Raw genomic sequence first — 67,729 nt, forward strand, 5'->3', positions numbered from 1 at the left:
ATGATTAATGTTTATTTCCTTATTTTTTCGATACAACATTTATAAGGAGAATAATTTTCCTAATTTTTAACATTATTTTTTTTCTCCTTAAAGTCAACCTAGCAATGACATAAATATATTTTTATTAGATGATTTTTTTAATAAGTATAATGAGAAATATTCATTTTTTTTATATAAAGAAAGACATAAACAAGTTATGATTTTTTTTCAAATGAATATATGATTGTGTTGTATCATTCATTTCCTAAAATGATAAAATAAAGTGTTAGTGAGATATGTTTTAAAAAAAAATTGTATGAAGCATTTATTTGTAGATAATATACATGAGATGATATAAAAAAAATTAGTGTAGATTTTGATATTAAATCGATGTCTAAAGATACATAACAAGAATGTCATTTTTATAATGATTTCTCAATATGAAAAATGTATTATATTTTTCATACATCTATTTTGCTCTAAAAGTAGCAATATTTTTTTTATATATATAAAAAAGGATTAAGAAATATCCTTAGATGATTTATTGTCTCTTAAAGACTAAAACAAAATATTGAGATTTTTTTATGCAAGAGATCATTTTAAGTAGCATTATTTCATTCCCTGAAGTAAATGTTCTAATGTATTAATTTTTTTCTCCTCATATTCAATAATGCGAGAAATTAATGTTATATGATACTTCAAATATAATTGAAGGCTCCAGAAGAGCTAATATATTATTACTGAAAGACACGAAGTTGCATATTAAAAATATATTATATTTTTCTAAGTATTACAGAAACTTATTAAGTTTCAAGGATATTCGTTTAAATGAGTTTCATATTGAAACAAACAACGAAGGAAATGTAGAATATCTTTATATCACGAAAGTTCACTTGAATAAAAAGGAAGTATTAGAAAAATTATTTGTTTTTTCCTATAGACTGTATCGCATGTATATTAATACAGTTGAAACACATACTATTGTAAACCAGAAGTTTACAAATCAAAATAAATTTGAGGTTTGGCATGACCGGTTGGGTCACCCTAAGACTATTATGATGCAAAAAATAATTAAAAATTCATGTGGACATTTATTGAAGAACCAGGAGATTCTTCAATTAAATATTTTCTCATGTACTGCTTGTTCCCAAAGGAAGTTAATAATCAGATCATCACCATCAAAAATTGGGGATGAATCTATCTTATTTTTAGAACGGATGCAAGGTGATATTTGTGGACCAATACACCCCCATGTGGACCATTTAGATATTTTATGATTTTAATTGATGCATCAACAAGATGGTCACATGTTTGTTTATTATCAATTCGCAACCAGATGTTTGCGAGATTATTAGCTCAACTAATTAGATTAAGAGCTCATTTTCCTGACTATCCAATTAAGAAAATTCGTTTAGATAATGCTAGTAAATTCACATCTCATTCTTTTAATGAGTTGATTTTCCCAACATTAGGGGGAGAACACATATAGCTAGAAAAATATATTAGTTGGAATGAATTATCACTATCTCATTTTGATCTTCGTACAAAATAATGTGAACTAGAAGTTCAAAAGATAATTCATTTGTAAAATCTAGCCAACCAATTACCAAATGTATTCACAAATCCAAAAAGGGTGACTAAGTCATATGTACCAGCAACTAATGCTCCAATAAGAGTCGAAATCCCTGTTGGACAATTTAATACTACAATATATATGAGTCACAAATACGCCTGAAGCGTGGTAGACCAATTGGTTCCGAGGATAATTAAGAATCCTCGAATAAAAAAGGAAGCTAAAGAGAAAAATGACCGAATTGAGGATGTAAAAACTCAAAAAAGATTCCTCTGACATAACTAATATTTCAGTTCTAGAAGAAACTCAGGTACATGAAATTATTAAAAATGAAGAGATCTCAATAAATTATGTCATGAATGGAATACGATGAAATCAAAATACTGTCAATATTGATGACGTCTTTGCATATAATATAGCGCTAAATGTAATAAATGATATTGAGGATCAAGTACTAAAGTCCATTAGTGATTGTCGACAAAGAAATGATTGGCCAAAATAGAAAGATGTAATTGAGGCAGAATTAGACTCGCTTGCTAAGCGAAAAGTTTTTTGGATCAGTACTACGTACACCAAAAGGTGTAAAACCAATTGGATACAAATGGATTTTGTACAAAAACGAAATGACAATGGTGAAATTGTGAGATACAAAGCAAGACTAGTTGCTCAAGGTTTTTCACAAAGACCCGATATTGATTTTGAAGAGAGATTCACCTGTAGTGGATGCAAACACTTTTCGATATTTAATTAGTTTGGTTGTACATGAAAAACTTAGTTTACATCTAATGGATGTAGTTACAACATATTTATATGGCTCTCTTGATGCTAACATTTATATGAAACTCCCATAAGGATTTAATTTGCCTGAAGATGCAATTTCTAGAGAAGATTATTCGATCAAATTGAATAAGTCCCTATATAGGCTAAAGAAATTAGATCGTATGTGGTATAATTGACTAAGTGAATACTTGTTACAAAAAGGATATAAAAATGATCCAATTTGTCCATGTATATTTATAAAAAGATCTGAAAACGGATTTGCCATAATTGTAGTTTATGTAGATGACATAAACATTATTGCTTAAAGAAAGAATTTGAAATGAAGGATCTAGGAAGGATAAAGTTTTATCTAGGACCGCAAGTTGAATACTTAGAAAATGGAATTCTTCTACATCAAGAAGCTTATATAACAAGGGTGCTTAAAAGGTTTTATATGGACAAATCACATTTATTGTGCACTCCCATGGTTGTAAGATCTTTAGATGTTAACAAAGATCCATTTAGACCCCAAGAAAAGAGTGAAGAAATAATTGGTCCCGAAGTACCATATCTTAGTGCTATAAGAGCACTAATGTACCTTGTTAATTATACACGACCTGATATAACATTTGTTGTTAATTTGTTAGCAAGATATAGTTCTTCACCTACACGAAGATATTAGAATGGAGTTAAACAAATCCTTCGTTATCTTAGAGGTACAATGGATATGAGGTTATTATATTAAAATGTTTCCAAACCAGAACTAAATGGTTATGCAGACGCAGATTATTTGTGAGATCCTCATAATGGTAAATCACAAATAGGATATTTGTTCACAAGTAGTGGTACAGCCATTTCATGGCGATCTGTAAAACAAACCATATCAGCCACTTCATCTAATCATGCTGAAATTTTAGCATTACATGAGGCAAGTCATGAATATGTTTGGCTAAGATATGTGATTCAACACATATGGGAAACTTGTGGTTTATCTTCTGAAAAAATGACATCGATAGTTATATATGAAGATAATGTTACATGTATTTCACAATTGAAAGATGGATACATAAAGGGAGATAAAACAAAGCATATTCTACCTAAATTCTTTTTTACTCGTGATCTTCAAAGGAATGGTGATATAAATGTTCAACAAGTCCGCTCAAGTGACAACCTAATAGATCTCTTTACAAAGTCACTTCCAAGAAAAGTTTTTGAACAATTGATACACAAGATTGGACTCCGTCGTCTTAAAGATTGTATGCATGAGGGGGAGAAATAAATATTTATGAATGATGTGCTCTTTTTCCTTCACTAGGTTTTTATCTCACAGGGTTTTTCCTAGTAAGGTTTTAACGAGGCATATTCTAAATATTGAACATCCAAGGGGGAGTGTTATGAATAATAATTAGTGGCTTAATTAGTGGATGCCAATATTCATTATCAATCATTACCATTTATATTTCCGTTATGTATTATTCCCTTTATTGTGTAATTGTTCAGTTACCACATGTACTTATAAATAGGTTAGTCCTCTCCCAAAAATAATATTGTTCCGGCCAAAAGGTGGACTAGGGTTTTTTCTTAGGTCAAGCCTCCGGCCCAGAGCATTCAAAAATGTAATCTGCCTTCTCAACTCTAGGATTTTTAGTTTTATAGTTTCTCGGTCACGGGCTTCATATGCCCCGAGAATATAGGGATTTCCCTTAACCGTTCTTATTTTAAAGATACTACGACAAATACTGGAACCATAAATTGGATCGCGACCGACTAGGCCCATTCCAAAGGGGTCTAGTCGGGCTTTAGCCGAGTGGGATCTCGGCCCTGAAAGATTAGAGTGGCGTCCGACATGGCTTAACTATCATGCCCTCTCGGCCACAGGCCGAGTGGCTCTTTAAAGGGAGGGGGTGTCGGAAGAAGACCAAAAAGGGTGTACACATGTGTCAAATCGGCTATAAACCGAATGGCCCTTAGGAAGCCGGTCGAGGTGATGGCGAAGTTATCATAAGTAGAGACATCCTTTCGGTATCCGACCGTGACGGTACACTTCCCTTCCAGTCCTGAGCCATTAAGGCGAAAGGGCTTAAGAGGGTCGGTCTAGGATGCGGTCAAGCTACCGTCAGTAGAGATGTCTTGTCGGGAACCGATCGTGACAGCACACTTGCCTTCCAGCCCTGAGCCAATATGGCAAAAGGGCTTAAAAGGGTCGGGATCCGACTCGAGTGACGTTTGAGGTTTTGAATGTGTAACGGTTCCCAAGGCCTGTCTCTTCGCCTTACCCTTGAAGAGACGTGCATTTATTGTAGCGTCGTCGCATGAAGGGAGACATTATAACAGTGCCACGCGTCAATTGGTGCGCGTTGTAGAAGCGTTGGGGGCCCCAAAGGTCAGGGGACGTGGCGTTTCACGCGCGTCCTTCCCCACGCGCAACTCTTCATCTCTATAAATACCCCTTTTACACAAATTATTTTACCCTTTTGTTCCCTCCTTTTTCTTTCTTGCTTCTTCTCCGGCGAGCGCTTTTCTTTTTCTCCGCCTCCTCACGGTGGTTTTCGGTGGTTCTGAGGCATTTTGTAAAGGAAAGGAAGTGTTTTTTTTGAAATCTTGGTAGGTACGCCCAAATACTTATTGTGCTTAGTAGTTGTTCTTTGTCTATCGCTGTAGTTGCTTGGTTATATAGGCTTTAAATCTATGGAGTTGGTAAATTATAAGGAAGTTTATGAATGGGTGAAGGATGATGTATTGAGGTGTGAGTCTTGTATAAATTCTTGGGCTGCAATGGAAAGTTTTAATAATGAACATGTAGTGAGTCGGGGTTCTGATAATATCCTAGTTTGTGAGCCTTGTGTGGATAAAGAGCCAGTGTGTATAAGTTCAGCCTCGGAATGTTTTACTTTTTGTTATGTTACCCTAGTTGCTAAACTTAAGGTTAGGTGGCCTCTTACCGAGTGCGAAAAGGGAGTGCTTAGGGCCTTGAATGTAGCCCCGACCCAATTCCACCCAAATAGTTGGGCCTTTGTTAGGGGGTTCGAAATTTTATGTTCCAGTCTCGGAATAATACCGACTTCTAGTAAATTCTTTTATTTCTTCGAAGCCCGTATCTCCAAACGCAGTAGCTGGGTGTCGGTGGGTAGTGTGTCGGGTCGAGGCTTACTATCTCTATTTCAATCGTCCTATAAGGACTTTAAAAGATCCTTTTTTCGCATTCGGTGCCTACCTGGGCATGAAGGTTTACTTGAGGGGTATCCTCTTTTTTGGAACAAGCAACCGACCTCCTTTGGTGGGCTAAATCCCGAGTCACTCCGGGAGAATGACCGAGAGGACGTTAAAAAACTCGAAGACCTGAAAACCCTTTTCAACACCGCGAAACTCCTAGATCTAGAAAATAGGCCCCAAGAGTTGAAAATATATATAGGTATTTGCGCTTGTTTGAATGTTGAAATTGTTTATTTCGCTTTTCGCCTTTGTTCTTATTATTAATTGTTGGGTGCGCTTTTTGCAGATAGAATGGCTAGCTTGGGTACTCGTGAAATGATGAAGTTATGGAAGCAACAAAAGGCTTCCCAAGTCGTCGATGTTGACGAGTCGGCCACCGAGAGGGTTGGCGTGGCCGAGAAAACCGTGACATTGGCAAAAAATGCGGGCGAATCCTCACACAAACGTCGCCGCGAGACCAATAGGCCCATCTTGATAGTCAACTTGGAGACTATTGTGGCCTCTGAAGGAGATAAAGGTGACACGGAGGTCCAATCAGTTGAGAGGATGATCAGTGCATGCCTTGGCAAAAATTGGGATCCGGTGGATCACGGCGCCGATCGTGGCAACGTGGCTTCTTTCTGGGATGAAAAATTCAATCACAGTGCCCATATTCGTGGGACTGACCTGTTGGAGGGAGACCGCGGCGACTTAGAAAAAATGAGTGCTTTCTCAATCGCCAAAGGGGTTGAGTCGTTGACCAATCGCCTGTCGGCGCTATCGCTTGTCAACGAGGACAAAATTCGTGGACTAGTGAGGGAGACTAAGTTGCAAGGGAAACAGATACTGTCCCTCGAGGAGAGCCTAAATAAGAGTAAGGCCGACTTGAAGTGGATATCTAATGAACGTGATAAGTTGTTGGAAGGCCGTCGTGTCTTTGAGGCAGAAAAAGAAGCGTGGTTGGCGGAGAAGGTGGCGATGGAGAAGGAGTTGGCTGAGACTCGCTTGGCCCGAGACAAATCGTCGGATGCCGCCAACATCTTCGAGAATGACCTATCTCTTATGAAGGTGGAAGTTGAAAAACTTTAGAACAATCTTGAAGCAGCCAAAATGGACTCTCTGGCGAAGTTCATTCAGGGTTTTGATGCGGTGACCACTCAAGTTTCTGTACGCCGATATTGATACTGGGAAGATGGGGTATTTCAAAGAGGTCGTTAATGGGGAGCTTGTTGACCCTCCAGAGGACGACTGATCTTGAGAGCCGAAAACTTTATGCTCGCTTCCATGTTTTTAATTTCTGTTGTATCTCTTTTATAATCGTTGTTGTGTTTCTTTTATAATCGTTGTTGTTTTTCTCTTATAATTGTTGTTGTATTTCTTTTGGCCGTTGTTGTATTTCTTCGAAACATTCATGAAGTACGTTGTCTTTGCTTAATATTGTGTTTGCTTAATATCGTGTAAATTCGTAATCACCTTTCCATGATAAGAGAGAACTCTCTAAACGCAAAAAATTTTCTAAGTTAAAAAGGAATGTTCTTCAAGAGCAACTGAAATTTTTCTAAGTTTAAAACAAAATCTTACGAAACCAATCGGCCAAATACCGCATTATATACGCAAAAATTCTCCCATGCATTGAACGAAGTAGTCGGCCAAATTCTGATGCCTGATTTGAACGCAAAGAAACGCCAAAAACTTTTTCCAAGTTAAAAAGGAACGTTCTTCGAGAGCGATTCGCCCAAATTCTGATTTCAATTTCGAACGCCAAAAAAATTTCTAAGTTAAGAAGGAACGTTCTTCGAGAGCAATTCGCCTAAATTCCGAATAATAGATAGAAACTTTTCCAAAGGTACAATGAAAATTATTGATTTTCCATGTGGTCGCCCATCTTCCGAATTGCATAATGTGTGGAACTTTCTATGTTAAAATGTAACCACACGGTCATCCAGGTTCCGATTTGAATAATGTGAGAAGTTGAAACGGGTTTTAACCACGTGGTCGCCCATCTCCCGAATCAAATAATGTAGGAAAACTTCTAAATTAAAACGTAACCACATGGTCGTCCAAATTCCGAATTGAATAATGTGAGAAATTTTTCTAAGTAAAATGGAACTTAACCAAGTTGTCGGTCAAAATGCTGGCTCCAAATAAAGTGGAAAATTCTCCAAGTTTAAGTGAACTTAGCTTAGTGGTCGGCCAAATGCCGACTCAAAATAATGTGGAAATTTCTCTATTTAAATGGAACTTGGCCACGTGGTCGGCCAAGTACCGATTCATAATAATGAATGAAAGGTTTCCAGGTTTGGATGAAACTCAACCAAGTGGTTGGCCAAATGCCGATTCAAAATAAATGAAAATTTTCCAAGTCAAAACGAAGCTCAACGAAATAGTCGGCCAAATGCCGACTTAAACAAAAATGGAAAATTTTCTTAAGTTTAAATGAAACTTAGCCACATGGTCGGTCAAATGCCGATTCAAAATAAATGAAAATTTTCCAAGTCAAAACGAAGCTCAACGAAATAGTCGGCCAAATTCCGAATTAAACAAAAATGGAAAATTTTCTTAAGTTTAAATGAAACTTAGCCACACGGTCAGTCAAATGCCGATTCAAAATAAATGAAAATTTTCCAAGTCAAAACGAAGCTCAACGAAATAGTCGGCCAAATGCCGACTTAAACAAAAATGGAAAATTTTCTTAAGTTTAAATGAAACTTAGCCACATGGTCGGTCAAATGCCGACTCAAAATAATGAACCAAAAATTCTCAAGTGTAGATGAAAACTTCAACCAAGTGATCGCCCGATATGAATCGGCTGAATTCCGACTCCGACATAGTGTTGAAGAATGGAACTTTGGTTTGAGTAATCATCCAAATCCCGAATCAAATAGTGAACTAACATTCAAACAGGGGAATCATCCTTAACCCGATTTGTCTGTCTTGGATCACCAAAATACCGACGGTAAAGATGAACAAAATTTATCAAATTAGCATTGAACCGCAATTGTATGAACGGGTTGTCCAAAATCCGATTTGTCTGTCTTGAATCGTTAAAATTCCAATTAACAACGGTGATTAAAATGTATCAAGTCAAAAGTTCAACTTAAATCATAAACTTTGTCTTCGGGTTGTTTATACTCGCCCAGTCGGACTTTTGCCGACAATCACGAGTTTTGTCTTCGAGTTATTTATACTCGCCCAGTCGTATTTTTACCGATCAATCATGAGTTTTGTCTTCGAGTTATTTATACTCGCCCAGTCGGACTTTTGCCGACAATCACGAGTTTTGTCTTCGAGTTATTTATACTCGCCAGGTCGGATTTTTACTGATCAATCACGAGTTTTGTCTTCGAGTTATTTATACTCGCCCAGTCGAACTTTTACCGATAATCACGAGTTTTGTCTTCGAGTTGTTTATACTCGCCCAGTCGAACTTTTGCCGACAATCACGAGTTTTGTCTTCGAGTTGTTTATACTCGCCTAGTCGGAATTTTGCCGACAATCGCGAGTTTTGTCTTTGAGTTATTTATACTCGCCCAGTCGTATTTTTACCGATCAATCATGAGTTTTGTCTTCGAGTTATTTATACTCGCCCAGTCGGACTTTTGCCGACAATCACGAGTTTTGTCTTCGAGTTATTTATACTCGCCAGGTCGGATTTTTACTGATCAATCACGAGTTTTGTCTTCGAGTTATTTATACTCGCCCAGTCGAACTTTTACCGATAATCACGAGTTTTGTCTTCGAGTTGTTTATACTCGCCCAGTCGAACTTTTGCCGACAATCACGAGTTTTGTCTTCGAGTTGTTTATACTCGCCTAGTCGGAATTTTGCCGACAATCGCGAGTTTTGTCTTCGAGTTATTTATACTCGCCCAATCGGACTTTTACCGAAAATCACGAGTTTTGTCTTCGAGTTGTTTATACTCGCCCAGTCGGACTTTTACCAATCAATCATGAGTTTTGTCTTCGAGTTATTTATACTCGCCCAGTCAGACTTTTACCGACAATCACGAGTTTTGTCTTTGAGTTGTTTATACTCGCCCAGTCGGACTTTTGCCGACAATCACGAGTTTTGTCTTCGAGTTGTTTATACTCGCCCAGTCAGACTTTTGCCGACAATCACGAGTTTTGTCTTCGAGTTATTTATACTCGCCAAGTCGGATTTTTACCGATCAATCACGAGTTTTGTCTTCGAGTTATTTATACTCGCCCAATCGGACTTTTACCGACAATCACAAGTTTTGTCTTCGAGTTGTTTATACTCGCCCAGTCGGACTTTTATCGATCAATCACGAGTTTTGTCTTCGAGTTGTTTATACTCGCCCAGTCAGACTTTTGCCGACAATCACGAGTTTTAGTCTTCGAGTTATTTATACTCGCCCAGTCAGATTTTTACCGATCAATCATGAGTTTTGGTCTCCTTTTAAACAATACATGTTAGACATCATGAGAGAAAACAATGGGATGATATTTATTAGAATTGAAAAAGTGGTGCCTCGTTAAAAACCTTCTCAGCAAAAACCCCTCTTATTTTTACGGGAAAAAAATATTGAGTTAGGAAAAGAGTGCACCTAATACAAATGGAAGAAAAGACTAGCTGTAGTAGAAGCGTAAGTTTGCAGCGTTCCAAGTTCTCGGTATCATCCCTCCATCCAGGGTCCTTAGTCGGTAAGCTTCCTTGCCGACCACATCATCAATTTTATAAGGACCGACCCATTTAGGTGACAGGTTGTTCCTCATCTGAGTTAGCTGAGCACGCTTCAAAACGAGGTCTCCTACAACGAAGTCTCTTGGGGCGACCTTTGTGTTGTACTTGAAAGTTGATCTTCTTTGGGCTGCTACTTGATTTATCCTTGCTCTCTCTCTTGTCTCCGTGATCAAGTCCAAGTCAACTCGTCGTCCCTGGTCAGATTCCTCTTCAGAAAAAGTCATAGTACGTACTAAGGGTTCAACAATTTCAATCGGGATCATGGCATCTATTTCGTATACTAGATTGAAAGGAGTGTCTTGGGTCGACGAATGAACAGTTATATGATATGACCATAGCACCCGGGGAAGCTCCTCCACCCATGAAGCGCCTGAGTCTTGGACACGTTTTTTCAGTCCCGAGAGTATAACCTTGTTGGGCGACTCCGCCTGGCCGTTAGATTGCGGGTGTTCGACGGAAGTGAATGTCATTCGGATACCGACTCGTTGACATAAATCACGGACTCTCGCACTCGCAAACTGTGTCCCATTATCAAAAACAAGCACTTGAGGAACACCATACCTGCACACCACATTCTTCCATAGAAACGCCCTAACCTTTTCTGCTGAAATGGTTACAACTGGCTCCGCCTCGATCCACTTGCTGAAGTAGTCTACAGCCACTATCAAGAATTTCAATTGTCTTACGGCTATCGGAAATGGACCGAGAATATCAATGCCCCACTTGTGGAAGGGCTAGGGAGACAAGATTGAATGGAGACGTTCAGCTGGGGAATGGTGCAATGTTGCGTGTCTTTGGCATCCATCACACTTTTGGACCTAGTTGACGCAATCGTTTCTGAGAGATGGCCAAAAGTATCCTGCCCGAGCAACTTTATACACTAGAGCTCGTTCTCCGATATGACTTCCACACATCCCGCTATGCACTTCGTCCATCACTCTTTGCGCTTGTGATGTGGTCAAACATCTCAAAAGGGGAGAGCTAAAACCCTTTCGATACAATCTTTCGTTGATGACTACGAATCTGGGTGACTCTCTCTGTATCAGTGACGCCTCCTTCTTATCCTCTGGCAGCTCCCCCCGAGTCAAGTATGTGATGTATGGTCCCTGTAGACCCCTGAAATTGTCCGGGTCGGAAATAAAGCTTGAAGACTCTCGAAGACTGAAGGAAGATCAGCCAGAAGGACTCCCGGAAGGCCCTAGGAGGGTTCTCTGTAGGTCTAGAGGTCTTAGAATAGCTCAAAATAAGGAAGTGGAGGGAATGAAGCCCAATACGGCCGTACTGAACTTAATACGGCCGTATTGAAGCTTCAATACGGCCGCAGTGAACTCAATACGGCGTATTGAAGTTTCTGAAACTTCAATACGGCCGTACTGAAACCAATACGGGCGTATTGAAATTTCTGAATTTCAATACGGCCGTATTGAACTCAATACGACCGTATTGAAGTTCAAAAATTTCAATACGGCCGTATTGCTCCTGTAGGCCGTATTGCGCCTATTCCCTATAAATATGACGTCAATTGGACGTCATTCCACACTTTTCAACATAGTTTGAACCCTCTCCTTGAGTATTCTGGGGTTTTTGAGCAGTGTTCTGCCCTAGAAATCACTCGGAGAGTTGATCCGACGAAGTTCTTGAGCCCCGAGCCATTTTGCTTGAGGATCGAACCTAGTCGAGGGGAAATCTTTTTGATTCCCTTAGTTAAAATTTTGTTCTAGGAGAGCGAGGAGCGGGCTTGTAGAGCGTGGGAACGCCAAAACGCTTCCCAGTTCATTTTTTATAAAAAGCACGCTTCAAGAGGTTTCCCTTCAATCCTTCCTTTTACTGCTTTCTGTGTGCATATTTAAACTGTCATCATGTAGATAGTCAATTCATAATTGTTTAGAATAAATAGGGGTAATTTAGTAATTTTACGCTGTTATTTTAGAAAATAATCTGTCATAGGGAACCCGAAAGGGGCGCTGTGGGGTGCTAACACCTTCCCCACGCGTAACCGACTCCCTTATCCAACTCTGGTTGTAGTGGCCAAAGTTGATTTTTAAATCAATTGCCTTATCCCTTTTTCCAATGTTTTGAGTAAAACATTGGTGGCGACTCCACGAACCCTCCTTTTATGAAAACCTCTAATCCATGGAGGGTCCCGCTTGGGATTAATATGGATTAGTGAGCCTTTTAATAAAATTGCTCGTTTGACGAGGTCTCAGTTTGAGAATAAGTCATTCTAGCAATCCACATTTTTCAAACAAATAAATGAGTCCAACCATCCTTCGCGAATGCCGAAAGCCCGTTTTGGGCCGGTGGCGACAGATGGCGACTCCACTGGGGAAGCTTCGAGAGTCAGTCCCATTTAGTGACAGATTATTTTTAACAAATAATAGTTAAAATTACTTCATTACCCCTTGCTTGTATTATAATATGTTTATCTATTTGGCTTTAAATAACTGTTGTTTGTTTAAAATTCCGCAAATTGTTTGGAATAAATTGCACACAAACCTTTGCACACAACAGTTCCCTCTATACCCGGGGGCATGAGTGGTAATCCATAGGGAGTGGATGTTAGTACGGCCGGTTGATGGGTTTATAGGAGCCTATGAGACCGTTGTCGAAAAGCATCACTCAAGGTGATAACCATGAACTTGAGTCCGACGGTGCGTTGGAGCTTTCCATCGACCTACGACAAGAGGAATTGGGTCCCTATAATGGGGGCACCTTGGGGGCCTTTGACCAAGTGAGAACAGTTAGATCCTCCTTGAATATGCACTTTTCTGCAGGAGACCCCTACCTCGTAATTCGCTCGTGACTGTTCGTGGATGAGTGAATTGTTTGTGCATTCGTTATGTGACATTGTTTGTGCATTAATAAATAACCTCGTGATAAGGTCTAAAAAATAATCCCCATGCATAAAAAACCATGACATGAGAGGAAAGACCATGTGTGAAAATATAATAAAAGTGAGGAGCATGTACATCATTACCAATAAGACATCATGCATCCTCATGAAAACATACATTTTAGGATCACCAATACCTCTTGACATGAGCGAAAGAGACCCATGACTATAGAGATTCTCCGTTGGGGAGAAATCATAGATAAAGAAGGGTGGTAAACTTCCGTCTTAAAAAGGCAGCGCCTTAAAGATGGAGGTTTATCAAGCTCGTGTTAAAGAGTGTATTCATTCCATAAAATAAACTAACTAAACATTCATTTTAGAAAGTGGCTGGTCATCTCTCTATCCTTACGCGCGCACGGAAAATCAAGAAAATGGAAGCATTGGAGGAGCAAAACAAGAAGCTCACAACCGAGCTTTCACAGCTTAAAGAGCAGATGGCGCAAATGATGGAACTCATGCGTCATCACAACATCCATGATTCTCATCATAGTGATCATGGGTCCCATCATGAGGGAGAGGAGGAAGAGCATGAAAAAGATCCTCCAAACGCCGTACCCCTTGGGGCAGGAATTATAATAAAAGAGCCCGAGGTCTCAAAGGAACAATTCCATGCCCTCGAGGATCGGCTAAGGGCTATGGAGGGGCATGACTTTGACATTAAGGATGCCGCCGACATGTGTTTGGTGAGGGACATTCAATTCCCTCCTAAATTTAAAGTGCCAGATTTCCCAAAGTACGTGGGATCGACTTGCCCTAAAAGTCATCTCACCATGTACTGTCGCAAGATGGCTGCATATGCCACAAATGAAAAGCTCTTGATCCACTGCTTTCAAGAGAGCTTAGCTGAAACTGCACTCAACTGGTATATGCAGCTAGATGGAAATCTAGTACACACATGGAGGCAGTTGGCCGACGCCTTCCTCAAGCGCTACAAATACAACATTGACCTAACACCCGATAGGTCTGATCTTCAAGCCTTGAGTAAAAAGAACGATGAATCTTTCAAGGCGTACGCCCAACGTTGGAGGGAGTTGGCGGCACAGATAGAGCCCCCGCTGTCGGATAAGGAGACGGTGTCCTTATTCATCAACTCGTTGACTGGTCCCTATTACGATAAAATGATAGGGAACACAACGACACTCTTCTCGGACATCATCACCATTGGAGAAAGGGTGGAACAAGGACTTAAAAGTGGGAAGCTGGCTAAGCCTTCCCAATCATATGAAGCTAAGAAGGCCTTTGGGAAGAAGAAAGAAGGAGGAGTCAACGCTGTAACCATTGCTCCGTCTTCTTCCGCTTCGAAGTCAGGCAAATCGCAAAACAACTCTGTGAAGAAGTTTGATAGACTTCCGACCACTTACAGCGATCTCCTGCCGAAGCTAGTGGAGGCGCGCCTTATAGCTTACATTCCACCAAAGAAGGTGAATCCACCCTACCCCGATTGGTACAATCCACAAGACAAATGTCTATACCATTCGGGGGCACAGGGGCACTCAACGGAGAACTGCCGAGCTCTCAAGTACAAGGTCCAAGACCTTATCGACGCTGGGTGGGTCACTTTCGATTCGACGGCGCCCGACGTGAGCAAGAATCCTCTACCGCAGCAGGAGTAGAGAGAAGGGCAAGCCATGATAGGGCCCCTCCACATTTTTCTTTTAGGGACTCATGATCAGTACCCGAGATCATGAGGACCTTTTTCATGTAAATAAAGGGTTTTGTACAGTTTTACATTCATATATCAATAAAAAGGCATTTTTCACACAATTATTCTCTCATTTTGTTCTATTCTCTCTCTCTCATTAATATTAATAGGCTCTAAACCTAAACAGAACCAATAAATAATTATGTCTGTGATTGCTCGCTCTGATCGGGATCCGAAAGCCGAGGGTGAATGGGTTGAGTTGGACAGTGATGAGGAGACCATCTCTCCGGATCTGCAAAGACTGCTAGATCAAGAAGCTCGTCTACTCCAACCGAATCAAGAAGAATTGGAGACCGTGAATTTGGGGCAAGGTCAAGAATTGAAAGAGGTCAACATTGGGACCCGTATCAGTAATGGAATAAAAACGCAATTAATTCAATTATTGAGGGAATACAAGGACGTATTTGCATGGTCGTACCATGATATGCCCGGGTTGGACTCCAACATTGTCGAACACAAGTTGCCCTTAAAAGAGGGGTTTCGACCTATTAAGCAAAAGCTTCGACGAATCAAGCCCGAATGGTCCTTAAAAATTAAGGAGGAGGTAGAAAAACAATTGGACGCGGGATTCTTGGTTGTATCCCAGTATCCCGAATGGCTGGCTAACATTGTGCCAGTCGTCAAAAAGAATGGGAAGGTTAGAGTGTGTGTTGATTATAGGGATTTGAATCGTGCCAGTCCAAAGGACGATTTTCCCTTGCCACATATTGATACACTCGTGGACCACACAGCCACAAACACACTCTATTCCTTTATGGATGGATACTCGGGGTATAACCAAATCAAGATGAACATGGAAGACCGCGAGAAGACTTCCTTCATTACACCTTGGGGCACGTTTTGCTACAGGGTAATGCCTTTTGGACTCAAGAATGCGGGTGCCACCTACCAACGAGCGATGGTGACATTATTCCACGATATGATCCACAAAGAAATTGAAATATACGTGGATGACATGATCGCAAAGTCAAAAGACGAGATGGACCACATCCAATATTTGAGAAAATTATTCAATCGGCTTCGTAAATATCAGCTTAAGCTAAACCCGGCTAAGTGTACTTTCGGAGTTCGGTCGGGTAAGCTTCTCGGGTTCATCGTCAGTGAAAAAGGCATAGAGGTGGACCCCGATAAAGTAAAGGCAATAATGGAAATGCCTCCTCCTAAAACTGAGAAAGAAATTAGAGGATTCCTCGGCAGGGTGAACTACGTCGCAAGGTTCATCGCACAGTTGACTGACACGTGCAAACCAATATTCAAGCTGTTGCGCAAGAATCATTCCGAAACTTGGGATGAGAATTGTCAACGAGCTTTTGACAAGGTCAAACAGTGCTTGGCCAATCCACCAGTACTGGTGCCACCTGTCGAGGGAAGGCCATTAATCCTCTATCTGACAGTACTTGATGAGTCCATGGGAGCCGTGCTAGGGCAACAGGACGAAACTGGAAAGAAAGAACAAGCCATCTACTACCTGAGCAAAAAGTTCCTTGATTATGAAACCCGCTACACGCCATTAGAAAAGACTTGCTGTGCGTTAGCGTGGGCAACACAAAGGCTCAGGCAGTACATGATAAGGCATACTACTTGGTTGGTCTCCAAAATGGACCCAATTAAGTACGTGTTCGATAAGCCAATAATCACTGGGAAGATCGCCCGATGGCAAGTACAATTATCAGAATTCGACATCATACATGTCACACAAAAGGCCATCAAAGGCAGTACCCTAGCTGATTACCTAGCACATGGGCCGACCAATGATTATCAATCCCTTCAGGATGATTTCCCCGATGAACATATAATGAGTATACAACATGAAGATCCTAAGGACGATGCGTGGACCATGTATTTTGATGGAGCCTCCAACATGCTTGGACAGGGGATTGGGACAGTGTTAATCTCCCCACAAGGAAAGCATATCCCTCTAACAGCAAGACTCAATTTCGACTGTACAAATAATATGGCCGAATACGAGGCTTGCGCGTTAGGAATCCAAGCAGCTATCAACAATGGTATCCTCAAACTCAAAGTATTTGGAGATTCGGCTTTAGTCATCCATCAGCTACGAGGTGACTGGGAGGTCCGAAATCCTAAACTAATACCATATGTTGAGCATATCAAAGATTTGACACAATTCTTCCAAAGTGTCATCTTTGAATACATTCCAAGGGAGGAGAATCAGTTCGCTGACGCCCTTGCTACACTATCATCGATGTTCGCCTTGGATAAGGAGCATGAAATGCCCATCATCAATATCCGGCGGCACGATAAGCAAGCGTTCTGCCTACTGATAGATGAAGCTGTCGACGATCATCCATGGTTCCATGACATCAAACAATATCTGTCAAAAGGGGAATATCCTGATATGGCCAACAATAATGATAAAAAGCATATCCGAAAAAGGGCCATGGGATTTCTGCTAATAGGAGAAACCCTCTACAAAAAGAATTATGACTCGGTCTTGTTGAGGTGTATAGACCAAGTCGAAGCTCAAAACGTGATCAAAGAAATACATGAGGGGGTTTTTGGTACCCATATTCCCGGGCCTGCAATGGCTAAGAAAATCCTTAGAGCAGGATATTATTGGTCGACCATTGAAAGGGATTGTTACCAATACGTCCGGAAATGCCACAAGTGTCAAGCATATGCCGACAACATTCATGTCCCACCAACGCCACTCAATGTTTTGGCTTCACCATGGCCATTCGCAATGTGGGGCATGGATGTTATTGGACCCATCGAGCCAAAGGCATCCAATGGACATAGGTTCATCCTTGTGGCCATTGACTATTTCACTAAATGGGTAGAAGCGGCATCGTATGCTCATGTGACCCGAAAGGTGGTAACATCCTTCATAAGGAAGAACATCATATGCAGATACGGTATTCCCGATAAGATCATCACTGATAATGGATCCAATTTGAACAATAAGATGGTGGAAGAATTGTGCAAAGAGTTCAAAATTCAGCACCATAACTCTTCCCCATATCGACCTAAGATGAATGGGGCAGTTGAGGCAGCCAATAAGAATATCAAGAAGATAGTACAAAAGATGGTTGTCTCATTCAGAGACTGGCATGAGATGCTACCCTTCGCTCTCCATGGTTATAGGACTTCAGTACGTACATCCACAGGAGCTACTCCATTCTCCCTGGTTTATGGAATGGAGGCAGTTCTGCCGATTGAAGTCGAGATACCGTCTCTGAGAGTAATCATGGAAGCAAAACTTTCCGAGGCAGAATGGGTTCAAAGTCGATACAACCAATTGAACCTTATCGAAGAAAAACGACTGAACGCCATATGCCATGGTCAAGCCTACCAAAGGAAGATCAAAAAGGCTTTCGACAAAAAAGTCCATCCTCGGATCTACCATGAGGGAGAGCTGGTGATGAAGAAATTGCTACCAGCTCAAAAGGACAAAATCGGAAAGTGGGCCCCAAATTACGAAGGACCATATGTGGTGAAGCGAGCTTTCTCCGGAGGAGCATTGATTCTCACAGACATGGACGGAGAAGAACTTCGATACCCAGTCAACGCTGACGTGGTAAAGAAGTATTATGCTTGAAGACGTTGCTTGCATCAGCCCGCTAGGATGAAAACCCAAAAAGGGCATCCTAGGCAAAAGTTAGGGCAAGACAAAAAGCCTGCCAGTACAAGGGTACTAGGCAAAACAAAGGCAAAATTATCCCCGCTAGGACATGTCCTAGGCAAAAATTAGGGGCAAAAGAATAAGATATAAAAACAAAGCAAGCAACGATCACTTGAACCGAAAACCGAAAGGCGGTTCAAGTGATAATCTTCTAGAAGCAAGCGTCTTGCAGTATCTACACTCCTGGCTCAGGCATCTCACCCAAAACGATTAGGGGAACGAGAAAAGCGACAATTACAGATATAATTGTTTAAGCCAAAAATGTATAGCCAACCTTGGCCAGCCATTCTTCAGAAATTCCCTTTGTAAATCTTTCTGTATAAACATTTGTGAATATCAATAAAATATCCATTTGTTTCTTTTCTTTCTTGACCTTGTGATTATGCCTTTAAATTGATGTTTCTAAAAATTGTACATCGGTCAATAAAAGAAAATTGGAGGGGTTCCTGTAAAATCCATAATCTCCTGCATAAAGGCTCACAAAAATACTCCCTCGCGTCAATGACAGAAAGTCCTCCAAGAAGAAGAGGATAGGGAGAGCCACTCACTTTTCTAAATAAATGAACAAAAATAAAAATTGTATTACATTTGTGCATCACACACATGAGTTGCACATTCAAAGACCTTATCATGAGGCAACTGCATAAAATAGAAAAATAGAAAATTGCTTGTGTATGACAGCAGCAAGCAAAATACAAAGATTCAGAAAATCAGCAGCATCATACAAAATAACTGAGCCTGGAGAGGCTCGCCGAAATAATACTCTCTCAAAAATAACTGAGCCTGGAGAGGCTCGCAGAAATAATACTCCCCAGAGAAACCTCAACTCACGCTCTTGGACTCAAAATCCCCAGCAAGAGCTATCAAAGCAAGATCGTCAAAATCCCCAATGGAAGTACGATCTCCCAAGCAGAATATCCAAGTCAAAGGACTTAAACTTCCTCAGTGAAGATAGCTCTCCAACTCAAGTGTCGAGTGAGGCTAAGCCTGTAGAGGCTTCCTAAATAATACTCTGGGATACATAAGATCCCCAAATCCCCAGTCGCCTACTCAAGAGGCATCCCTGCAAAAGGAGAAAAATAAAAAAAATCAATAATCATTCCCCAAGTGGAATCTGGCTCTCAGCCAATCATTGAACATCAAGCTGATATGCCTAACAGAAGAGGCTAATCAAAATCAACGACAAAATCCCCCAGTGGATAACAGCCTACACAGAGGCAGCAAAATCAGAAAACCAAAAGAGACACCCGAACAAGGATAACCGGGATACTCCACCAACGTCGAAAGGACGTCAGCCAATCATAAGGCACCGCTCACATCAGAAAGAGCATCTTTGTGTCTGCACCCCAAAGGAATCAGAAATTCCCCAGTGGGCACCAACTACGCAATGGAAAGTTGGGACACAAGAACCTATGAGTAACTGCACATCCCCTAGACGGATCCCTGCGTTATCCAGCCCCTAGTGGCACAAAATCAGAAACAACCGTCGAAGCAGCATCGTGGACTGTGGAGACAAAATCATCACAAATCCCTGGAAAGGAGATATTCACGCTACCCCGTCGTCACAAACACGGAGGTATGCAGCTTCCGGCTCGGGCAATGAGCGAAGCTATCTCTGGAAAGGGGGTACTCACCGTTCACCGTTGTCACAAAGGTACTTAGCTTCCGGCTCGAACAAAGAGTGAAGCTAAGCCTGGAGAGGCGGTACTTACAGCTTCCAGCTTGGGCAACAAGCAAAGCAAGGCCTGGAGAGGCAAAACTCACACTGCTCACCGTCGTCACAAAGGTGCTTAGTTTCCGGCTCGAACGAAGAGCGAGACTAAGCCTGGAGAGGCGAAACTCACACTGCTACCGTCGTCACAAGGGTACATAGCTTCCGGCTCGAACAAAGAGTGAAGCTAAGCCTGGAGAAGCGGTACTCACAGCTTCCAGCTTGGGCAGCAAGCATAGCAAAACCTGGAGAGGCTACTCGACAATTTTCCACCGGAAGACGCTACAAGTCAGAAGGTCGGCGCATCACCCGGACAATTGGGTCAACTCCTTTACTTGTCGGCAGGTATACCAAAAGGCCGTCCGACTAAGTAAAGGGGGGGCAGCTGTAGACCCCTGAAATTGTCCGGGTCGGAAATAAAGCTTGAAGACTCTCGAAGACTGAAGGAAGATCAGCCAGAAGGACTCCCGGAAGGCCCTAGGAGGGTTCTCTGTAGGTCTAGAGGTCTTAGAATAGCTCAAAATAAGGAAGTGGAGGGAATGAAGCCCAATACGGCCGTACTGAACTTAATACGGCCGTATTGAAGCTTCAATACGGCCGCAGTGAACTCAATACGGCGTATTGAAGTTTCTGAAACTTCAATACGGCCGTACTGAAACCAATACGGGCGTATTGAAATTTCTGAATTTCAATACGGCCGTATTGAACTCAATACGACCGTATTGAAGTTCAAAAATTTCAATACGGCCGTATTGCTCCTGTAGGCCGTATTGCGCCTATTCCCTATAAATATGACGTCAATTGGACGTCATTCCACACTTTTCAACATAGTTTGAACCCTCTCCTTGAGTATTCTGGGGTTTTTGAGCAGTGTTCTGCCCTAGAAATCACTCGGAGAGTTGATCCGACGAAGTTCTTGAGCCCCGAGCCATTTTGCTTGAGGATCGAACCTAGTCGAGGGGAAATCTTTTTGATTCCCTTAGTTAAAATTTTGTTCTAGGAGAGCGAGGAGCGGGCTTGTAGAGCGTGGGAACGCCAAAACGCTTCCCAGTTCATTTTTTATAAAAAGCACGCTTCAAGAGGTTTCCCTTCAATCCTTCCTTTTACTGCTTTCTGTGTGCATATTTAAACTGTCATCATGTAGATAGTCAATTCATAATTGTTTAGAATAAATAGGGGTAATTTAGTAATTTTACGCTGTTATTTTAGAAAATAATCTGTCATAGGGAACCCGAAAGGGGCGCTGTGGGGTGCTAACACCTTCCCCACGCGTAACCGACTCCCTTATCCAACTCTGGTTGTAGTGGCCAAAGTTGATTTTTAAATCAATTGCCTTATCCCTTTTTCCAATGTTTTGAGTAAAACATTGGTGGCGACTCCACGAACCCTCCTTTTATGAAAACCTCTAATCCATGGAGGGTCCCGCTTGGGATTAATATGGATTAGTGAGCCTTTTAATAAAATTGCTCGTTTGACGAGGTCTCAGTTTGAGAATAAGTCATTCTAGCAATCCACATTTTTCAAACAAATAAATGAGTCCAACCATCCTTCGCGAATGCCGAAAGCCCGTTTTGGGCCGGTGGCGACAGTCCCATCCACAAATCGAACTCTTCCTGGATGAAAAGAACACTCCCCTGTGTCTCATTAATACTTGGCTGCACTAAGGTTTCTTGGATGACCGACCGAGTGGCTCCCGGCTTCTTTGTTCTTGCAAGCTTGGAGAGTAGATCGGGCCGCGAATTTTTCTCTCGTGCTACATGGTTGAGTGCGAACTCTCGAAAATTTTCTGATAGGAGTTTTACCTTTTCCAAGTACTTGGCTAATTGAGGATCCTTCGCCTGGAAGGTTCCAGCCACTTGTCCGGTGATCAACTGGGAATCGCTTCTAGCTGACAAGCTCGTCGCCCCCATCTCCTTTGCCAAAGCCATTCCTGCCAATAGTGCTTCATACTTTGCCTGATTATTGCTCACTCGGAACTCGAAGCGTAGTGACTGTTCCAACAGTATGCCCCCCGGACCTTCCAAGACAATTCTGGCTCCGCTTCCTCCTAGGTTCGAAGCACCATCCACTGATAGAATCCATTGTGTTTCTCCGACTCCCCCCTCTTGAACAGGAGGGGTAAGTTCCATCAGAAAGTCAGCTAATGCTTGAGCCTTGATCGCTCATCTCGGCTCATACTTGATGGAGAACTCTGATAGCTCGACCGACCACTTCATCATTCGGCCTGCCAGGTCGGGTTTCTGCAAGACTTTCCGAATCGGGTGACCAGTGCGAATTACCACCTCGTAACTCTGGAAATAGTGTCACAACTTCCTTGCGGTGACCAGTATCGCAAGGGCCAACTTTTCGATCTTCTGGTAGCTCGTCTCGGCTCCTTGTAAGACCCTACTCACAAAGTAGATAGGAACCTGAGAAGCCTCCTGCTCTTGCACAAGGACTGAACTAACTGCTCGGTTGGATGCCGATATGTAAACCAACAAAGGGAGGTTCAACCGTGGTTTTGTTAGAATCGGCGGCGATGCCAGTGATCTCTTGAGTTCTGTGAAAGCTTCTTCACACTCGGTCGTCCAAGCAAAACGGTCATTCTTCTTTAGACATTGGAAAAGCGGTAACGCCTTATCGGCTGATCTAGACAAAAATTGAGACAACGAAGCCATTCTTCCCGTAAGTTGCTGGACTTCCTTCACCGTGGATGGACTCCTCATGTTGATGATGGTCGAGCACTTGTCAGGGTTTGCTTCAATGCCGCGATGAGTCAGCAGGAAACCGAGGAACTTTCCCGCATAGACCCCGAAATAGCACTTTTCGGGATTCAATTTGAGTTGGTACTTGCCAATAGTGTCAAACAACTCCTGCAAGTCGTTGAAATGCCGATTGACGCTTTCTGATTTTACCACCATGTCGTCCACGTAAGCTTCCACATTCCGACCTAGTTGACTCACAAGGACTTTGTCCATCAGTCACTGATAGGTCGCCCCTGCGTTCTTTATACCGAACAACATAACCCTGTAGCAGAAATTGGCTTGATCGGCTATGAAGGCGGTCTTGTCCTCGTCTGCTGGATGCATTCGGATTTGGTTATATCCCGAGTAAGCATCCATAAAGCTCAGCAACTCGTACCCCGACGCTCCATCCACCAGGCAGTCTATGTTTGGTAACGTGTACGAGTCTTTTGGACAGGCCTTATTCAGGTCGGTGAAATCCGTACACATTCTCCACTTCCCGCTACTCTTGCGCACCATGACTACATTCGCCAACCAGGTTGGATACTGGATTTCTCGGACATGTCCTGGCATTACCAACTTTTGCGTTTCTTCCGCGATAGCCCTTCGTTTTTCCTCGCCGAACTTCCTTCTCTTCTGGATCACTGCCTTCGCTCTAGGGAATATAGCAAGTTTGTGGCACAAGAAATCTGGGTCAATGTTAGGCATGTCGCTGGAATGCCACGCAAATGCCGACACATTATCTTTTAGAACCCTTACCAACCTCTCTTCGTCCTCGGGAGTCAAAGAGGTACCTATCTTTACGTTTCTCCCTTCCATTACCTCCACTTCCTTGACATCTTCCGCGGGGGTGGGTCGGTGGTCGAGCTGACCCATTCTAGGATCCAGTTCAACAGAATGGATGTGCTTCTCAGCTGGAGCGGTATATAATCGCCTTCTTGCCTTCGGATTGTCCTCGTAACACTTTCGGGCGACCTCTTGATCTACTTTGAGGACCCCGACATCCCCATTCGGCAATGGGTATTTCACCTTTAGGTGTGATGTTGACACTATGGCTCCCAGTTTGTTCAGTGTAGGTCGGCCGATAAGTATATTATAGGACGACTGAGCATTGACCACTAAATATCGGATGGTTACCGTTTTCATCTGCGAGCCCTGTCCGAAGGTTGTTTCCAAATCGGCGTACCCCCTAGCCACAACCTGGTCTCCCGCAAAACCTATGAGGGTTCCTGTGTAGGGCACTAGTCGGTTGCTGGGGATCTTCATTCTCACGAAAGCTTCCCAAAAGAGGATGTCGGTCGAGCTCCCTTGGTCGACCAGGACGCGCTTCACATTGTAACCCATCACTATCGTCGAGATGACGATAGGGTCGTCCTTGTGAGGAGCTACCCATTCATAGTCGGCGTCCAAGAAGGAAATCGTGGGTTACGGTGGTCGACAGATTTCCGATACGGACATGACGGAGCGGGTGTACCTTTTTTGAGAAGCCGAGGTGACCCCTCCTCCTGCAAATCCTCCCGCCACTGTGTTGAAATCCCCATGAATTGCTTGCTGATGGACCTCCGATGACCCTGCTGGAGTGTCCTTGGGGGGAGTTCTCTCCCTATGCCTGTCCCTCCTAGTGTTGTCCTGTGCGCACCTATGTCGCCTGTCCGACGAACCTTCTTCTTGTTTCCTTGCCACAAATTTTTCAGGCGCCCCTCCTTGATCAAGCGCTCGATCTGTCTTCCAAGGACGAAACAATTCTTTGTGGAATGCCCATGAGTCCTATGAAACTCGCACCAGTCGGTCTTGAAGGGACCCAACTGGCGCTCCGTCGCCGCTGGGAACTCGAATAGCGACGTGCTGTTGACATCGTGAAGTATCTGCCTTCTAGGGACATTGAGCGGAGTAAACTTCTCTTCGTCATTGTTGCGTGTCCACTTGCCCCTTTCCCGACCACCATGGTCGGTCTGCCAGTAATTGCCCTCCTTCATGTTGTAACGGTCGCGTCGTTTACTCCAATATGATCGCGGTCGGAGATGCTTGTTTCCCTCTTTATTGTTGCCCACTGCTTCTCGGCTCTCCGCCGCTCTTTTGCTGATTTGCCCTTCCTCCGTCTTGATGTGACTCAGCGCGAAGGCTCTCACCTCTGACATCGTCTAGCAATTTGCTCTTTCCAGCGCGATATCGAAAGCTCCAGACCTCAGGCCCTTCTGGAATGCGATGACATCCATCCTTTCGTCCAAAGACGCTATCCTCAAGGCGACCTCATTGAACCTTTGCAGAAAGTCCTTCAATGATTCCTCCCGCTGCTGCTTGAGATCGAACAAGTCCGACATGATCGGCGGCTTCTTCTTGTTAGCGACAAATTGTGCCATGAAGAGCCGACTGAAGACATCGAAATTGGTGATTGATCGGTCTAGGAGACCACTAAACCAATCAAGCGCTGCCTTTTTGAGTGTGGCCATGAACAGTTTGCAACGGACCTCCATGCTCCCTCCACAGATCAACATTTGAGCTCGAAAGTCCGTCAAATGCTGACTGGGATCCTTCGTTCCATCAAAAGGTTCAACCTGGGGTATCCGATGATCCCTGGGGATGATCTCGGCCTCTATGGCTTCCGAGAAAGGTCGGAAATCCCTATGGACTTCCATCATGACGTCTTCCTCCACCATCCTGGTACTGGCCTCTAACCTGGCCTGCATCTCGTCTGCTCGCCTCCTGATCTCCTCATTCTCGCGCTGAATGGCCTCCTCTCTTTCCCTGGATCGTGCATTTTCCTCCCTTAAGCCATTGATCATGGCCATCATCTCCTCCATGGTAGGGGGTTGTGAGTTGTTGTTTGATGTGCCACCTCTCGCCATGGTAAAGTGTAGGTTCTTCTATACGACTTGGGGCGTAGGAGAAGTTTTACCGTAGCCCCACGGTGGGCGCCAAAATGTTCCGGCCAAAAGGTGGACTAGGATTTTTTCCTAGGTCAAGCCTCCAGCCCAGAGCATTCAAAAATGTAATTTGCCTTCTCGACTGTAGGGTTTTCAGTTTTATAGTTTCTCGTTCACGGGCTTCATGTGCCCCGAGAATATAGGGATTTCCCTTAACCGTTCTTATTTTAAAGATACTACGACAAACACTGGAACGATAAATCGGATCGCGACCGACTAGGCCCATTCCAAAGGGGGTCCAGTCGGGCTTTAGCCGAGTGGGATCTCGGCCCTGAAAGATTAGAGTGGGGGCCGACATGGCTTAACTATGATGCCCTCTCGGCCATAGGCTGAGTGGCTCTTTAAAGGGAGGGGGTGTCGGAAGAAGACCGAAAAGGGTGTACACATGTGTCAAATCGGCTATAAACCGAGTGTGTAACAGCCCAAGCAACCCGCATGTAGATATTGTCCGCTTTGGCCGCAGCCCTCACGGATTTGTTCTTGGCGATGGCACGCATGCCACCCCAAAACGCGTCTACCAAGGCAAGTCCTGCCAACCCCATCAGAGTAGCGCAGCGACCCCACATGGCCAGATATTGTCCCACAATGGGTTTTGTTCTAGGCAATGCCCTCATGGCATCCCTAAACGCGTCTACACAAGGAAGGTGTCCACACCCATATATATGGCATGCTTCGTTCCCCTTCCTAACCGATGTGGGACTATATCCACCCCCCCTCAAGGGAGTCCAGCGCCCTCGCTGGCACACCGATCCGGGCCCCGGCTCTGATACCAATGTAACAGCCCAAGCAACCCGCATGTAGATATTGTCCGCTTTGGCCGCAGCCCTCACGGATTTGTTCTTGGCGATGGCACGCATGCCACCCCAAAACGCGTCTACACAAGGAAGGTGTCCACACCCATATATATGGCATGCTTCGTTCCCCTTCCTAACCGATGTGGGACTATATCCACCCCCCCTCAAGGGAGTCCAGCGCCCTCGCTGGCACACCGATCCGGGCCCCGGCTCTGATACCCATGTAACAGCCCAAGCAACCCGCATGTAGATATTGTCCGCTTTGGCCGCAGCCCTCACGGATTTGTTCTTGGCGATGGCACGCATGCCACCCCAAAACGCGTCTACCAAGGCAAGTCCTGCCAACCCCATCAGAGTAGCGCAGCGACCCCACATGGCCAGATATTGTCCCACAATGGGTTTTGTTCTAGGCAATGCCCTCATGGCATCCCTAAACGCGTCTACACAAGGAAGGTGTCCACACCCATATATATGGCATGCTTCGTTCCCCTTCCTAACCGATGTGGGACTATATCCACCCCCCCTCAAGGGAGTCCAGCGCCCTCGCTGGCACACCGATCCGGGCCCCGGCTCTGATACCAATGTAACAGCCCAAGCAACCCGCATGTAGATATTGTCCGCTTTGGCCGCAGCCCTCACGGATTTGTTCTTGGCGATGGCACGCATGCCACCCCAAAACGCGTCTACCAAGGCAAGTCCTGCCAACCCCATCAGAGTAGCGCAGCGACCCCACATGGCCAGATATTGTCCCACAATGGGTTTTGTTCTAGGCAATGCCCTCATGGCATCCCTAAACGCGTCTACACAAGGAAGGTGTCCACACCCATATATATGGCATGCTTCGTTCCCCTTCCTAACCGATGTGGGACTATATCTGATATAGTCCCACATCGGTTAGGAAGGGGAACGAAGCATGCCATATATATGGGTGTGGACACCTTCCTTGTGTAGACGCGTTTTGGGGTGGCATGCGTGCCATCGCCAAGAACAAATCCGTGAGGGCTGCGGCCAAAGCGGACAATATCTACATGCGGGTTGCTTGGGCTGTTACATTGGTATCAGAGCCGGGGCCCGGATCGGTGTGCCAGCGAGGGCGCTGGACTCCCTTGAGGGGGGGTGGATATGATATAGTCCCACATCGGTTAGGAAGGGGAACGAAGCATGCCATATATATGGGTGTGGACACCTTCCTTGTGTAGACGCGTTTAGGGATGCCATGAGGGCATTGCCTAGAACAAAACCCATTGTGGGACAATATCTGGCCATGTGGGGTCGCTGCGCTACTCTGATGGGGTTGGCAGGACTTGCCTTGGTAGACGCGTTTTGGGGTGGCATGCGTGCCATCGCCAAGAACAAATCCGTGAGGGCTGCGGCCAAAGCGGACAATATCTACATGCGGGTTGCTTGGGCTGTTACATTGGTATCAGAGCCGGGGCCCGGATCGGTGTGCCAGCGAGGGCGCTGGACTCCCTTGAGGGGGGGTGGATATAGTCCCACATCGGTTAGGAAGGGGAACGAAGCATGCCATATATATGGGTGTGGACACCTTCCTTGTGTAGACGCGTTTAGGGATGCCATGAGGGCATTGCCTAGAACAAAACCCATTGTGGGACAATATCTGGCCATGTGGGGTCGCTGCGCTACTCTGATGGGGTTGGCAGGACTTGCCTTGGTAGACGCGTTTTGGGGTGGCATGCGTGCCATCGCCAAGAACAAATCCGTGAGGGCTGCGGCCAAAGCGGACAATATCTACATGCGGGTTGCTTGGGCTGTTACAGAGTGGCCCTTAGGGAGCCGGTCGAGGTGATGGCGAAGTTATCGTAAGTAGAGACATCCTTTCGGTATCCGACCGTGACGGTACACTTGCCTTCCAGTCCTGAGCCATTAAAGCGAAAGGGCTTAAGAGGGTCGGTCTAGGATTCGGTCAAGCTACCGTCGGTAGAGATGTCTTGTCGGGAACCGATCGTGAAGGCACAAATACACTAGTCAGATTTTTTTCTCCATCTCAAATTATCTTATTTGTTCTCTCTATTTTTTTTTTCTTTTATAAAACATATAATTTAAAACCTGATTATTACTTATTATATGTTCCTTTGTTTTTTAATTAAATGTGTGTGCGTTATTCACGTTGATTTTCACATACGGTGAATTAAATTGCATTCAGGTCAATTGCAATTGAATGGATGCTATAATTCATTTGCCTTGTTATTTCAATTGAATTAATATTAAAATGCTTCACTTTAAGTGGATGTCTATATATATTATAGACATGATTCACACATGTCTTAAAATTGTATAATATATAACAATTCACATCTCTTAATATATTATTTTAATTATATTTATTTTCTTTGGAGAGTTTAATAATTTTTCATAATCGAGCATGTGACTGTACAAGTGTTTGGTTTTGTTACTTAATTTACTAGTTTTTTTTTTTTATTTTTTCTTCGGTACTAGTTTTATAACATATGCAACGGTATGGGGCTATCGAAATTTTATTAAAAGTATTATAAGTTAACAAAAATATTCTTAAAATTAATTTTAGATGTGAAATTTAATATGTCAATATTGTGCTTAGGTGATAAATCAAAATAATGACTGATGCATAATAAATTGATTTTGATATATTATATTAAAATCAATTTATTATGTCATCGGTATTTAACAAGTGAAAATGATTTCAATATAATTAAAACAAATGTGGTAAATTTCAAAAAATAAAAATAAAAATGGGCCGACATATTATTTTCAGATTTAAAAAAAAAATGATACCACATTGATTATTAGTTCAAATTGTGATTATAAATAGGTTGACTAAAGTTCATAGAAAAGAGCATGCTAATACATTGTTCGCCACTAGCCTTTGAACCAAAAAATAATTCTAGCCGTTCTTCTGATTGTCCTACTTACTAAATAAAGAAAATATTGAATTTTTAAGTTACAAGATATTAAATATTTATCTTTTATATAATACTTACTAAGAAAATTCTGTAAGAGAATATAACATTACTCATTAACTAAACAAGATGTTAAGGGCTAACTTGTTTTATATAATATTGAATTATGTGTAAAGAAGTAATATTTATTATTATTTAAAAAATAAAGTTAAAAGCTAAATAATATATATATATATATATAATATTTTCTTCTTTCTTGTAACAATTTTAAAGTTGCTAATATATTAATTAATAGTTGATAGTTTTTAATTTGTCAGAAAAATAGTTAAAAATCACAATTGAAGTAGAATGTGATAATATTTGATAAAACAAAATGCAAATTGAAGGTAAGAAATGATACTTAGATTGTACAATATATATCTATAATTTACTTAAAAACATCAATTTTAACAATGTTAATTTCAATTGGAGAGCAAGCATTGTTAACTGTGATCTAAAGTAAAAAATTGGATTGTCAAAAAACTTGAATAACAATTTTTATTCTCACCCCTACGTCATTCAAAGAATCTTATGTATCTATAATTGAAAAAAAAAATGTAAAACGAAGAGGCAAATTCCCTTAATTCTAAACTTTTGTTTAGAAACAAACTTCACAAATCAAAAAGAGAAGAAAATTGAAGAAAATGAGATAAAGATAAAATAAGAATATATTAAGTTATAACCGGTTTTTGAATGATTAAATGGGGTAAAGATAAAATAGTTGAAACAATGATTAAAATAAAAGAGCATCACTTGAAATATCAAAACTATAACAATCTAATACACCATAAATGATAAAATAGAAAAGTTATAATTCAAATGTTAATAACTTTATATAATACATTAATAATCAATTTTTAACCCATATATTGAGACGAAAAAAATTGTCTTAATTATTCTTTATTTGAATGATTTTTTTAGAGAAAAAAATACTTTAAATATTAACAATTTTGTGTAATAAGATGAAATTAATCTTATAAATAATCTTTTTAACTCATATTTTGAGAAAAAAAATTTCTTTATTTGAACAAAAATTTTAGAGAAAAAAGTTATTCCAAATATTAAAAATTATATATAATAAAATACATATCAACATTATTATTCACATCTTATTATATAAAATAAACATTATAAATCAACCATTATTCGAGACTAATTTTAGAATGAAATTAATCTTATAAATAATTGGTTTTAACTCGTATTTGAGTAAAAAAAAAATTCTTATTAGATCAAAATTTTAGGATAAAAAACTAAATGTTAACACTTTTATGTAACATGATATAATAAGATTAATCTTATAAATAATAAGTTTTTAACCCATATTTTGAGAAAAAATAATAATTTCTTTATTATGACGAAATTTTCGAAAAGGAAAAACTACTATAAATATAAATAACGTTATATATTAAGTTAAATAATCAGTTTTTATTACATATTATGAGAGAGAGAAAATCTTATTATGACAAAATTTTTGGAAAAAAAATACTCTAAATATTAACGATTTTATATATTAAATCAACATATTGAGGGGGGAAAATTGACTAGAGGTCTAGAGCTCAACTTGAAGAGAACATATCCCAAGATTTTAACTGACTCACAAGAAAGTGATGAAACAAAAATGAAGGTGCAGTGACATTTGAGAGAGGACAGATTCTGCAGTTCTACCTACCTTGTTTTAGTCCAATCCATACAAGAGGTGTCCTATCAACTGATGCAGTTGTTGAGACTCAGAGTGGCCATAATTTGATACAGAAGAGGCAATTTCATTTCCATTGTTTCAAGGTTCTGTGTATATATCTGACATGACCATGATTTCTCTAGTATTCACAAATACAAGTTGTAATTTATAAAATAATTTTTATTTTATTTTTAAATTTAAAATAAATTTACTTTTATTTTTTAAATTTAAAATTTTTATTTTTAGTCATGTAATTTTTTAAAATCTTATTTTAATCTCTTAAATTACTAAAAATATATTTAAAAGTGAAAAATTGAGAATTATGTAAGATTAATTGAGATTAATATAATATTTTCATTAACATAGATATTATTAGGCATATTTTATGTGACTATATTTAATAATTTTTTTAATAAGATTTAAATATAAAAAATAAAATATGATATTTTTAAAATTACTAAAGTTAAAAAGATCAAATTTAAATTTAAGGGAATAAAATCAAATTTATTTTAAACTTAAAGGATTAAAAATATATTTAAACTAAATAAAATATTTTTTTTAAGAAGAAGCAATCAAGCATGAATATTCCTTTTATTCTTCTATAAATAAATTTATAAAATATTTTAAAATTGATAATCATATATTAAACAAGTACAAATATATAACTTGGAAGTGCTAATATAACTCCACTTGTTTTTTTTTTGTGTTTTAACATGTTTTTGGACATTGGGTAAAAAAATGCAATTGGGAGTATTTTAATAAAATAAATCAAAATTTTAACTTATTGGGTTTAATTGTGTTTTTGAGATATTAAGGGGGGTGTATTGGATTAAAATTTTAAAGGACTTTTTTAGTGAAAAAAAATCTTGCGGATTTTAAAAGACTTTGCAGGATTTTCATGACTTTTAAGATTTTGCAGGATTCTACAAGATTTAAAATCAGGATTTTAATGGATTCTACAAAACTTTTAAATCAGGATTTTAATGGATTCTGTGGGATTTTGTGGAGTTTTGACATTTGATAAGATTTAAAAAAAAAATCATACATTCAAATTTAAAAAGAGTCAAAGATAAAATAATTAAAAAAAAACAATAATGTTTAGATAAATAATAATAATAATTCTAAATAATATTCTATCATCTTTTTATAGCATCCACTATCAATTGTAACAATTCATCGGAATCCTCCTTGGTCTAAGCTTCATAGTTTTCTTTCTCTTTTCCTTTTTCTTTATTATTTTCATGTGAATCTCCCATTTGAATTACTAAAATAATATATGTTGAAAACCAGTTATATAAATAATTATGGATAAGAGACAAAATCAATAAAATTATATTATTATTTTTAGAAGCACATCAATTATACAAGATCGAATATATCTTGGCTATCCAAATGGATCAAATATCTCAATCATTATAAAAAAAATGTAAAAACGAAAATATAGAAACAAAAGATAATTTTTTATATTAAAAAAATTAGTATATTCGATACTGAGAAAATATTTAGATATATAATCTTTTTATATAAATAGGAGTATTTAGATATAGAGAATATATATATATATATATATATATATATATATATATATATTTATTTATTTTAGTTATATATTATATGATAATTTTTAACGATATTTATAAATGTAAATTATTCTAACAAATATTTTAACAATATTTTATTTTTTAAAAAATAAGCTAATGAAGGCATAAATCCTAAATCCTAAAAAATTAGATACTGCAATGTCTTATGTTAATTTTCTTTTTTAAAAATATAAAAAAAAATCTTAAATTCACAATATAAAAATAAAAAGAAAAATTCATAGTAAAAAAAATAAAATAATTGTTGAGTCATAAAAGGAGGGATAAGAGTAACAAATTCAAGGGAATGAGAGAGTTCGCAGTTTTTATGCTGAGAGGGTTCTTCCCCCAACTAAGATCCATTTTCATCTCATTCTACTCACAGAAACCCTAACAAATTCATCTTATATATATATATATATATATATATATATATATATATATATATATATATATATATTTAGAGATTATGATATCAATTTCATCTTTCACCTTTTTTTTCTTCTTGACGTATGTTATAAAAAAAATTACCACTTAAAAGTTGAAATTTCAAGCATTTTTTTTGTTATATAAAGGAACAAATTCAACTACATAGAATAAAATAAAGCAAGTCAATTAAAGAGAACGAACAGAAAAATAGAGCAAGTCAATGACATTATCATTTACATATCAGAGTTTCACAAAATAGGAGAATGGGATGAGAACAGTACTACAATATTATATATGAGCAATGAATAATAGTATAGTATTATTAGTAGAGAAAAAATGGAGAAGACAGGAGCATAGAAAAAAAAAGATGAAAAACCCACTTGAAAATTATTGTAACACTTGAAAAATCACTTCAAACAATCCTTCAAAATCCGTTGGGTTTGGATGGGATTGTTTTATGAATCTGGTATTTATAGATAACACTAGAAAGTCCTTCAAAATCCCTCTCACACAACAATCCTTTAAAATCCTTATATTTTTGAATACCAATGGATTGTTTTTAAGTTGTAAAAAATCTCAAATGAATACCAGTGGATTTTAATGGACTCTTTAAAAAATCTTGAAAATCCAGATTGAATACCACTGGATTGTTTTTAAGTGACATAAAATCCTGATTGAATACCAATGGACTTTTTTACTCAAAAAAAGTCTTTTAAAATCCTACGAAATCCTAAACCAATACACCCCCCTAAGTATTGCAATTATGTAATTTTGATATTCAAGATTTTAATTGAGCGATTTTAGTCATTAAAAGATTGTAATTGTGTGATTAATTTTTAATTGAACAACTTTAGTCCCTCAACTATTATAATTGTGCGTTTTTAGTCTTTCACATTAAACATTTAGTAATTTTAAAATTTATATATTATATATATATATATATATATATGTAATGTTTTAAAATTATACAATTGTTTACTTATTTAAGTTAACGTATGTTATAATTTTTTTGTTAATATATCAAATGATATATATTTATTATTATTAAATAAATAAAATTTATATATTATTAGTATTTTAATATTCCTGATAAATTAATATCAATAATATTTTTAGTATATTTATAGATAAACTAATAATTTGATAAATATGATTTAGTATATAGTAATATAATTTTAGAAAAATATAAATATATAAGAAAAGATAAGTATATTTCTAATTAATATACTTATATTTTTATAAAAGTATATTAATATATAATAAATTATATTTATCAAATTATTAATTTATTTATAAATATACTAATAATATTATTGATATTAATTTATCACTAATATTATAAAAATAATAATATATAAATTTTATTTATTAATTAATAATAAATATATATTAAAATTATTAAATTTTTAATGACAGAGACTAAAATCACACATTACGATATTTGAGAGACTAAAATTGTTCAATTAAAAATTGAAGGACCAAAATTACACAACTATAATCTTTTAGAGACTAAAATTACCTAATTAAAATTTTGGAAATCAAAATTATATAATTACAATATTTAAGTGATAAAAACACAATTAAACCAACTTATTACTAGCAAATACGTAGTATAATTGAATTCGGGGATATATGTCTGATTCCCTTTGAGTTAGTTCTTAAGTTAGACTTGTGTCTAGAAAAATACTTCATCAGGTAATAAAAGACATAAACTACAAGTTAAAACTTTCTTTTTAGGGTCAGATAACATACACACACTGAAAGGGTCGCGATGATTTAAAAAATATCGTGTCATTGAAAGCATATCATAATGTGAAAATGACGAGAAGATACAAGACTCTTAAAATCATGTCCAATAAAGCTTTCTTTAAACAAACTTTTCAATAAGTATTTATATAGAAAAATAAAATAAAATAAATTTTCTCATGAATTAAAATTAATTTATGTATAAATTAATATATTTTTTTTTATAGATAAACTTATAATAAACGGTGGTAACAAAAGAGGAGAGAAATGGATATATAGAGTGAGTTTAGAGTATAAGGTTATTTTGTAAAGAATTCAGGTGCCCCTTTTCAAATCTAAATAACAAAAGCAAACAATTCTGATAAGATAGTGTCTTGATCTAATAAAACCCTAGTTTTAATTCTTCATTGCCTTCTCAGGCAAATTCTCATATGCTAGCATCATCCTTCAACTATGTATTATCTTAATTATTAAGAGCATGGTTAAACCATTTAGAGGAGTTATTTTATTTTCTTTGGATTCTTTTTGCGTGGCCATGATGAATCATCTTCTACCCAATGACAACTATTTGTTTTTTTCTCTTTCAAATATCTTTCTTTTCCTCTTATACTTATTTAGATAAAAGAAAATTTCAGGACCCTAGTTTCTTTGATTAAAATAGGCTAAATTACAATTTTTTTTAATCTATTTTTATTAATTCTCAATTTTGATTTATCTAATTTAAAATAGAAAAACTTAGTTTCATTAATTCAAAAAATATGGATTGTCCTCGTGACATTTATTAATCTTAAGTTTTAAAGTTTAATCATACTTAAGTAATGTAACATTTAATATATAATATAACATTTGGAGATAAAAAAAGATTATAAAAAAATCATGTAAATAAAATTTATTAATAAAATAAATATTAGTTACTTGTTAATATATATATATATATAAAGATTTTTATATATTATTTTTAAATTCTTTTATTTCTACATATCACCTTACTTAAACGATGATAAGTTATTAAATAATATCAAAATATAACGATCAACAAATTATAAATTAATGATAGGAACAAGATTTCATATTTTCAAAAATAGAGAATTAAGTGTCTCTATTCAAAAATAGAAGAACAAAAATTATTAATAAAAAAATAAAATTTAACCATTAAAATATTACCCGTTTATACCATGATCTATTACTACTTCAAAGTAAAAAAAATAAATAAATAAAAATAAAAAATAAAAAATGGCGCATGCATAGATGTTGTAGATTGCTTTGTCACATAATAAAGCAATATCAGTTAACATCGATAAGTAAACTTTATGATTTGTGATGATGTCCACAAAATAGTGCCTAATTGGTTTAGAAAAATTTTTGGGTTCAAAGTCTCATTCAACTATGGGACCTTTGGGCCTAGCATTGGTATAAAGCTTTTTTGTTCTACCCTAATTGGAGTCATGTGCCCTACCTTTGCTGGCAAAGTGAATGCCATGGTTGACTATAATTCACAGCCACAAAAGTCAGATCGTCATTCAGGACGAGGTAAGGTACTGTTCTAGATCCCTTCTGCTTTCATAACTATTCCAAAGTCCACCATGAAAAACTTACATGTTATGTATACAAATTTGTCCATAAAATTCATCACTTGCCTTGATTTTTACTTGAAAGTATATGGCTCAATTAGTGTGCATTCAGTTTATAGATTTCATAACTTTCGAGACAATTCCGCAGAAATTATCTAATTACTTTGAATTATACACACGTTTAGAATAAAAGATAATGATATTAGTGTCTTAGTAAATGATATGAAAAAAGGTAGTGACATTGATTCTTAAAATAGCATAAACTAATTTATAAAGCCAAAGGCAAGAAGAAAAAAAACTGAGATAAATCTAGCCCATAATTAGATGGGTTAGGGCACGAGTAAAAGTTATCGATTTTGTAAGAAGTTGATGGATCTGATGAATATCTGAATAATTTAAAATTGAAAATAAAACAATAAAAAATAGAAAATAAGAAAAATTAATAGAAAGACTTATTAGATAGAATGTAAAAAACAAACACAACTTTAATCTTAGATAAGTACTTATCCAAGATTTTAAATTGTGGCTCACAATGTAAATTATTTTTCATTTCTCAAATCTTATCATTGCATTTTTTTTTAATAATTTTTCGTAATATCAAGAATTATCATGTAATTTTAATTACAATCATAACCACAATTTAGAACCATATACATGTTAATAATAATAATAATAATAATTGAGTGCAACTAAACAACATAATTATTCATACAACTTAATACATTAAGAAGTGGGATATATTACTTGAACAAAGTGTTTTTATATAGCCACTATCTGCTGTTGGATTTCGAGCAGTGCAGTGAATTTCTTATTATTCCTTGCTTTTAAATTTATTTAGTTTCCATTAATAGATTATGGTGAATGTACTTGTGGTGTTGTTGAGGAAATAGTTATGTACAAAGAATAGAGCTTGCTGGCGTAGAGTGAGGACCTTTTAGTGTTCAAAAACAGAACAGGAAAATAGGGGAAGAAAAAGGAAGAAGTCTATGTTTACTCAAAAGTTTGTAAACATTTTTACGCACATGACTTCGGTTTGGATAATCTTTTGTCTACATATTTATAACAAAATTAAATAGATTTCTTTTACAAGTTAAAATTAACCTATATTAATTTTTATAAAAATTCTCTTATCTAATTTCTTTAAAAACTGAGATACATAAATTTATTTTAACTTATATAAAAATAAAATTAAAAATTTATATGTATTCAAAGAGAAAAAGAAATTATCCGAACAAAACATATTAAGATGTTTGGCCAATTATATTCAGTATGATGCAATTAATACTTCATTATCCAGCTATTATTGTTCACTAAGTTGAAATCAAGCATTGCCATGTAGAACCTTCTCAAAAGATTAGTCAGGGATTAGGTATATATCTGATGTAATTTGTTGTTAGGAAAGAGTGAAGTTTCGTTGGTAAATATTTGTCACGTATTTTTTGGTAGTTAGTGTTACGTGCAAATAAGAGGAAAAATTATCGTCCATTAATTTTGGTTATATGTCATAGTTGGGGGACCCACTAGAATCTAGCAATGAAAGTGGTGAAATTTCTTGAAGACCTTGAATTATATTAAGGGAAGAGAGAGAGAGAGAAATTGCTTCATAATCTTCCTATAAGATAACGTTAGACACATGTTAATTGTTACCTAGTCAATAGTCACTAAGAAAAACACCACACCGAACAAGAACTAATTAAGGACATTATTAATGAGGGAAATATTACTGTTATCAACTAATTTCATTATTGATTGGGCCCCTTCCAATTAGCTAGATTCTATCACGAGGGATATTATCAAGATGCTCTAGAATGGTATTTTGGACTTTGTCAAAATAAATAGGTGACAGAAATTGACTTGGTTGATGAATTTAAGCTCAACAAGGAAAATAGTTAAATAAATTACATTAGCTAACATCAATCACATGAGTAACATTGATATATAACATAATAAACGCTCAGATTTTTCTTTATCAAAAGATCTCGCTCATCATTTATTTATGTTTTGTTAGGTAAGTTGGCTACAAAGATCACTAACTACCAGCTGTATTTGGTATGTATTAAATGTTTAAATTATTTGACAATTTTTTGTTTCGTGGATTGATTGATGATATTGGAGAATATAAATAAAATAATATTAATTTATTATAATATTTTTTAATATTAATTTTTAGAATAAATTATTATTATTTTAATGGAAATAATAGTGACAAAAATTGTGATGATGATAATGTTGAGATAATGATGATAATAATAATAATAACAATGATAATGATGACAAGGTGATGGTAGGTGATAGTAAATGGTACTAATGGATTGTAAAAGTAATGGTGGTCGACGACAATGGTGATAAGTAGCAACGAAGATAGTATTGGAATAATGATGGTAAGTGTAACATCTCAATCTTTTAGAATAAATTAATAAGGAATTTTAAATTAATTAATTGGAGTATTTTATGATGACAAGTGTTATTAGATAAAAAGGAAAATATTTTTTAAAATAACTATTTATGAATTATTATTTAATTACAACAGAGGAATAATTAACTATGATTAAATTATTTCTTTTATCAATGAGTTACATGTGGGTTAGGGTTTTAGAGTTCCCTGTAAATAGAATAGTAAAACTAAGGTTATCTCTCATAAATATTAACTCGTGCTTTCATGATTTAAAGAGGAGAGAGAAATGCAGGTAGCCAAAAGGAAGTTGGAGATTCACACCCGACATTTGACAATCATCAGGGTAAAAGGGGGAGCAAGAACCTTGTTACAGGGTGTGAGTTATCTGTGGGTAGTAGGATAGATTCTCAATTTTGTCTTGTTTGTGTATGATGTATGAGGGGGAAACTCCAAACTAGAATTATAATGTGTGAATCTGTGTAGTTTATGTTAGAAAAGAATGGCTCAATCCAAGAGGGAGGGTGAATTGGATTCTATGACACTAAATTTTTTTTCAGAATTCTAAGGATCTTTATTTCAATTTTAAACTTTTCTAATATGAATTCTCAAAGAAGTTCCTTGAAAGACTTGCCAATGGAAATGAGTCCTATATGCTTTCTTGATTAATCTTGATTAAGTTCCATGTTAAGAACAACTAATATGCAATACTTTGATTCAGTTTAAAGCAATGTTATGCATACAAACATATTAGTCAAGATCAGCCACTTTAACACTCAACCAAGATTTTGGTCAATGTAAAAGATAAGGGTGAGAGAAGAATGCACAAGTATTTTATCCTGGTTCAGCCACTCCACATGTGACCTACATCCAGTCCTCAATCATAACCTGATCAAGATTTGTTCCACTATCTCAATGAAGAATTTTTACAAGCATACCACACATGCATATATACTCCTACATTCAAGATAACCACTTTCTTGCCCCCAAGAAAGTACTTCTTGTAGAAACCCACTACAAGAATTCCTTACCACTTGAGACACTTACTCAAGATTTCCCTTACACTTTACACAAAGAATTAAAGGAACGAATTCACCTGGAAGTTCAAAAAAATCAGATTGTGAATTCCAAACAAATCTTAATCTTCCTCTCCCAAGAATGTAGTGATGATGATGATCTTTTTCAAGGCATTTCACAAAAAAATTTTCTTCTTGGTTTCACAAAGAAAACACTCCAAGAAGGTCACAAAGACTTCACAATATCATTTTTTCTCTTTTTGATTGTCAGTTCATCTCACTTCTAAAGTTTCAAAGTGTGAAAGCTATTTATAAAGTTTTCAGATCCAGATAATCGATTATTTTAAAGGATAATCGATTATTTTATTCTTCATGAATTCTGGAAACCACTCAAGAACAGAATAATCGATTATTTTACATATAATCGATTATTATAGCAAGGCTCTTTTCACCTGTTGCTGGAATAATCGATTACACTTAACGATAATCAATTATTTTGAGTTAACTTTCAAAAACTCAATTTTATACTTCAAAAATCTTTCCAAGTATTTTTAAATCATCATCATACTCACTCTCAGTCAATTAGATTAAGATTAACTCATGCACAAAGCATACACATGCAAAATAAGCTAATCAAAACAATACAACACATAAGAACTTATAAGCTACTCCTATTACACATCATGATATTCATATCTTCTTCTTGACTGTTTTGTGTCCTTGGTCAGCTTCAACTCTCATAATTCATCCTTTGTTATTATCAAAACTCTCATACTCCAAGGCCGAGTTGATTCACTACTCCATGAATCTCAACACATCACGGCACCAGATGGTTATTCAAGTAACATTTCTAGGTGCATTGACTTGGATAGCCTCAAGTTGAATGGAATGTTGAAAAGTCATGATTGTCAAGTGTTGATGGAGAAATTGCTACCATTAGCCTTGCGAGCAACATTGCCTGATGAGGTTTCAACAGTATTAATTGAGTTGTGCTCATTCTTTAGACAACTATGTGGTAAAGTGTTGAAAATTGAAGATTTAGAAAAGCTACAAAATCAAATTGTACTCACTTTATGCCATATGAAAATGTTATTTCCCCCTTCATTCTTCACTGTTGTGATCCATTTGGTTGTTCACCTTGTTGAAGAAGCCAAACTTGGAGGTCCTGTCCATTACCGATGGATGTATCCTATAGAAAGGTAAAAAAAATGTATGCTAACATTCCTTCTTCTTTTATCAATTTGGTAATGAATTGGATTTTTCTAAATAAAATTGATTATCTTTCAATTATAAGTACTTGAGACAACTAAAATCCTATGTACGTAATAAAGCACGACCGAAGGCTCTATAGCATAAGGTTACCTTATACGAGAGATTCTTACATTTTGTTCAAGGTATTTAGATAACATTGAGACAAGATGGAATCGACCTGGTCGTGTAGATGATGAGCCTAATAATACACAATCTCAATCACGAGTAGGTGAATTATTTCCTATGGCTGGGAAACATGTTGGTGGCTCTTTATATTTCACGTTTACACCAAAAGAAAAGTTACAAGCTCATAGACATGTGTTAACAAATTGTCCTGCAGTTGATTACTATCTTCAATAAGTATTTGTTTCATTTGGATAAATTATTAAGTTTTCTTTTTCATACATTTAATATGATATAACTAAATACGCAATATAGAAATATTCTACAACGACAACTAAGGGGTGGTTCAAGGAATGCGCTGATGTGGATAAGAGGGTTCATAAAGACTTTTTTTGTTGGTTTGCTAATTGTGTGAGTGTTTATACACTTCCAAGTTCATTGTGATTGTCTTTGAATAGAATTTGACTAACTTCATATATTATGGCATTTAGATTGGCAATAATCTCGACAATCTTAGTGGACCAGATAAAGATGTTCTTATTAGTCTTGCACAAGGTCCTTTTGATCGAGCTAGGAGATTCACAACATTTAATGTTAATGGATATAAGTTTCGTACGTTAACACGAGACAATTTATTAAAAACTCAAAATAGTGAAGTTTTTGGCATGTTTGGAACAAGAAACTACTCAAGCAATAGTAATGCCCATATGAGGTTTGGAGGGTGCCATATTATGGAAGATTAGTAGATATCATTGAGATTTGTTATAATGGATTCAATGTACCCATGTTTAAATGTGAATGGGCCGACACCACTACGTCAAGAGGTATAAAAGAAGATAAATTAGGTTTTATCTCTATTAACTTTGCAAGACTAATACATACTGGAGAAAAAGAAGATGATGAACCATACATTAAAGCTTTTGAAGCTCAAATGGTTTATTATGTGGATGATGAAAAGGAACGAGGTTGGAGCATACCTGTTCATTTGAAGCCAAGAGACTTTTATGACATGGGTGGAGGCGATGAAGAAATTATGGCATCCATTGAGGCATACCCATCACAGAACTTGAAACAAATTTTTTCTGATGATACCACACATGTATAATTAGCAAGAACGATGATAGATGATGATCCTGAAACTCCTACCATTACTAATAATTTTGATGAGGATAATCAAGATATGGTTTTATGATAATCATAAGTAAGCAATCTCTTAGTTTATCTTCTTGTTATTTTTAAATTCAATAGCAACAAATCGTTGTGTTTATAACATGTGATTAACAATGGATTTTTCAATATTACTCTTTGTTTTCTACACTTATCTTGATTTGTCTATTTATGAATTATATACTTATATTGTTATATGTTTAACTTCTAATTATAATTATTAAACTTAACATTATGGTTTGTACAGGTATGCCTCGTACAAGAAGACATATTGTAACTAGGTGTCGATCCACACCAAATGAACAAAACAACTTATATAGGCACTTTTCAAGGTGAAGAGGTTCATCTACCTCAAAGTGTGCCCATTGCACATGTTGGATCAACTTCTCAAGATGAGATACATGCAGTTTCAATTACTCAATCCGAATCTAGGTCACCACACCTTGAACCTGATTTGGGTGAATATTCATCTACAAGTCAGAAAAAATCCCCTACCTATTGGAATGTTGATGTTATTAGTATGTCTAATCTAATTTTAGTTTCTCTTTATTATTTTGTGTTGCCTAACTTATTGGGTTACTTATGTTTTATTTACTTTTATGTTAGATGAAGAGGGTGTTATTAGCCATACACGTTTAAGGGTACAAGACTTGTTTGCTACACGTGATGCCACTAGGGTATGTACCAAGTGGAATGATGAAGGTCAACAGTAGGAGAGTCAGCTGGTTTATTAGCAGGGTTTTTAGGTGAAGTTGCAAGCAACTTCAACAATTTCCCCATAATGTACGAGACTTGGAAAAAAGTTCCAAACGATTACAAGAATAATGTTTACAGAGAGACTATAAAGGTATCAATTATAACTAATTAAACATACTTGATTTCTAGTGGAATCTGTTAGTTTACTAATAATAACTTTCATTATGTTGTGTTGAAGGCAAAATTTGATGTTAATGATCAAGAACATAAGAAATTTATCTTCTCTAGTTTGGGAAAGAAATGGAAGGACACTCGGAGTAGGATGTTTCATAAAAATTATAATTGGGAAATTTCTGTGGAAGAAAACTGTAGGAAGCACCCACAGACATTGACCCAAACCATTGGAGACATTTTGTACAATTTAGAATGAGCCCTAAACAAATGGTAATATGCTTTCATTCCATTGATTATAAGGTTGGTTACATTTATTGACACTTAGGTTTGTTAATAATGCAGGAGATATCTAATAAAAATGCAGCGTGAAAAGTTGTTGACCCCACATACTTTAGGATCAAAGACACTAGCTAGAAAAAGGGATGAGATGGTATATATATATAAACTTCATTAATTCTATTTGTTATAAAAAAAATTGTATAATTATTTGTTGTATGATGCAAAACCTCAGGAATCACAACATGGACGACATTATAGTAGAGGAGATATGTATCTAATTGCTTATAAAAAAAAAGATGGATCCTTTGTGACTGAAGATGCTAAAGAAAAATGTGTAAGTATAGTATATTATTTATAAATTCACTCATATAAGTAATCTTTGAATACTTATGTAAGTGTTTAACATTATATGTAGGAACAATTGCATAAAGAAATTGAAGAAACTTCTTTTGAGAATGAGGCCTTCTTGAAGGTGTTTGGAAAGGAGCATCCTGGATATGTTAGGGGCATGGGTCTTGGAGTTACACCAACTCAGATCATTGGATCATGCTCTTCTTCTATGAGACCTAGATCTCCTTCAGATGCAGCCACAATAGCACGATTGCAAGCTGAAATTGAAATGCTTAAGACATGAGTTGGTGAAGTTGATGTTTTAAAGGAGCAATTGGCTTTCCTTATGCAAACTATTAAAGGAAATCAGGTATTGAGATAAGTCTTTGTAAAACAATAACTTAATTATACAATTAATTGTTCTACTCTAACTTGTGTATTTTATTTTTATAATTTTAGGTGGTGGACTTGGAATCACCAAGAGATTTGAGGCAATCTTTCCAATCTAGTCATGTGCCTGAAGACAATGGAGGATCATCTCATGGGACTATTTAGATATTTGTTCAAGTTTTTGTTTGTTAGAAGTTTGCTAAACTTAAGGACCACCTTTATATTTCTTGATGTTTATGTATCATGTTAAACTTAAGGATCATTTTAATTTTTGAATGATACATATCTTATGCAATTATTATAGATTTCAAATCTTAGTTACTGAATGACATTTTCATCTCATTTATCTTATTTGTATCAATTTACTTTTATATTTATGTTTTTTAGACGAAAAAATGATGAATAAATAGGTTAAATTGTTACGACTAACAAAAATGTTGCTTAAAAATGGTTGACATGTATTTGGCATTTTGCGACGATTTTAGAACCGCTTCAATATTATTGTTAAAGAATGTTACATTTTGCAACGGTATTCACGTCGTCGCTAACTATTTCAAAATTATATTTTGCGACGATTACAAAATTGCTGCAATTTTATCAATATAGTTTGTTGTTGTTTTTACGATAGTTTTGAAAACCGCCACTAACTTTTACCAGATCCATTTTTTATTTAGCAACGTTTTTAAAACTACCGCAATTTCATAACATATTTTGCGGCTGTTTAGACGGTTCTGAAAATCGCCGCAAATATACTTATCGACGCTTCACATTGCAACGATTTCGAAACCGCCGCAAGATAATTTAATGGCGGTTAAAACCGCCGCCGGTGTAACTAAAAAACCGTCGCAAAATGAAATGTTTATTGTAGTGTATAGTGACATATACCTTATAGTAACACAATATTTGTTCTAAAAACTATTTTTACCTATAAATACAATATATGTTGGTATATTATTAAAAGAATTGTAGGTATAGGCTATACTGACATATAATACATATTAAATCTCATTCAAAATCAATGTTAAAATTATGTGTAGTTATATGTCAAATAGATTTATATTTACATATATTTTGTATCTATAGTAATACCTTTTCTATGTCACTACATGTGACATTTCTTGTATTGTAACTTGGCCAACACCACTATCCTGACACGCCCTGATGTATATCCTCGTGGTGTAGATTGTTGTGATGGTTATAACCTGACATGTTTTCCTAGACTACTCTTATTTGCACTTCGAACAATAGTTGATAGTTGACAATCATTTTATTAGCGTCACATGCATGTAATTAGGAGTTTCTTGTCCATTGCAATATCATAGCATAATAATTGTATCATGATTGATCGAGAATTATGAATTTGATATATGTTAGAATGTGTGCTATTGAACTGTGTTGAATATTTATTGATATTAATTGCAAATGTATACCTGTTATTTTTTTATGTGTGATTACCTAGTCATAGCTTACACCGGTAGTTGGAGTGAGATGTTTCTCACTCCCTTTTCTTTTTGTAGTTTGTTTTGGTATGGTTATTTGTGAGACTACTTATGAAAAAGATGTGGTTAGAGATAAGGTTTAGACCAAGCTTATGCTAGGAGTGCTCTAATAGGATGTGACATCGAGGAAGTAAATAGGGATTTTACATTTTTAGTTAATTGTTAAGTTAGGATTTAATTCTATTAGTTGATTTGATGTTAGGTTTTAAATTCTAAATTCCTTGTAATTACTCTTGAACAAAGTTTTGCTAATTGTTTAATTTTGGTTATAATGTGATACTTCTACCCTTTGATGGTTTCAATTTATTCAGTAAAAATATTTGAAGAACTCTTTAATATAAATTATTGAATTCTATGCTATACAATGGTATATGGGGTAGAAGGTGTCACAGTAAAGATCGAGGTTGTGTTGGTACAACTAGTGAATGTTTTGCACTTTAGACAAAAACTTGTCTTTTGATTAATTGAGTAACCAAAAATTGGACTTTTGTCCTATTATTCTTCATCTTTTTTATCTTATGCTATGATCTTTTTGAAAATCAAATATAAGACAACTATATTTATCCTATCCCATACCATATTTTTTAATGAATCAACCAGACCCTAAGAGATGAAGGAAATACATCTGATTAAACTTCATTTCTTCTTATAATTCACAAATATTAAGTAAGTAGAAATGGTCTTGTTTAATTTGTTAAGTAGGTGAAACTTTGTAAATTCTTTAATTAACTTCAACTTTCATGAATAAAAAAACCTAAATAAGTAGAAATGAGTGATAAAAAGTATATAAAATCTTCATCTAGAGTCTTTCATCCCAAAATGTGAAGAAAAGAGGAAAAGAACAATGATTTTATTTATCAAATGATTAAAATATTCTTATTTTAAAATACTACTTTTTTTTTTCTATTTCTCACCTAATTTATGTAAAAATAAATAATTTCTCCCCTAATACAATTTTAAATCAAATACCAATTTTTCTCTCACATGTATTAACTCAAAGTAGTATAGTTAAAAATTTACATAAAAATAAATAATTTAAACAATTACTATTCTACCCGTTTCTCTCTCTTTACATATAATATTTTATTTTACTTTTAATAAAAATTAATATCATAATTGATTGTGCAAGTTGGCATAATCGGTTATGCTAGTTAATATAATTGTACTGCCCAACTTAGGCCTTGCATGATCGAGCCAAGTTGACATGGCTAGCTCACTCACAATGGGCTTTTAGGCTAGGTTCATGAAGCAAACACCAAACAAAACCCTAGGCAATTATCAATTAGCAATTACATCTTGCCAATCATCTCCTAAGATCTCAAGGACATAATAAATCAAATATTATATCTCTACATAATTGATAAGGGAATCAAATATCCTATCTCTACGTAATTAATAAGGGAATGACCTTATAATCTGAGCAATCAATTTACAAAATATATAAGGGGTACCATGTATATTTTATAAGATTAATCATGCACCTATATAAGAGGTACCATGTATCATTTTAATTTATCTCAGACTCTATAACCTTCGGCCCCTTCTAACTTGAGTGTCAAAGTCTCTTTATCATGCCCTTATAGCTGGACCGCTAGTGTTGGAGAGCAAAGGTCATCATCGTCAAAGCACTACACTTTCAAGTAATAACAATAACCAATATTATGTAATGATATGTATTCAGGTTACACTCATTTAGTAGCCATACAATCGATTATAACAAATTCTATAATAGATTATGTGGCTTTTCTACTCTTCTAACATGCCACATAATGAATTAGGATGTTATTGTAGTTGATTATGATGAACTCAAATACAAAAATAACATATAATATGGCAACATATAATAGATTATGATCACACCATAATGGATTACGATGACCTCCAGTATATAAATAACATTCACATAATGGATTATGAATCCAACATAATTGATTATAGTCACCTTTAATACACAAATAACATATAACATGTTACCATAATGGATTATGATCCTATCACAATTGATTATGGTGACTATTAGTATACAAACAACATAACCAACAATAAATCAACTTCAAGGATCTTACCTCAATAACTAGAAGGTTGGGTGAGAAAGAAAATAGCTTCATGTGCAAACGTAGATGGAGAACTCAATTAGATGGAAGGAAGCACGATAATCATAGGAGTTAGAATGGGAAGAACTCACAAGACAAATAGGTTGAGAAAGAGAGTCCTAAGTAGCACATAAGTGTTTTATATCTCTAGGGTATTTTGTCATCAAAATTTGAAGAGTGTTATTCTTGCTTAAATCCTTGTAATTCAAAGGGTAAAACAGTTGATATGAGATCCATATTTAAATATCTTGTTAATTTCACATAAATTAATTCTACATTAAGAATTTTTTTTCTAAAATTATCTCACTTTCCTCTCCTCCTCTCAAATCCACATTTTTCTCCTTTCCTTAAAAGTTATTTAAAATATATATTTTTTGTTCTCACCCTTCATTTTTTAAATCCAATAATCAAAGATGAATTATTCATTAGAATCATTAGATTAAAAAAATAATAAATAGTAAAAATATAGAACAACTCTTAAAGTTTTTCACCAACTTATGTGAGAGAGTGCTTCACTTTCCAAAATAGAATAATACAATACCTTAAGAAACAAATACATAATCAATCCTATAAACTTTCTTTATTTTTTTATAAGACTCAAATCAAAAGTGATGTTTGGTTATTTTTTATTATAAAAATCAATCTAAAATATCTCTTGTATTATTTTTTTAAAAAAAATATGTTTAATTGAAGTTATTTTTCTATTCAATTAGTAGTTGATAGAATTAAAGCGTCATATTAATGTTATGAGTACTTTTAAGTATATATAAATTTAGAAAAATAATATTATTAGTTAAATTAATCAAAATTTTAATTATTGTAAATTAAGTAATTAAATTTTATAAAAAATTAAAAAGAGTATCCTGAGTTTCACTGAATAAGATTGTTTGTTTAATAGGTATAATTTCTGAAAGAACTTAATCCATCATTGTATCTAATCATGCACATTGTTCTCCGATAATATTTTCACGTGACCGTGTAATAACTTTTTTTCATTACCATATAGAAAGTGAACTTTGATGGGACACCTTTTTTCTGTTTAGGGTAGGCTTGTGAATGGATACACGACATTGACACATGGCAAAGATATTGACAGTGGTTTTGGCTACTGATTTCTGCAAAGTATGAATGAGGTTTCCAAAGGGAAAGTACTCTGCACAATGGCTTTTCAAGCATGAATAATAGACACACATATTTTTTCTTTAAATATATTTTTATTTTTTAAATATTTAAAGATTAAATTACCATTTTTATTTAACTGTTTAACATATCTTATAAATATTTAAAAAAAAAAAGGTAAATACTATTTTTTTTTTACAAGTATGAGGCACATTCTCGAATTCATAATTTTTTGTTTCTATTTTTGAAATTATAAAGAACACTTTAATATATAAATATTTAAAATTTATTAAATTTAAATAATGTGAGATTTCTTTTAAAATATGCAACAAAAACAATGCATGAACTCATTGGATTGTGTTTAAATTTACTTATTTTTGTCTCGATATATATATATATATATATATATTAGAGAGTTTTGAGAGAAAATAGTTGTTAAAATATTTAGCGTAAATTTTAAAAAAATTATATATATTATGAGAAAGTGGAAGAAAAGAAAAAAAGTTGTCAAAACCTATTTTCTTTATAATAATAGTAAAAAAATATATATTGTTTTGTCACTTACCTATTATTTTTATTGGGGTAAGCAGAAAGAAGAAAAAAAAGTTATCAAATTCTATTGTTTGTTTTAAAGGACCAATAAGAATGGACCCATAAAAAATTATGTCCAAATCGTCATGAAATAAGGGGAGAAAATCTCTTTTGTTTAGTTTCTTAAGAAATTAAAAAAGATAGATAATTTTTTGTTAAGAAAATAAATGAAAAAATATAATTTAATTTTTAATTATTCTTGATATAATTTGTTTTATTTTTTCTACTTTCTCTTCCGCTCATGTAAATAAGAGAAAAAGTCATTTATTTCCTTTTTTATTTGTACTTGAGATAAATGTAAACAAACATGTAATTTCAATGAGTAAAAGAAAAAAGAAAAAAAAAAAAGCTAACATGTGCCATATAAGTAATAAATATTCTTTAATCAATGGAATTTACTTCATTAATATACATACTAAATCATTTTATTAAATCTATATTATTAGAGTAAAACTTAAATTTTAAGAATCGCATTTCCATTATTATAAATTCTGTCCTTTTATCTATTCAAACAACAACTTTTGGACACTATTTTTTTTTTTTATCATTATAATTTTTATACCTTATATTTCCTTCATTTCTTTTTTACCTGTATTACACGACATTAACCTTCTTTCAATATATAGTACAAAAAATGCACCAATTAGTAAAAAGGATTTTCAAGAATGCAATACATCCTTTTAACCAGGTTAATTTTTCTCTGTTCATTAGAGCTGAGAAAATCGAATTTCCAACTTCTTCCTTATAAGGAGCAAAAACCCTTATTACCACTCATTCCAAAACCTGAGTTGGTATCATATCTTTTCTCTTGTAACATAATCTGATAGTCCATTAAAAAATAGTAGAGGTATAATTGTATAATTGAATATCAATTTAAAATCACGTTTAATAAAAAAAATGCACATTTTAATATAAAAATAAATAAAAACTTATAAATGTAATTTGAATCAAACTGAGACACATATATCTGACTCATCACACAATGTTTCCACATAGTAGATCTAATAAACACCATTTTCAGTGTGTTGAGGGATCGGAATTTGTTTCAAGTGGCGTAGAAAATGAGGAGCTTTGACGCAGTCATAAAACACTGATTATTTTTTTCATACCAAGTCTCTTGGTTAGTAATTAAATGTCTATCCTATAACATAAAATTAACTTGACATTTTTTGTAACGACCCGCCATGGTCTCTACACTTACTGGAATCGCACTACTACTAGTGAACTAAGGAAAATATTAAATTGGATAACTCATACATACAGGTATAGATAAGAATAAAAATAACCAAATTCTTTAAATACAAAATAAAATGCCATATATGTACAGTCATCCCAAAAATAATATTCCCTAGTGCCGGTCAAACAGACAAAAATCGCTACCCAAAATGGTAACCCTAACACGAGGATCAAACTCCCCGTCTCGCAGCGGTCACCTCGACTCCAAGCTAGCCCTGATCTGCTCCCATACCAAGTATGATCATCGCAATTCCACCACATGGAAACAGAAGGGTAAGCTAGAATTCACAAATGAATCATAATAATCTATACTACACAATCGTATTCATAGAGTCACACCATACACTCTATCCAATACTACTCATGCATAAAATACAATCCACCAATCATGAAGTCAAACACCACACTTCATCATATTAATAATCATGCAATAAATGCATCTCATGACAGATATCAATGCATATCAATCATCTAATGCGTCGTCACGCATACACCTAGGAGATCTCCACAACAATAGAGCTGTATAAGTGACATTCCATCCTACCGAAACCACCCCAACCGTTTTCACGCCCAAAGCGCCCGCTCGGTCACAGCTAAACAGGATATATAATCCTCCCTCGGGTTTACTCGGATGATGTCACTTACACAATTGGAAGTCCAGATCCACCGTCAGGTATAACACAGTTGGGTACGGGCTTACCACGACCTTGGCATGCATTAACCAAGTCAATTGTGGAGTTCGCCCACCGACTATCCGCAAGGATCCACGCACCTTCCCGAGTACTTGGTTAAGGGAATAACCCTCGACCTCATACCCCGCTCCAACACTAGCTAAGGACTTAGAGGAGACTCACCCAACCCAGTGGCCTATCTGAGCACCACTCTCCCAAATCCAGTGGCCTCCCAGAGCACCACTCTCATATATCAGTGGCCTATCCAAGCACCACTCTCAAGAGACTCTATGTGAGCTCTTCCAGTTCGAAAATATTTTTCCTCTCCTCAAGTCCTAGGCTAGACTCATGCCATAGGCATCACATGCAATCATGCATCATACATCATAATGGTCTGCCCACCATCATGATCAACAATCATACACATGTCATAAGACATCACATGCAATAATGCATCATACATCATAATTGTCTGCCCACCATCATGATCAACAATCATACACATGTCATAAGACATCACATGCAATAATGCATCATACATCATAATGATCTGCCCACCATTATGATCAACAATCATACTCATATGAACATATACGCATGTCATATCATATTCAAACATTCATACGTATCATCACAAAGCATACATATGAATCACACCTCACCATACATCATATATCATACATACATAATCTAAAACTTTAACTTTAAACATGCATAAGCATCAATTCATTCATAAACTTATTCACGCTCGGCGTAGCCTGAGCTCGCCCAGCCTAATCCCAGCCTGAGAGTCCCAAGACTCATCCACGCCTAGCGCATTCAACCTGCGCCCGACCTAAATTCCAATAACAGAGTTCACAAACTCTCATCCAAACCAACAAATCCAGTCACATGCAAACACAAAACACAATACATAGGCTCCATACAACTTAAATAAACCTAGAATCAACATGCACCCATCTGATGCATCAAATTCACCAGAAACCCCATTTTTTTTCCAAGACTTTGAACAATTAGCGAATTCTCCGATCCAGCCATGGATCCTCAACTTCCATGCATCAATTGAGTTTCTAAACTCACATGCAACTTAAATAACAAACATTCTAGCTTCCCTTACCTGAAGATTGACTCAGATAGCCAAAGACTGAACAAAAGTATAATTTCCCCTCGAGGCTCAACTCGGAACTTCAGTCCTCCCAAAACAAGCTTTCTAATCTGAATTTCAAGAAAAGTCAGAAGGAGTTAGTGATCTAGAGGAGAAAAGGAGTCAAACAGAGAAATTTGGGAGAGAAAGGAGCTCACTGACCTAGAGACCTTCTCTCTAAAAACTCCAAAACTCCTGAAGGCCCCCAACCCCCTATTTATAGACTTTTGGATTGGCCCAGAACGGCCCGTACCGAATTCGGAACGGCCCGTTCCGAACTCCCAAATCACGCACAAAATTAACGCCTAGAACGGCCGGTTCTGAAATCAGAACGGCCCATTCCGGGACTCATCCGGAACGGCCCGTTCTCCCTCCGGAACGGCCCGTGCTCCCTCCAGAACGGCCCGTTCTCCCTCCAGAACGGTCCGTTCTCCTTCCAGAACGGTCCGTTCTCCTTCCCAGAACGGCCCGTTCTCAACTACAATATGTAGTTCAATTTAGTAGCTTGGAACGGCCCGTTCCAGTTTGGGAACGGCCCGTTCTGGGCTACTGAATCAGCCTCTTCTTTTTCTTTTCTTTTCTTTTTTTTTTTTTTTTTTAACAATGTTACATTTTTAACTTCGATTTTCGTTAATATTAAATAAATATTTGGCTCCAGAAAACGTAAATTAATCTTTAAATGTTAATTTTAAGATTTTGGGTGAAGTATTTTTATTAGAAATTGTTCCGGTATGCTTAAAAGTCTCACATCACTTAAGAGTCGAGACTAAGGATAATTTATAAATACCCTCCCTCCTTAACCTACTGAGGCGTTTTTTAAAGGACAAAATCGTGATGGCTCAACGAGTGCCAAAGCGGATAATACCTCGGATACAATGATTCTAATAATGACCGTGAATTTACGGTAGGAACATTTGGCGCTAGAAGGAGGACTTAGGCCACTCTTGCTCCTTAGCATCGACTGGAGAGCTTATTCCGGTATGCCTAAAAACTCTATATTGCTTAAAAGTCGAGGTTAAGGATAGTTTATAAACATCTTCCCTTCTTAACTTACCGAAGCGCCTTTTAAAGGATAAAACCGTGACGACCCAACGATACCAAAACAAATAATACCTCGAATACAATGATCTTAATAATGACAGTGAACTTAAGGTAAAAACAAAAATAAAAAAGGAATTGTCTTTTTTTCTTTTGGCCATATTAAGAGTGAAATTAAGATGCATTGAAGCAGAAAGGGACAGAAGCTACATGAAAGTCAGCTTATCCCTTTAATTACAGATATGCCTCGACATCTCAGATTCAGATTTCACAAGATTTTTGTCCCCTGCACGTGCATGTTACATTGTCTTCTATTTATATCATCACCATCAACCTTGTAAGAATTTGTTGTCACTTCACATAATAAGTACTAGCTGGTAACTCTTTTTCCTCCTTCTTTCTTCCCAATAGATTTATATACAATGCATGTCGGTTAAAGTGTGTCCCTTATTTATTGGATAGAAGGATGTATACTTGAGATATTGCCTCTTATATAATTATTGGATAGAAGAATTTCAGATGTTGGATCTCATAGAGTCGCCACAAAAAATATTAGTTTATTTTTGTAAAATTCTACTTATTGAAAAGGAGTTCTATTTTTTTTATATTAGAAATAATAATAATAATAATAATAAGATAAATTTCATATTTTATAAAAAAGTTTTTAATAATTTTTTTTATTGACAAATGTTTATAATTAGTAAATTATGTTAGTGAAAAAATTCAACCCTATAATCCTTCCATGCATCACTTTATATAATTTCTGAAAAAATGTAGATAGTAAAAGTCAATTAATGCTTAAATTTACTTAGTATTATTATAATTTTAATAATATATTCAAATGAAGTCTTATATAATAAATTAGAAAGATTGTTTAAATTGGAAAAAAAAAGGAAGTTATAAATAAATTGTTATAATCCTCTTTTATTTAATTTAGATGGAAGAAATAAGAGTGTGAAAGTTTCTACTCTCCTAATTTTTATTTTTCTTTTATAAATAATATATATATATATATTAAATTATCTTATAGTGTTGTTTTTCTTTTTATTTCAAAATCTTTTCATGAATATTTATACTTATACTTTTTCTTTTTTAAATCAAATGTAATTTCAAAAAATTGGTCAAACATGTACTTTTAGATCTAACATGTCACATGTTTGAACTTATAATTTTTTTTCTCCTCACTTCTTAATTTTATTTAAAGAAAAGTTTATACTATGATAAAGCATGATTCCATATAAAAGCAAAGACAATTAGTATTTCTGGTGGAATTTCAGATCGTCTACAACATTCTTAGAACAAGTTCATATGGAAAGATATAAAATACAAGGAAAGTCGAATTCGATCCCAAGTCCTATTTAGTAAAAGTAAAGGGACTTAATCCGACAAATCGCTATACTTAATATAATATAGTACTATGCAATAGAAAAACATAAACTACTCATTTATATATACTAGGGTTATCATGTAATATCCATTTGGACATTCATATAACATATATAAGTATAGGGTACAAAGAATTCAAAATATAAGGCCCCTTAAGGAGTTATATACATACCCTATACATGTATACAATATACATCTAAATATACAAGGTGTTGAAAACATAAACCCTATCATCGATCAACATCCCTATACAAGTAACAAGCCATCCCTCTAAGTTAATCTTGCTATGTTCTCATACCAAGTATGACCATTGTAATCCAACCACGAGGAAAAGAAAGGGTGAGTTTGTGAAATAATCAACACAACATAAATATACAACTTATACATGCAACCAACTTGGCAACTTTAAGGCTAGTACATAACACAACATGAACTTATTAACTAATCAATGATAACATATAAAACAATACAACAACTTACAACACAACATGAAAACAATATCAAATTTAAACAACTAATGTGTCATCATGCATATTAACTTATAGAGATCTCCTACAATAGAGGTGGGTTATTTAAGTGATTTAACTCTATCGAATCACTATGACTAACTTATCACAACCATATCATGTAGATACAACATTAGGCCTCTCAAAGTGCTAGGTAAACAACTTAAACTGATTTATCAAGTTTTGTCACTTAGACTAGGAAAGTCTAGTACTATTATTAAGGTAAATGACTTGGTTGTGAGCCTATCACGATCATAACATGCATATCTAAGTCTTATATGGGATTAGCTCGCAGACCACCCTCCAAATAGTACATACCTTTTTCAACAATGAATTTAAGGATTTTATCCATCAATTTCATACTTTACTCAGTTAGTCACTTTAGACATGTATGGCTTGACCTAACCCCATATATTTAGAAGCTAACTTACTTATTAAAGGGTTATTATCTTGGACTGTTGGAGCACTAAAACTTACATCCACACAATGAAATATTTTAATTTTTAAAATAACATTACTTTCTTATAGTTGTTATGTATCTTACCTAAAACATGTATCATCATCAAATGTCTAACAAATTAACAACTTAATCAACAATAAACAACATACAACATTGCAACAAAATCAACTATCAACTTACATCTTAGTAACATAAACATCACTAAACATTATCCTAGATCAATGCATAATGAGCTATCATCATACAACATTAATTATGCAAATGTATCATCATTCATCAACCTTTAAAACACCAAGTTTTCATTCAGCAAATCACACTTGACATCATTTTTCCCGCATCGAATGTCAATTGTGGTAGAGAGCCTTTGGCTCATCCACCCCCGATGTCAATTCACCTACACCTAGCATGGATGAGCCAAAGAGCCTTTGAGTCAATAACGCCTGGTGTGGCTAAACTCGCACACAATCTCAATATCATTCAGGTAGATAGTTTTTCCTTGATTCATGCTTGACGTCACAACATTGGCGCTTGACATTGTCTATACATAGAGCATTTATCTTGATCACGCCTGGTGCCACTCATCTTAGGACTCAGTGTTACGTTAGAGAGCTCCTTGAGTGCTCACACATAGTGCCTATCATTCCACGTTCAATATGACTAAGTTAGAGAGCTCCTTATTAATCCACATCCGACGCTACCAATCTCATATCTAGCTTGATAAAGTCTTCAAAATATCAAAAATTTTATTTTAGTTTTTCAAATTTTAATTTTTTTAGTCTATGTAATTTTAAAAAATATTATTTTAATCACTAATATCATAACTAATAATTACAAATTGAGAAAGACTAAAATAATACTTTTCAATATTTTAGAGAGTAAAAGTATATATTTTAAATTTGAGAGACTAAAATAATATCAAACAGATTTGAATTGATGTGAATGTAGTGTGTTTTTTAGTTACAGACTAGTTTGTTTAAAATAAAAAAGTATATTTTAAATAACAATTTTTTAAGCACTAGATAAAAAAAATTCTTAAAAAAGTAGAAAATTATTTTTTAAAATAAAAGTTTAGATAAATACATAAAAATTAAAAAAAAATGCTTATTTTATTTTAAAAAAATCATTTTGTTTTGAAAGAAAATATATATAAAAATGACCTATATTTCTAGTTAACATACAATTAATATTGTTTCCCGTCATTCACCAAAAATATTCACATATTTGCTTTTAATTAATCATATTTTACAAATAAAAAAAAAAATTAATGTAGAGTTTGTTAATTGTGAAACTAAACTAATATAATTTTTATAAAATTAATTTTGAGTTTGAAATATTGGACTAATGTTAGTTTTTGAAAACTAAAATAGGTGTTATTTTTTTAAAAAACAATATCAAGCGTATTAAAACACATAAGATACTTATATGTTGAAAAAGAATTAGGCAATTCGATATTTGAAAAGAATAACATAGTGAAAATAGTTTATAATTATATAAAATATCATAACATATTTACAGAGTAAATAATAATAACATAGTGAAATAGTTGATATACATATGTATATAAATTTCAAAACTAATGAATGGAAAGTTTTGTCAAGTGTAAAGTCTAACTTTTTTTTATACACTAATTTTTTTAAAAGTTTTTTTACAGACCATTAAGACATATATCAAGTTTGGAATTTTTTATATTACTTATTGTATAATATATTTTCTATATTTCTCTCATTTTCCTTTTCACATTCCTATATTTTTGTAAATATATATTTTAACAATTTTATTAACATTATTATTTTATAAATTATATACATAATTAAAAAGGAATTTTTTTAAAAAAATATTTTTATAATTAATTTAAATAATTTTCTATTAATGTACCAAAAAAATATTTTCTAATAAATATAAAGTTTTTTATTAAATATGTTAATAATGATATTTACTATATGATTTTAATATTTATATTATAAACTCATTTAAAATAGTATGAAAATTGATATTATATTATTCTTTTATTTTAAATATATAATTATATTGGGCATTAAAATGTTATTACTATAAGTTAAAATTGAACTTAATAGTACTGTTAAGTAGGAAAGGAGATAAGTTTGGTTTTAAATAAAGGTTTATAATTTGACATGTTTAAGGTTGACCTATTTAAGTTCATATTTAGACTTTTTAAAGTCTATTTATTTTAAAATGTTAGACTTGTTATGTATGACAGGTTAATTTAACCTATATGATATAATAAAAATATATATATTACTTTATTAATATTATAAATAAATAAATAAATTTGTAATACAAAAAATTAAATTATCAATATTTTCATTTCAATTATACTTAAACGTTTTACATTCCCTGTTCATACGAAATTAAGAAATAGGAAATATATTGTTGCATTTTTTTCTTAATCTTTTCTTTCATCTTCATAATTGATTATCTAGAATATTTCAAATGAGATGAAGGGAATATTTAAAAGGTTTTTTTTTTATAAGATTATCTTCTTTTGTCACACTTATGCGTGAGTACATCGATGTGCATGAGTTGTTCCTCTTATGTTAGTTTTTTATTTTTATTTTAAACCCTAAATTTAAATAGTAGAGTAAACTATTATTTTATAACACAAATTAAAAAAGGTTCACATGTGTATTTTAAAATAAATTTTGTTAGTTTATTTAAAATTAAGTTTAGTCTAATTAACGTTGTTAATGTAAATCAAACTTTTAAATAAGCTAATAACCCATAACATTCTTTTTAAAAAGGATAAGTCGGGTCTATATAAAAAAAATCTATAATAGATAATATAACAATATCATCTCATAACTATGTCGTTTGATTTGACGACTCCTGTTGAGAGCTTTGGGGTTCAGAGACCTTGAGAGCTCCACTTCACGACACTTCACATGATGACACTTTACACAATTGCTCATTGGTTAGAACCGTCACTAATCCCACAAACCAATACAAGACTTTTTAGCGTGCTTTGTCCTCACTCACACACTTTCTGGAAAACTTTCCAGAAGGTCGCTCATCCTTAAATTACTCCATGTCAAGCACACTTAACCGTAGAGTTCGTATGGGATAAGCTACCGAAAAATAGATGTATCTTATTGGTATAGATAATACAAATTAATTCTTTTAAGTCATCCTCAACTATACAATATCATACTTGTACAATTTTTGGATCCTTCTCATTCCAATGTATCTGGGGTATTACAAGACCACTAGCTTCCGCTTGGTTCATCCCCGAACCACACCGTACTGGGAGAGAGGACCTGCTTTGATATCATTTGTAACACCCCTTAGATTTTGTAACAGCTCGATTTTCACAGATTGTACGAAGGCCCAAAAGCCCAATATAGGTGATTTAGTAGCCCAGAACAGGTCGTTTCCAAACTGGAACGGGCCTTGTAAACTACTAAAAAGACTTAGTTTTGGTAGCCCAGAACGGTCGTTCCCAAATTGGAATGGGTCGTTCCAAACCACCAAAATGGCCTATAACCCTAGTTGAGAACGAGCCATTTTAAAGTTGGGAACAGGTTGTTCCAAACATGGCCGTTATGGGTTAAAATGTAAACCCAGAACTGGCCGTTCTGGTTTTAGAACGGGCCATTCTGGATGTAAAATTTTACACGTGACGAAGAGTCCAGAACGGGTCGTTCTGGATTTGAAACGGGTCGTTCCGGCCACTCCTGATGCCTATAAATAGAGCGTTCTGGTACTCCCAAAAAGCACACTTTTCAGTTGTGACTTCTTTCAGTTCAGACTTCTTTTCCTTCTACATTCTCTAAATACCGAGGGGAACCTAGAGGAGGAGATCAACCAGATCCTGCTTTAGTTTCAGCTATTGCTTATCAAGGTACGGGAGAAAAGGATTATTTGTATGCGAAGTTACATGAGGGAATTGGGTAGAGGAGGAATCCCGTAGGATTATGGGTAATTTTATAATTATTTCTGTTTGAGGAATTGATGATTCCATTAAATTTTGCATCTATTGAGGATTAGGAATATGCAAATAATTTGAAAAAATGATGATTTGGGAGAGAAAACAAAATTGTAGAAAAGTGCTTGTGAGTTAGGTTTTGGAAAAATTGGGGGTTTTATTATTTAAGTTAAGATTCTATTAAATTGGTGATTTAGTTGAGCATTATATTAATTTATAAATGTTATTGTTATATTATATGATAAAAATTGATAATCTAGATGTGGATTCATGGTGAATTGCTTGAGAGGTATGTGAACCATTATTTTGTGTGGCCTTGTTCATTTTGTGTATGTGATGTGGAATTGAGTTATGGAATGCAGTGTGATGTTTTGGCACAAATGCATATATTATATCTACCGTTTTAAGTAATAAATTGATAATATGATGTGGCAAATGAGATATTATGACTTAATTATTCAATTAATTATGATGTGAGTATGTTGACATGAAATGAGATGTGTTGAATGCGAATATGATTGTGGTTCCACACACTAATGACCAAGGATGGCACGACCCTTAGGTAAGTGATGCTACAAGGATGGCATGACCTTGGCATAGTGTGGGATGAGTAAGACAATTAACACATATCACTTATGTCAGATGTGTCGTGGTCTTGGCATAGGGTTAATTGTAAGATTTGTATAGATTATGAAGGTGATTGTGTTTCCTCACACTAATGATCAGGGATGGCACGACCCTTAGGTAAGTGATGCTACAAGGACGGCGTGACCTTGACATAGTGTGGGATGAGTGAGGTAATTAACCCGTATCACTTATGTCAGTTGTGGCGTGGCCTTGGCATAATGTTAATTGTAAGATTTGTGTGGATTATGAATGTGAAAATGATAGTGTTAATTGCAAGATTTGTGATGGATTGGTGTGATTGCGAATTATGACGTGAAGATGATGCATGATTGATAGAGTTATGATATATAGAAATGCTTATGAATATTTCATTAAGTAATGAGTTATAATGAGATTATGTTGTGTGTTTTCCTTATGTGCTTTACATATAGATGTTTTCTTTTCTCACCGTACAATTTGTGGATGTTTTAGGTGAGGAAGATCCGGCTATGAGTGACATCTAGAATGCCAACAGTTGAATTATGGGTATGCTCTGATATTGTGACATCGGGTCAGAGGATTTCTAGGACATGCATTTTATTTATATATGGAGTTGTACTTATTATTTTGAAAACATTTTGTAACCTCTTATATTTTATTTTCCAAGTTTCATTTTCAAAATATTTTGGATATTGAAGAATGTTTCTAAAGGTTTTTATGTGAACCCTTTTTGTGACACCCTTACTACCCCAACACATATATTGTAATAATAAAAAATTTACAAATAAATCTTTCAATTTCGGTAAAAGGGTTCACATGAGAAACTTCAAAATTCTTCTTCAATAACCTCAATAATAAAAATTTAGAAAATGAAACACAAGAGTTTACAAATTCAAAATAATATTTACAATTCCAAATCCATATAAAAATCTGTCCTAAAAATCCTCTGCCCCGATGTCACAATATCAGAGCATACCCACAATTCAACTGTTGGCATTCTAGATGCCACTCATAGCCGGATCTTCCTCACCTAAAACATCCACAATTTGTACGGTGAGAACAGAAAACATCTATATGTAAAGCACATACAAACACACAACATGTCACCTCATTATAACTCGATACTTAATAAAATATCCATAAACATTTCAATATCATAACTCTATCAACCGTGCATCATCATCACGTCACAATTCACAATCACACCAATCATCACAAATCTTGCAATCAACCCTATGCCAAGGTCACGCCTGTAGCATCTCTTGCCCAAGGTCGTGCCACCCCTAACATAAGTATTAATTGCCTCACACATCCCCACCCTATGCCAAGGTCACGCCTGTAGCATCTCTTGCCCAAGGTCGTGCCACCCTCGACATAAGCATGAGAAATCACATATCCTACACTACGCCAAGGTCACGACTGTAGCATCTCTTGCCCAATGTCGTGCCACCCCCGACATAAGCATGAGGAATCACCCATCCCATACTATGCCAAGGTCACGCCTGTAGCATTTCTTGCCCAAGGTCGTGCCACCCCTAGTCATAATGTGAGGAACCACAATCACATCACAATCATAATCATCACAAATCTTACAATTAACACTATGCCAAGGTCACGCCACATCTGACATAAGTGATACGTGTTAATTGTCTCATTCATCCCACACCATGCCAGGGTCACACCCTCCCTGTAGTATCACTTACCCAGGGGCCGTGCCATCCCTGGTCATTGATGTGAGGAACCACAATCACAATCATAATCACATCCATGCAACTCCTCATCTCATAGCTCAATTCCATATCACATACACAATTTCATATACACAATAGATAAGTCCAACAAAATAAGGGTTTACACACCCCTCAAGTAATTCACATCTAAATCATCAATTCTTAACAAGTAATATAACAATAACATTCATAAATTGATATAATAATCAATGGAATTACCAATTTAATATAATCTTAACATAACGGTAAAACCCCCAATTATTCCAAAACCTAACTCACAGACACTTTTCTACAATTTCGTTCTCTCTCCCAGATCATCATTCTTACAAATTATTAGCATATTTCTAATCTTCAACACATACAGAATCTAATGGGACCATCAATTCCTCAAATAGAAATAATCCAATTTTTTCAAAACCTAACTAACAGACACTTTTCTATAATTTCATCCTCTCTCCCAAATCATCATTGTTACAAATTAAATATATATTCATAATCCTAATTACATACAAAATCACATAAAACCAATAATTCTCCAAATAGAAAAAATTATAAAATTACTCATAATCCTACGAGCTTCCTCTTCTACCCAATTTCCTCATGAAACTTTGCATACAAATAATCCCCTTTTCCCTCGTACCTGGATAAACAATAGCTGAAAATAAAACAGAGATCTCCTTGGTCTCCTCCTCTGAGTGCCTCTCGGTCTTCAGAGAGTGTAGAAGGAAAAGAAGAGAGCAAAGAAGAAAAGAATAGAGAAGTGAAAAATGTGCTTTTGGGAGTGCCAGAGTGCTCTATTTATAGGATTAGATGTCTCCGGAATGGCTCGTTCCAAATCCAGAATGCCCGTTCTGGACCCTTAAATCACGAGTAAAAATCACATCCAGAACAGCCCGTTCTCAACTATGGAATGACCTGTTCTCAATTAGATAAAAAGGTCATTTCTGAAAACCGGAACGTCTCGTTCCCAACTAAGAATCATAGGAAAATTTAATGGTTTGGAACAGCCCGTTCCAAATTCGGAATGGCCTGTTACGGGCTACCAAAATTAGGTCTATTTAGTAATTTGGAACGGCCCGTTCCAATTTTGAAACGACCCGTTCCGGGCTACTAAACCACCTTAATTGGGCTCTTGGCCTAGTGAAAATTGGGTTGTTACACTTTTATCGATGTTGAAAAATTTATTTCCTTAGTTTATTTACATTATTACAATATATGTGTTAGGGTAGTAAGGGTGTCATAGATTTGACCTCGCAGTAGCTCCACTCCATAACGGTTCACATGATGACACTTCACATAACTCCTCGTTAGTTATAACCCTTCACCAGTCAGAACCCTCCATGGGTAGCCCTTTCTGAGATGTCTGTATGCTTTTAGGATCTGTGACACCCTCGACCCCAACATACATGTACAATAATTATGAAAACATATTCTTAGAGTAAATAAATCTTTTGAAATAACACCATGGTTCCATTAACATGAGAGTAGAGAATTCACATTCGTAAACATACTCATAATTCACTTGCAGAAATTACAAAAGAAATAATGTTAAAGGTTTTTCCAAAACAAAAGAAAGAAACTGAATTCCCAAACTAAGTCTAACTATGCCCGATGTCACATATCCTATCAGAGCACGCCCAACTGAAGCTTAAAACTCATCACCAACATCCTCATGCTGATGATCACCTGCAACACAATTTAAACACATACAAAGAACAACAAGGGAGTGAGAAACATCTCACTCAGGTTCAAGTGTAAAAATAACGGTCAAGCAGCACACACACAAATCATAACAAAGCGAGCACAAAATACACATTAATCAAGCACAACTCAAGTCATACATACATTAGTAGCACATACATAATCACTCATTATACAATGATGCCATGGACTCGACTCACGAATGCATGCATGTGGCACCAGTCACATATCACATGGTGCATTGTCGCTAGCAATACACGTAGAGTAGTCTAGGAGTACATGCCGACTCAACTATGCACTCTCAACTAGAAGGATGTACTGATAGGGTCTCGTCGGGATAGTAAAGCCGCGCAAGATACATCCCATGCACACAAACGGGCAGAACTGAGCCTTCCAAACCGCACAATCCCCTATGACTCCTCCAAGATGTTTCACACTCGAAGGGCCTTCCCTAATGGTGTATTCCATATCGTACCCCGTCACATAAATGCATATGATGCATGTCACACATTCACAAACTCATGGACTCATCACTTTACTTGTCATGGAATTTCATGTCTTATCTCATTTCATCACGTTTTACATTCTCATAGTCATAGTGCTCACAATAGCACGTCATTCACATCATGTCTCATGTCATTTTATCTCATAATATCATACCCTAGATCATGTGTTCACTTTTCACATTTTCTCTTCATATTCACATAGTCTCATACAAGGAACTTCTCATAGTCATATATAAAATAACACATAACCATACCTAGAAATTATCCAAAACATGAATCCATCATCAATTTTACATATAATGCCTCAAAATTCATCCAAAGATCATATCCCTAATTTTACTTCATAGGGTTTCCCACAAGAATCCACAGAGCACTTTAATTCATATAAAAACTTATATATTTTCAAAATTAATCACATATTCATACACCACATCCAACAAGGAACACAACAGAACAATCAGAAAGTAAAATAGAAAACTTTCATAAAGTGTCTGTTCCTATAGGCATACATCAAGCAAGGGATTGGGGGCCAATCCTTCTACCCAACAATTATTCTCACACGCCCGAGTGAGGTTTCTCACTCCCCCCTACCTGGATAAGCAGAAGATGAGGCTAGAGCAGAATTTGGTTGATTTCCTTCTCTTAGTTCTCCTTGGTCTTTAGAGAGTGTGTCTAGGAGCAGTACCAGAGTCTGCTATTTATAGATGTCAAAAGTGGTCAGAATGACCCGTTTTGGATTCAGAATGACCCGTTTTGGATCCTTTCATCATGTGTTAAATTCGCATCTGGAACGGTCCATTCTTAAACCAGAACAGCCTATTCTGGAGTTGAGTTTAACTCATAAAGGCCATGTTTGGAACGACCCATTCTTAAACCAGAACGACCCATTCCCAACTAGGGTTACAAGCCTTTTTGGTTGTTTGGAACGCACCATTCTAGTTTGGGAACCACCCGTTCCCAACTAGGCTTTATAGGCCTTTTTAGTAGTTTGGAACGGCCCGTTCCAGTTTGGGAATGACCCATTTTGGGCTACTAAATCATCTTTATTGGGCTTTGGGCCTTCATATAATAATCTGTGAAAATCAGGGTGTTACAGGATCAATAATTGATCCCACAAACCAACACAAGACTTTTCAACGTGCTTTGTCCTCATTCACACACTTGCTGGGAAACATCATAGAAGGTCACTCATCTCTAAATTACTCCAAGTCAAGCACACTTAATTGTTGGTATAGCTAGTACAATCTAATTCCTTTAAGTCATCCTCAACTATACAATCTCATACTTGTACAATCTCTAGACCTCTCTCATTCTGGTGCGTCCAGGTTGTTACAACTTAGGAAAGGCATAAGAGGAAGGTTTTTCAAAAGGAAGTTCATAACTCATGTTTTCTAAAGTTTTAGAAAAAAGTCAGAGAACTTAACCTCTTTTCCTTCTCCTCATTCCTTCAGAGAAATCTTTCTTCTTTTTTTATTTCCATTTCCCAATTGATTCCAGTCGGAGAGGTGAAGATTCAAGTTTTTAAGGTTGGAGTTTAAGCGGTCGAAACACAAAGTCATAATCTTCTTATCTTCTTGTGAACCTTCTTCGAGAAGGTAAGGGAAGCTATGATTCATATTCTTTAGTATGTTGTGGGGTGAAATGCTAATTATGAGTTGCTTGTTTCTGTTGATTGATTTAATGAAGAAGTTGAGAGGGGTTTTGTGGGTTGTGTGTTCAAAGGTGTTCATAAAGGTTCATGATTGATTTGGTGATCAATTTCAGTTGCATGTTGTGTTTGGTGATTTTTATGTTGTATAGATGCTGTTGATTGTGTTTCATGTTGTTCGAATTTGCTAGTTTTCAGGTATTTGGCGAAATCGAGTTCTGCACAAGTGTATAATCTGATATCGCGTTAAACACACCTTCAAGGAGTTGAGTGTGGTTCTAAATGAGAGGTCTTTGTCTCATTTATGTTGGGCGTAGGATTGGTTGCACCAAGCATGAGGAGAAAGACTCATCTTGGTTGAAACCATGTTGGACGTGGGTTGAATGGTGCCAAGAATGAGGAGAGAGACTCGCCTTTGTCAAGGTTCATGCTAGGCGCTAAGGTGTGTGGTGCCAAGCGTGAGTCAAATAGAGAGCTCTCCAACTGATCAAGGCTAGTCGTGGATGTTGCCATGCTAAGTGCGAAATTGAGGGTCATTCTCTGCCTCAACTACGTTGCATGCGAGTAGTGTTACCCTGGGCATGGGCAATATAGGGAGCTTCTTGCCTTAGTGACACTAGACGCACAATGAGTGGTGCCAAGCGCAAGCTGGATGATTAGAAGTTGCATTTTAAATGTTGTTTACAGTTGATGGATGATGAATAAGTTGTATAAGTGGTATGGCAAGATGTTATATTGATTGATATGTAGTAAGTTTAGTATGTTGCAAAGCTATAAGTCGTTTTAGTTGCTTAAGTTGATTTCTAATGTTGTCTATTCAAGATGTGAATGTTGTAAAAATGTATGTTGTTTACATTGTTTAAGTTGACATGTTGTGAAGTTGAAAGTTGAATGTTATATGTTGTTAAAGTTAATAAGTGAATTTTGAAAAGATGAATAAGTTGTTAAGTTGATAAGCTATATATGTGTGTGTTAGATACATATCTTAGCCATGTGATACATAGAAACGATATAGGGGAGTTAAAGATGTTTTCGAACTTAATATTCCACTGTGTGGATATATGTTGTGGTGCTTCGAGAGCCTGATTGAATCCTTCAGTAAGTAAGTTGGCCTCTAAATGGGTAAGTTATTTTTCAGTTGTCTCCTCTAGGTTCTATGTGGTATCCGTATGTGAGCAAGGTCGAGGCACGTGTGTATAAAGCGATCAACCGAGTAATGTACCAGGTGGGGAACTTAGTCTTTGGCCTCGTATTAGAGGGTGTGGTATTTGGAGGGTAGTTGGTGGACTAATCCCATAGGTGGCTTAGTGTTGCAGACTAATGTCGTGGTAGGTCCACACCCAAACTATTCTAACTTGACATAGTACCATACTTCCTTGTTTAAGTTGTGGAACCTGAGAAATCAATCTAGCTTATGCTAGCTGTTATTTCTAGCTGTTGTTTTTGGCCTACATGTAAGCCATTATTTTTGGTATTATACCAGTCATTGTTATTTGGTAGATC

The 67,729-nt window shown here is 35.8% G+C and overlaps 2 protein-coding genes and 1 long non-coding RNA gene across 3 annotated transcripts; 2 read left to right on the plus strand and 1 right to left on the minus strand.

Annotated features, from left to right (window-relative positions):
• Positions 1-23,116: 23,116 nt before the first annotated feature.
• On the minus strand, positions 23,117-24,223 carry LOC109818823 (uncharacterized). Its single transcript, XM_020384349.2, has one exon. It carries the CDS (start codon positions 24,221-24,223, stop codon positions 23,117-23,119), a length of 1,107 nt encoding a protein of 368 aa, XP_020239938.2.
• A 12,069-nt stretch (positions 24,224-36,292) lies between these two features.
• Positions 36,293-39,838, plus strand: LOC145956537 (uncharacterized). The gene is made up of 3 exons (XR_014432788.1): positions 36,293-36,498; positions 38,543-38,583; positions 39,205-39,838. It is a non-coding gene; the product is annotated as an uncharacterized LOC145956537 (long non-coding RNA).
• A 2,943-nt stretch (positions 39,839-42,781) lies between these two features.
• LOC145956168 (uncharacterized) lies at positions 42,782-44,266 on the plus strand. The gene is made up of 6 exons (XM_083071734.1): positions 42,782-43,001; positions 43,090-43,160; positions 43,418-43,593; positions 43,696-43,783; positions 43,865-43,966; positions 44,048-44,266. Exons 1-6 carry the CDS (start codon positions 42,782-42,784, stop codon positions 44,264-44,266), a joined length of 876 nt encoding a protein of 291 aa, XP_082927860.1.
• The last annotated feature ends 23,463 nt before the right edge of the window (positions 44,267-67,729 follow it).

Source organism: Cajanus cajan, chromosome 3, assembly GCF_000230855.2.
Source record: "Cajanus cajan strain Asha chromosome 3, NIPB_CcT2T_4, whole genome shotgun sequence".
In the NCBI taxonomy this organism is placed as follows: Eukaryota; Viridiplantae; Streptophyta; class Magnoliopsida; order Fabales; family Fabaceae; genus Cajanus; species Cajanus cajan.

Bases quoted from the DNA above. Each gene is read 5' to 3' on its own strand.
- LOC109818823 (XM_020384349.2), bottom strand. From the start codon at position 24,223: ATGGGTTACAATGTGAAGCGCGTCCTGGTCGACCAAGGGAGCTCGACC.
- LOC145956168 (XM_083071734.1), top strand. From the start codon at position 42,782: ATGAACAAAACAACTTATATAGGCACTTTTCAAGGTGAAGAGGTTCAT. The intron at 43,594-43,695 runs GTACAATTTAGA...TTAATAATGCAG, and splicing joins CAAACCATTGGAGACATTTT to GAGATATCTAATAAAAATGC. The intron at 43,967-44,047 runs GTAAGTATAGTA...CATTATATGTAG, and splicing joins AAGATGCTAAAGAAAAATGT to GAACAATTGCATAAAGAAAT.